This window comes from Haemaphysalis longicornis, unplaced genomic scaffold (assembly GCF_048455015.1).
Source record: "Haemaphysalis longicornis isolate Haplotype H1 unplaced genomic scaffold, Haemaphysalis longicornis Haplotype H1 scaffold_2, whole genome shotgun sequence".
Lineage (NCBI taxonomy): Eukaryota > Metazoa > Arthropoda > Arachnida > Ixodida > Ixodidae > Haemaphysalis > Haemaphysalis longicornis.
Genome location: NW_027526295.1, coordinates 69,591,190 through 69,662,720, shown reverse-complemented (window position 1 = coordinate 69,662,720; position 71,531 = coordinate 69,591,190). Strand labels below are relative to the sequence as shown.

The 71,531-nt window shown below is 49.0% G+C and overlaps 1 protein-coding gene and 2 long non-coding RNA genes across 4 annotated transcripts; 1 reads left to right on the top strand and 2 right to left on the bottom strand.

Annotated features, from left to right (window-relative positions):
* Positions 1-18,196: 18,196 nt before the first annotated feature.
* On the bottom strand, positions 18,197-27,218 carry LOC144168974 (tRNA (uracil-5-)-methyltransferase homolog B-like). Its single transcript, XM_077697977.1, has 4 exons — positions 27,089-27,218; positions 24,635-24,751; positions 22,121-22,208; positions 18,197-18,415 (listed from the first exon to the last, which is right to left on the bottom strand). Exons 2-4 carry the CDS (start codon positions 24,711-24,713, stop codon positions 18,220-18,222), a joined length of 363 nt encoding a protein of 120 aa, XP_077554103.1. The 5' UTR covers positions 24,714-24,751; positions 27,089-27,218; the 3' UTR covers positions 18,197-18,219.
* On the bottom strand, positions 27,188-39,707 carry LOC144168975 (uncharacterized). 2 transcript variants are annotated; one of them, XR_013322318.1, is made up of 5 exons: positions 39,455-39,707; positions 39,278-39,393; positions 33,877-33,931; positions 30,414-30,528; positions 27,188-27,326 (listed from the first exon to the last, which is right to left on the bottom strand). It is a non-coding gene; the product is annotated as an uncharacterized LOC144168975 (long non-coding RNA). The 2 variants fall into 2 exon arrangements; XR_013322317.1 differs by having other exon boundaries at positions 39,278-39,707.
* Positions 39,708-53,433: 13,726 nt separating this feature from the next.
* Positions 53,434-59,054, top strand: LOC144168973 (uncharacterized). The gene is made up of 2 exons (XR_013322316.1): positions 53,434-53,772; positions 54,021-59,054. It is a non-coding gene; the product is annotated as an uncharacterized LOC144168973 (long non-coding RNA).
* Positions 59,055-71,531: the final 12,477 nt, after the last annotated feature.

The window sequence follows — 71,531 nt, the reverse complement described above, 5'->3', positions numbered from 1 at the left end:
TCAGGAAAAAACAATTCAGAAGTTTCATGGCAGACCATTTAGAGGATGTATTCTTTGTGGACTGCATTGATGTGTATGCGGTCTATTGTGGGGTGACGAATGAGGGCATCATTTACGAAGGCTTGTTGACGTTGGGCTAGTTGGATACGAATTATTGGCACTAAAAAACAGCGCAAAGATGACAACGAAAGAGAAGAAGTGGCGAGCTACAGCGCTGACTAACAACTGGAGAACTATTTAATACCAGGAAAAATACATGAACCGAAACACACAGAAATGCACAGGACGCAAGCATGCGCCCGTTCAAGCTTAAAATGGCGTAACAGCAGTGTGGCCCACCTGCTGCAGAGGTCATGCAGGATTGAAGAATGTGAAGGGGACACCTTCTGCTTCTTAGAGCAAGAACTGCTGGCTGTGAAGAAATGCAGCCCCATAGAGTGTTCAATTCTCATAGGCATGCACATACTTTGTTATTATGTCTGTTACAGATGTTGTTCCCAAAGTTGTGAACAACAACCCGGGGGATGTGCCACCATTGAAGCGGGTGGCCCTGGGGCGAAAGGCCGTCCGGGACTTGTTTGCAGACACTGCCCGGACCAGCCGTGCAAAGGCTCCTGCAGCGATCGTGCATCCAGCAATGTAAATGACTGCTCTGCCAGAGGACTGGGCAGAGCAGAGTGCAATAAATATTTTGTGCTGAACTTCGTGCTGACCTTCTTTCTAAACGTGCACGTGAAATTTTTCCCTAGTGGCTGGCCCTGCTGCCACTGCTTAGCAATGCCCCAGTGCGCTGGCCTCGCTAGGCCGATCGGCCTGGCGAGGCCAGTGCCTTGGGGCTAGTCTCCCTAGTGAGGTCACTTTGTCTAGTCTCTCTCGTGAAGCCAGTTTCTCTAGTCTCTCTAGTGAGGCCAGTTCCTCTGGTATCCCTAGTGAGGCCAGTTTCTCTAGTCTCTCTAGTGAGTCTAGTGTCAATAGTGATTCTAGTGTTGCACACTGGTCCGTAAATACGATATGATGTTTAAACTAGGCTCCAGTGCCACTGGTTTTTGCACAAGGGCAGCCATATGAAAAAAAAAGCCTGGCGACAGAAATGTCGCTGAGATCAAGTTTTTCTGCATACCCAAGGCCATAAGCAGCCAGTGCAAGAATGAGGAAATCATGTGGCGAAGGAGAGCCCTGTCTGCAGCGGGCATTTCATTTCAGGTAAGCGTTCACAATCTGTATGATGTACCTTTAAATATTAACATCCCGATACCAAAGCGGTTTTTAACCATGCGTGGAAACAGTATGAGGCGACAGGCCCCGTAACTAGCGAACGTGTTCTGACAACTTGAGTGAAGTTTGCAAGGCTGGTAATGCGTTTTTATCAAATTTAACAAGCACTCTACATGTTGTGCAGGTCGCCCAGCATACGCAATGACCGAGGAAGACCCGGACTGGGTGCTGTCGCTGCATATGGGGCACGGGCCAGCAGCAAAACGCCAAGCGCTCTCTGTCCAGGTATGTCAGTGTTATGGCATATACTAAGACAGTGTCACCGATGAACTAAGTTTTATTTCCCTGGTTTCAAGCTCTTTGTTCGATGCTCTTTACCCGTGAAATTTGCGATAACGAAGCTCGCGTGACGAAAAACAAATACAGGAGGACACAGTGGGGTTTCTCATCACCCTTTCGCGCAAGTAATCCAATGCGAGTACCTTCACCAGTTTCCTCCCTGCGTTATTTTTTTGCTACGTGTTATGGCTGGTTCGTATTTCCCCTCGAATATTTTTTTTCCTTGTCTCCCTAGAGCCCCCTCCCCAACCTGACACCTTGATTTAGGGGTCATCGCAGAAGTTCTCATTTTTGCAGGCTTCCTGGTGGAAATTCGCTAGTAATTAGCTATGGTAGGTACGCTTGAAAAACAAATGTGTTAAGTATGCAGCCAAAACGTGTGTTTACAGGTACAACAGGCCGCTGCAAAGGTTGAAAAAAAAAGCAAAGCCCCCTGCAGCCTGTAAGTGCACAAGCACACATGCCTGCAGATGCTGTTACGGGCCACCACAACCATGCCAGGAAGAGCACTACCCCTGGTGATGAACACATGTCAGTGCTGCACCAAGAGAGATCTTCATTTGCTGAGGGCCAGGGAGCACAAAGGCAGCAAGAGTGCAGTGCTGTCGGTATGCTGCCCGTGGCACTGCATATTAGGTCTATTATGAGTTAGCTTAATGTAAATTATTGCTATCAGTTCTGTATACCAGTGAACATTACGCCAGGAATTCGAAATTTAGTGCTTTTTTAGAGAAAGCCAACTTCGGACAAACAACTGACCTCACAATGCTGGATATTAAAAATACTTGAAGAAGAAAATTCCCGCCTCCTTGTGGACACAAAAAACAAGCTGAGCACGCGCATGCTGATCAAGGACTGTTTGAAAGAGAGAATAGACATGGTCCAATTGTATACAGGACTGTCCAGCTTTACTATCTTGACTGCACTCTACACTCTTTTGGAAGTAAGCGTGCCCCACACTAACCACAATGCCCTCACAAAGTTTCAGGAGATGATCCTCTTCATGATTTGCTTCCAGCTCAACATGCCCCTCTAAGACTTAGCGTACAGGAGCTTGATCTCTAAACTTGTTTGCTATGGTGTGCTAAAGCTGTTACTTGCAGGTTTCATGTCTCCGAGGCCACGGTATCAAGTGGCTGGTTGTTGCCTTTGTGCGGCTGCGATGTACCAAGTGGCCAGAGCGACACACCCTCCAGTCGACCATGCCAATGGCCTTCTGCAGAGCCTTTGGGACCCAGGTGGCTGTTATACTGGACTATTTTGAAGTCTTTACAGAGCGCCCTTCTTCTATGCTACCACGTCCACAGACTTAGTCCAAATATAAAAATCATAATACCGTTAATTTCCTCATTGCCGTTGCACCCAGGGGGTTACCACGTTTATTTCTTGAGACAGCAGAAGATGAATACCCACAGTATCGAAGAAGGTCTCCATCTGACACTGCAATCACCATCCAAACTAAAGGAATGAAGCTCGCCAACTGGTGGCTGGTGCCCTATAAAACCCTGTCCTGTGACCCACTTTCAATGCCTACACCAATCTGGAGTACTATGTCTCTCAAGTCCATCGAGTACATTTGCCAGTACGTGAGCAAGAGCATTTCACACATTTGCCACATTACTTTTGTCACCAGGGGGACTGTCCAGCTTGCACCGGAATCACCATCGCTATGAGGAACACCGTTTTGTGTACAATGTCACAATGTGCTGTGAAACAGAAATTTGGTATAAATAGACCAAAATTTAAGGTGGGCCCGTATTTGGCTCCTACTATCGTCACTGTCTTTCCCCTGAGAGTCTATGGTGGCACACGTGCTCATCAGATGGCCGAACGATGCCAAATGGGACGTGTATCCCTTACGGAGTTGACATCGGGGGACCTGCAGTGCCGACTGAATGACAACCCAGAGTGCGCGAAAGAGTCAACAGCGCCCATCAACATTGAGTAGGAAGACGGCAAATTTCCTGCAAAATGGCAGAGAGAGAGAGGAAGGTACGAATTCCAGGGAGCACATGTCACGCATACTTCACATATATTCCGAAGAAAGGTTGCACATGGGAAGAAAAAGTGGCGAACATGCGAGAGAGCAGATTTAGTGGAAATGATGCCACAAGGTATGGAAAGAGCTGTGAAGGACTCGCCATTCAGGAATACACGGGGCTCACAAATAATACTATGACCAAGCTCGGCCTTGTGGCAAATCCGCTTTAACCAGGGCTTGGATACAGCCCTGATGGCGTCATGTTCAGAGGTAGCCAGCCCGACATTCTCCTTGAGGTCAAGAGCCCGGAGCAAGGGAAAACACGAAAAGCTGTCGAACTCGTTCAAGAAAAAAAGCTTGCCTATGTGAAGTAGGATGGAGAGACCTTTGTTCTTAACTGCAACCATGCGTACTTTTCACAAGTGCATTTGGGCATCATGCTTCTTGACCTGGACACCACAACTTCATTGTGCACTCAGCTGTGAAGCCACTCATTCTAACAGTGAAGAGGTGTGACACGTACATAGATGAGCTTGTCCGAAGGCTTCACTCTGTCTACTTAAAGCACGTTTTGCCAAGCCTCATAAGTATCCAACTCGCCTCCAGACAGCGGTGCATCATCTGGCCCGGTCAGTGAATATTGCGGGGCTTTGTCTTACGTATACATCCAGCTGTTAAAGTTTTTAGTCAACTGCTCTACTTTGTAACACAATTTGTTCATTCTCCTCATTTGTATCGCTTCAGTAACGTTTGAATCACATTTGTACTATTTTCATGTTACCGCTTGTCAATGTTCCTATTCTTGTTCCTGTACCATACTTCGCCTGTTCAAATAAAGCCTCTCTTTGTTCAGAGATTCAGCGTTCTGTCTCATTCTTTCCACTTTTGTCGGCGAAAGCCGCACAATAGACGGCCACGTCCTCATCACCGGTACTCTGTAGAGTCGATGGGTTTGTTTTCTCGCCAGAGTTGACTCTCCCACCTCGACAGCGCACCAACAGAAAGTGGTGACAACTAATGTCTATTTCAAGCATTGCTCTCAAAAGTGATGTCAAAGAGCAAAGTATACTTTGGGAACTGGATGCTATCAGAGCAACCAACGAAGAGAGCATGAAGCATGAAAACAGCTCATTTGATCTAGGAAGTACAGAAAGAAAGACCGACCACCATGAAGCCCCACTTCTGTGGAGAAAAAAAAGACAATCTACTGAACTGGCAGACAACAGAAAAATAAATGGCCATAAAATGGCTAAAAAAACCGACAGAGGCTCACAGCGAAAATCTCACAGAGGAGCACGACACTGCCATCAGAGGCTAAAATGAACTAAATGCAGAAAGGGTGCACAATAAAATAGCGTGCGAGCATGTGTCTTACATGCCTCACCAGCCAGTGGTAGGAACTCGATCGAAAACAACGAAACTTCGGGTGATGTTCAATGCCTCTTGTCATGCACAGGAACAGTCGTCACTAAATGAACATCTAGAGAAAGGACCGAAGCTCATCTGTGATTGGTTATGCATTCTGACCGGTGTTCGCCTGCACAAGCCTTCCAAACACAAGCACTCAGAGATCTCCAGATAATGTTTTGGATGTTTCAAACTGGCCTCTTAGAAGATAGCTTCGGAGGTACAGGCAGCTGGCTAGCTCTCGACATCTTACCGTATTTTCCGGTCTATAAGTCGCACCTTTGTATAAGTCGCACCCCCTTCAAAATGAGTTTTTGCAAAAAAAAACCGTATATAAGTCGCACCGTTGTATAAGACGCACCGGTATATAAGACGCACTTGTTAATTAGGTAAACTCATAGAAAATCAGATCGTTAGAAAGTGCGGTGAAAGTACATGGTTGTGGTGGCCGCCGCCTAGTAATGCATCCCCCTGTAAGCAGGGCTAGACACGGGCATATAACATCCAAAGTCTGGACATAACTACTCCTCAAAAGTGGTTTATGGGTACACACAGATGACATGTACTTACGGACTGCGTTTAGGCAAAAACATCGAAATCTTTTTCCTCAGACTCGCTAACAAATAATTCAGTATCTTCAGTGGGAGTTCCACCGGTGCATCACTGCCATCCTCCGACTCTCTGTCATCTTCGCCAACATCGTTACCACTCGCGGACCAGATTACTCCGTTCTTTATCAACCCGGCTACAACTGTTTTTGCAGAAATGGAGTCCCAAGAGACCCATTTGGCCACCTCTCCAAACGTCGCGCGTCTCTTGTGTGTTGTCGTAAATCAGCACAATAAAGGTGTCATGGCGGATGGAAGTGACGCGACGGGAAGTCGCACGAAAATCAAAACTTATCTCCAAGCTGTCATTTTAAAAATTAGCAGCACGTTTACCTCCTTCAGAGTAAGTGTCTGTAATAATTCATGAGCTGCATTTTGTTTTTGCAACCCAGTTTGATGTTACTTTGAATTTATTCTGAACTGTAGTTACTGCGCATGGCCTAAAGTGGCGCGTGGTTGTCGCAGGCCATTATCATTCTTTTTGACTAGAAAAAGTTGAAAATTCTTTGGTGCAATGTCCCGAAGCGACATAGGGGCTATGAGAAATGCCGTACCGGTCGTCTTGGGATTGATTTACACCGTAGAGCTGTGTCTCAACGTGCGCTGGCCACGCGCGGCCGTCGCGAATCAGATTTATTCCATAAGGGATGTTGGGTCGATGCAAGTTAAGTTGTCGTGGTGAGGGGGAGTGAATGGACGAAAGCGAAACAACTTGGGGCAGTGCCAGATGAGGTGGTGGACATCGGCGGCGATGGAGTGGTGGCAGTAGGGACTTCGGGGGGCGTGATGTGGATAATACCATTTTCGAATGGTCTCTTGTGCCGTACAGGTGTTGATCAGGAATTTGTTTAAAACATTTTCTAGTGCTCGGGTCAGGGTGGGGAAGTGGAAGAGGTGGCCTGAAGGGGGCAGTGCCTTGAGGCATTGTTGTTTCAGTTGCCTGAACCTACGGAGCGGGATGGTTTTAGCGAGAGTGGGGCCATTGTCAGAGCAGCTAGGCCAGGGGTGGTCCGAGAAGGGCGGCGCCGAGGGTCCATCGGAGGCTATTGTGAGAAGGGCCTCCTGTGCAGCCACGTTAGCTGCTTGGTTCCCAGGAGCGGCTGGTTCATGACCGGGGGTCAAGTCCATTCGGACTTGGCAGCCTGATGCTTGGAGCGCATTGATTTGAGGAATAATGTGATGGACAGAACGGTGGGTGGACCTGGGATGACAAAGTTCTTGGATAGCTTCATATGAGTCCGTTAGGATGCGAAGGTTGGGGGGAATGGGAGATGGTAATCGTACATGAAGTAATCCAGAGAAGCACGAGTGGCGATGAGCTCCACGTCCGTTGAAGTAATATGCCGTACCGGTCGACTTGGGATTGATTTACACCATAGAACTGTGTCTCAACGTGCGCTGGCCACGCGCGGCCGCCGCGAATCAAATTTATTCCATACATAAGTCGCACCGTTGGATAAGACGCACCAACGAAAATTTCAGAAAAAAACCGCGACTTATACACCAGAAAATACGGTATGTCCACAAGGCATCTGTGTCAAGGGGAGAGCAAGCTGTGGCTTCAGAATGCACTTGCATTCTCTCTTGCATCTCTCAGAGCAGAATTATCTGCGATGCGGGAAGATTTTCTTAGCACACGCAGCATAGCAAAAGCCAGCACCCAGTCTTCCCCACCCGAGAAACACAAACGGGCTAAAAATCCCCAATTCCGCCAAAAGAGCAGCATCCCAACTAACCCCAGGACGCGCAACCCACCCCTTCCATACCATCCCTCCAGCAGATAGAAGAATTAACACGATCTAACGAATATATTCAGGCTACTCTAGAAAAGCACTTCACCGACCGCATGTTGCAATTCAATGCACGAGTGACGGCATGCATAGTCAGGCTAGAGGAACATATGCTTCCGCTCGTGGCTCCTCAGAACTGGTACAGCAACCAAACTTCCCACCCGGCTGACCCTCACCAAGTCACCCCTCATTTTCCCCAGGATAGCAGCACAATGATGCAGTAGGCAACCGAACAACCAACAGAAACTCACTGTGTGGCAGTGGAACTGTCGCAGATTCAAGAATAAGAACGGTTCACTCACCCAGTACCTTTCGGCATCATCTACCCCACCCGAAATTATTGCGCTTCAAGAGACTAACACCCAGGTCCGCCTTCCCAGCTTCATCACATACAGCACAGAAAAGGGCAATAATCTTCATACCCTTATCAGCAAGCGTTGTCGCCATTCAACACCCCCTTCAACAGTCATGAATTTGCACAATACCTAAACGAGCGCAGCATCTGGTTGACACATTCTTCAATGTATTCCCCTGAAGCCAACAGACTTGTTGAAAGGTTTAATCGTGTTTTCAAGGACTTTGTACAGGTTGGTTCGTTAGAACATCGTCCCCTTCAACAAGCAGCACTGGAGTACTTGGGTGTCTATCGGCGCACACCTCACGCAACCACGGGAGTAGCACCAGCCTCGTTCCTACATGGACGACTACCCCGAAAACACGAACGGACATCATTGGACACCCATCCCCATCATTCTCCACGGACCCTGCTAAAGAACTTAGGCAGGTTCGGAAGAGAGTCCGACAGAAGCAAAAGTACAGCAAGATGTAGACCGACTTCCACTGTGCAGCCAAGAAACCAAGCATAGCAGCTGGAGACATGGTTCGCGTTAAGAAACCGACAGCTTTTCTTTTAAAGGAGACCACTCTGTCAGTCGTCCTTGGAAGGTGGTGGAACAACGTGGGCCAGCCTCTTTCTGTCTTGATGATGGACGAACATGGAACTCGTCCAAGCTAAGCAAGGTTCCTGCACTGGCCACCCAGCCATCCAGACGCCAGGTGTTCACGCCGAGTCAGCACAGCCTTCAAGCCAATCACCTGTGCGTTGTGAGAGTGGGCAATCGGCAGTGCCCCCCGGTACTCCCCTATGTGCAGTGCCCAGTGTTCTGTGCAGCCCTTGCGTAGCATCACAAGAGGCACCACAACAGCCTCTTTTCTCCACCCTCTTAAGAACCTCCTCCACGTCGGAAGCTACCCGCAAGAAAAAGACGACCGCCTCGAATATTTAGGAATTATGTTTAGTGGACTCAGTGACACGTACGCACGTACTTGTTGCCATTGAGCGTATACTTTGCATTTTGAGTGTGTGAATTGATGTGTAAATATTTCAGTCTTACTGTGTGTAGACGAAATACCTCTCCACTAACACATACTAACACTTCCAAATCAACTAAAAAAAGAAGAGAGGGAATATGTTGTATATTCATATCGGTTCCATGACACCACCAGAGATGGCGCTGTGATCTGTTACCCTGTCATGTCGTGTATATAAGTGCACTGTACAATAAACATTGTTAGTCGGCGGTAGCCCACGGCGGCGTTCATGTGTGCCAGTTTGTTACTCCCGAGATAGCAGCCCACTGCGCCACAACAGCACAAGAGCCCAATGCAGAAACCAGAGGAAAAGGAAAGTGCACTGACCTTACACGTGACATCAACAGAATCCCAATGTCACACAGATCACGTCACACTTCATGCTGATACCACGTCAGCAGCTTGGTTGGGTTCTGCGATGCCGCTGTGCCAACTTGCGTGACGTCGCTGCGTCCTTCTCAGAAGGTGGAGCTGCTGCAGATGAAATGCTGATTGATGCACAGGCAGATAGATGTAGCAGGCTGCTCTTGAAGAGGATCTTGTGCAGACGAATCAACCGTCCACAATGTAGGACGCGACACATCTGATTTGGAACACCCAAGCTGAAGGGGATTGGAATGCTGGTCCAGAAGAAATTGTCGCTTCTGAGTGCTTGAACATAGCACGAGCTGAGCCGGCGTCTTATCGATCTAAGTGCTCAGTCGACTGCTGTTTGCAGAGAGATGGGGCCAACTGTACCTTAACGTCTTCCTCACTGCCACAATATAAACGTCAACCGGACTGACCATTAGTAGCAAGACGGTACAGTACTGCACTGACACAAGTCGGAGTTTTGAGGGCACAAAGACCCTTCTGTTGTCACACAAATTGGAGCTCCTTCGTGACTAAAGCTGATGTCACTGTCCCCAAGAAGTGCACATCCAGCCAATTGGAGATGCAGTATTAATTATCAAGAACATGCGTTCTTCAAGTGTCCTGGAAAATTCATGAAGCAGTGTTTACACGGGCACGGTGGGGTGTCTGGAGCTCGGCCTTGGAGCTCGGTCCTGGCATGAACAAGGTGTAGCAGTTTGTAAACCACGACCTGTGAGAGCAGTCGGGTGAGCTGTGAAATTGTTCCGACCGCGTCCTTGGATGCTTTTGTTGACGCTTCTTGGCATTCAAGGCCGTCAGCTCTTGCGGCACAGGAGCTTATTAATAAGCCGCCACCTTCTTCAAAGCCGCTACGATATCACCGACGGGCTCACCTGGGAGTTGAAAACGACCTTGAAAACGGCAGGGCTGCGAAGCGATATGTTCGCGGAGCAGGGAGATGCAGTCTCTCGAAAAAGCATCGCTGGGAGTTTTCGGTGCAGCAGGGCCATTGACGGTCTCGTATGCACACGTGGGCGTCAGTCTCCCTGTCGTTGTTCCCTTCCAAGGAGTGCTGCCGCTCTGATGCCTAATGCCCAGCCGGTGATAGAAAGCCAGCAATCTCGTCAAGCGCGCCGCGATTGAGACGCCGTGGAGCTTGCAGTCGAGAGCGGTTACACAACGTGGGAAAACTCGCTGTCAGCGTTGAAACGCGTTGAGAAACGAAGACTTTCGAAGCAACTTAACAGCAATGCACAAGTTTTCGCACACCGCCGACACCGCTTTGTTTTGCGCACCACATGACAACTACCACGAGGATATTAGCCAATCCAGTCACATAACTAGCCCCATCTGTAGCCGTAGCCATGTCACGAAACCGAACCGAGACGTAGCCTGCGCTCAAATCCATACTAGCGGCAAAGTCAAAGTGGTCAAAGTGCAATTTCACGTAGCCTACATTGGATGCTGGGCGCATGCTCCCTTGTTTTACACCATAATCACTGTGCCCATGATCGAAATGGCACAAATCTTGCAGCGAACTGGCTAATGGCATCTCGGCTGGAATATTTCGTGTACGCGCAGTCGGTCATGTGAGCGGTGATCACGTCGCTACGCGGGTCAAAATACGGCCGCTTGCCGGGGCGTATTCCTCGGGAGACCCGTTCCGCTGCTACGCCCCGCGCCTTTGAAAACCGCTAGGCGTCGTCTTGGTGCGGGCATCTCGGAGGATGTGCAGATTGCGGTTTGCACGGTGCCGGAGGTGCAGAAACAAGGGGTCCACGTAGAAAGGGCGGTGGTTGCGGCAAACAGGGAGCTTTGGACCCTGGGTAAAACGATGAAGTTTGAGGTGGTCAACCTGAACCGGGACCTGGTCCGTGCAGGCCGCAACGGGGCGTTTGTGTTCGACGGCATACACTTCAGTGGCCGTCTAGCTGAGCCTGTAGGGCACCGACTGGCAGCCCGCGCAGTGGCTTTTTTAGGGGTGCCCCGAACGTTCAAGAAGAAGGCGGACTGAGTGGAGGCGGTAGCGAAAGGCAGGAAGGAGGGGGCACTGATGCACGGCGACGGAAACGTAAAGGAAAGAAAAGGAAAATAAACCGTGGAACTAAAATTAGTTATATAAATATGCAAGGCGGCCGCAAGCAGGAAAAATGGATTGAGATACAAACAAAACTCGAGAAAGAAGAAATTGACGTGTACGCCCTGACTGAAACCCACCTGAGAGATATGGAGGAGCCACCAGTGATGGATGACTACGTATGGGTGGGGTGCAACAGGGCAGCGGGAGAGAGGAAAGGTGGGGGCGTGGGCATGTTGATTAGGCGAGGAGGGAATTGGCAAAGGGAGAATCAGTGCTGTAAGGAGCACTTATGGGTTTGTGGAATTGTGGGTGGAAAAAAGACACGGTTGGGAGTGGCCTATCTGTGGACAGGGAATGACGCTAGAGAACAAAATAAAGAGTTGGTGGACTGCCTCAGGAAGGACATAACGAAATTTAAAGAACCCGGCGAGGTGATATTAGTAGGCGACTTAAATGCCCACATTGAGGATCTAGATGGATATACGGACTATAGCAGCTCAATGGTTCTAGATATGTGTGAAGAACAGCAACTGGTAATAGTTAACCGGGAGCATGAATGCGACGGGCAGATAACGTGGCAAAGCGGCAATAGACAGTCTTGCATAGACTACGGCCTGGTCTCAGAGCACACGTACGAGCGGTTGAACCAAATGACGATAGATGAAGAAGAAGAACACAGCCTGGGCAGCGACCACAGGCGTATAATCCTGAAATTTGACAGTGGAGGGGCTAGGCAGGAAACACCGGAGGTTGGGCTCCCGAAATTGAGCGAAAAGCAGATAGCAGACATCGTCAATAGCATCGAAAGAGAATTAGAGGCCCAGCCCACGAAGGTGTGGGAATATGACGAGGTTGTGAGTTGTATACAGAAGGAAATATACAAAGTAAGGAAACAAAACCGCTGGAGGGGTAAAAAGAAACCACGAAGCTGGTGGGACAAGGAAATTAAACTGGCTATTGAAGAGCGACAACGGGCTTCTAGATTGCACAGAAAGGCAAAACAAATGGGATATCAGGAGGAAGAGGTGCAGTTACGGTGGAGCCGGTACCGAGAAAAGAAATTTGAGGTGCAAAAACTAGTACAAGCAAAGATTAAAACTGCGAGTGAGAAATGGGTAGCAGGTATACGTAAGAAGGATAACAGCGCCCCCCAAAAATTCTGGAATCATTTAAAAGCATTGGGAACGACGACTAAAGAGGTGCAGACTCAGATACAGGACGGGGACGGTAACGTTCTCCTGGGGGACAGCGCATTAAAATACCTACATGGAGTCATAGCAAATACTTTCGGCCAAACACGCGAGATATCGGCTACCCGGACACATGTGGCCAATAAAAGAGCGACAGAAAAAAAATTCAATATCGAATTTTTTTATTGGAAAAAGGCAGAACACAGTATTCCCAAAAGTACGGCAACAGGACCGGATGGTATCCCAATAGAGATTATCAACCATTTGGGACCAGCGGGAAAGACGCACTTGTATAGAGCCATCGAGCGCGCTATAAAATCCGAGAGGATTCCCACGCAATGGCGCGAAAGCAGAATGAGTTTGATTTATAAAGGCAAGGGAGAGAAGGACAAGGCGAGCTCTTACAGGCCGATTACAGAAACGTCAGTGCTCTATAGATTAGCTATACAAGCCATAAAAGTCGAGTTGTTGAAGTGGGTGGAAAGTAACGGTATTTTAGGGGAACTGCAAAATAGATTTAGGCCGGGTCAACGCTTAGAAGACAATATTTTCGTAATAACCCAGACCATCGAAATTTCGGCAGCACAGGGCAGACCAACATGGCTACTGTTTCTAGACATAAAGGGAGCCTATGACAACGTAGATAGGGGATTGCTGTGGCATATACTGGAAGAAGAGGGGATTGGGTCAGAATTTGTGGGGCTGCTAAGGGCAATATATGAGGATAACAAGGCGCATATTACATGGGAAGGACGTACAGGCACAGAGCCCGTATACATTCGAAGAGGTTTAAAGCAGGGGTGCCCCCTTTCGCCATTGCTGTTCACACTGTACATTAGAGGAATGGAAAGACGATTGGAGGAGAGTGGATTAGGCTTTGACTTGTCGTACCGAAGCAATGGAGAGTTGGTGGCGCAACAGATTCCGGGATTGATGTACGCGGACGATATAGTGTTGCTGGCAGATAATGCGGAAGACCTTCAAAAACTGGCCGATATTTGTGGGGATGAGGCAACGTACCTAGGCCTACATTTTAACCCACAGAAATCCGGAGTCATGGTGTTCAGCGAGGAAGATCATACAGCACCAATAAGAATTCAACAGGAAGCCATACCATTAGTAAATAAGTACAAATACTTGGGGATCTGGCTTAATGAAGGAAAAGGCTACCTGAATGCCCATGAAGAACACCTCAAACTGAAAGGGAGACGAAATGCAGCAGTAATGAAACATAGAGCACTGTGGGGATACAATAAGTACGAGGTAGTGCGAGGCATCTGGAAAGGGGTAATGGTGCCGGCGCTCACGTTCTCTAATGCCGTATTATGCTTAAAGTCCGATATCCTGTCGGGACTGGAGGTTAACCAAAAGGCAGTCGGCAGATTAGCACTGGGAGCTCACAGTAAGACTACAAATGAGGCGGTACAAGGCGATATGGGTTGGGCTTCATTTGAGGCGAGGGAAGCGCAAAGTAAGATACGTTTTGAGGAGCGGCTTAGACATTTAGATGAGAAGAACTGGGCAGCCAGAGTGCACAGATACATATACAGGTACAGGTACAGGTACCTTAAAAGTGTGGACACCCAATGACGGAAGAGGACGCGAAAGCTGGCGACTAAATATACCTTGACCGCGGTAAATAAACAAGGGGGGGCAGTTAAAAAGCAAGTGAAGGAAACAGAGACGCTCATGTGGAAAGAGAGGATGGAAAAGAAGGGATCGCTGGGAATCTGCAAAGCAAGTAAAAAAGAGATCCGGAAAGAGAACTTTTATGACAACAATAAAGGTAGTGCGTTGCTCTTTGAGGCGTGGGCTGGCTGCTTGAGAACTCGAACCTACATGAGCAAATATTCGTCCCAGGATGAGACGTGTTGTATGTGGCAGGGATAAAGAAACAATCGACCACATAGTAATAGGATGCCAAAATATTCAGCCGGATAGAATTGGGGGGAAAGTCCTACTTCCTGAGGCACTGGGCTTCGCAATTGATGGAAGCATTAACTGGTCAGCAGTAGGTATTACTAAGCAGCGGCTAGAGTATTGGTGGAAAAAAAGCAGGGAAGTCGATAAAATAACATCCCAGCCAGGGGTAGCGGCAGGGCAGAATTAAAAAGAAATACGAGTGGAGGGACTAAATTTAAATTCAAACTACTAAGATAGGCTAGCTGGCGCACGCCGTCACCCCGATTCAAAGGAGAGGCCTTTAATCATCATCATCATCATCGTGAGGGCTAATGCGAGCTTTTCGCCGCCTGGGGTGGGAAGTCCGTCGGTATCACGCGAACTGCGCTCCTCTCACAGCAACCCCACGCATGGGGCACTGCCCCTAATTTTCTCGCTCCCCCCTCCCCCCGATGTTTACATGGACAAGTGCAACAACACCATATTCAACATAACCACGGAAAACGACGAACCGTGGTCTACATCCCAAACTGCGTCCTTATTTGACCTTTCTACGAAGGACCTAGCAGGTGTTCCCACATTCAAGACGGACACACACGGACCGAACTTTCCTTCCCTACTGTCAAGTCTCGATGCCGTTTATTGCAGGAACCAGAAAAGAATCCAGCCGCTGGCTGCGGCTAAAACATGGCATCAGTCAGCTGCACGCTCTGGCGCGCCGGGACTTCGTCTTCATCTTTCGTGGGCACGTGCACCCTAGCCCGATACATAGCGTACCGATATATAGCACCTACCCCAGCTGGCCACTGACATTCCTTCTCTTTAAACCTTGCCACCACCACCACCCTTTCCAATGGTGCTATATTGCAGATGTGTAAAGTGACCATATTCCTTGGACCCCAAAGGAAGTTATAAGGAAGAACGTGGATCATAGCTTAAATGATAAATTGCACATCTGCACTATGAGGCCTTCCTGGTCCTCGCGGTAATTTCCTGGCCAGAAACTGATACTTCTTGCCTGAATGAATTGCTGTCATCAATTCTTCATGTCTGCTGATATACACGCCATGTGCAGATTCACTGTAAGTAACTTCTTGCCTGAATGAATTGCCGTCATCAATTCTTCATGTCTGCTGATAAACGCGTCATGTGCAGATTCACTGTAAGTAACGCCATTGCTTTTAATGTGGTCAAATGTGGCTGCGTCTTCTGTGCAGTTCACATATCTTACTCATCGAGGAATACACCCTCTCTGCATTTGTGCACTTGTGCCTGGCAAGCACATGGCATACTCAATGATTCTCTTGGTATAGTTGCAAGGCACGTCATTTGTTTCGAAGTGCTGAAGCACGTCCACCCATCTTTCCTCAAATGCAGAAGGGTGTGCTGAATGGTTTGTTGGTACACTGCAACTTCAAGAAAACAACTCAGACGTTGGGACTACGGACTTCATGAAAACAGTGCAGGCAGCGGGACTAAGCGCAAGAAACACAGAACACAGATGCTGTGTTTCTTGCTTATTCCTGTCGTCCGTAATGTTTTTTCTTGAAGTTCCTCAAGTGGTTTCTTTCGGTTCTTTCATTCCTCCAGCTTTCCATTCGTCACCGAGGGCGTATTGATACCCATCTTTCACACTTTCAGCCGAAGGCGGGACAAAATGCCGTCCCACAAGCAGGCTGCCAGGACAGTGGGACTACAGCCGCAAAGCCGGGACATGTCCCGCCTAAATTGGGGCATCTGGTCACTTTAATTGCCAAAGTGGGAGAGATCTAGGACAACTGCTTCTTAAAGGAGCCACGAAGAGAAAATACAACTTTGTTTAATTTGAAAGAACTCGGATTCAGTATCTCACTCAGTTCCATTAGAGCCACAAAAGATGTTTTTTTAGCGAAAAAAAAGCAAGAATTATTTAAAAACTTTCAAATTTTGCGCCACAGTGGCGTGTTATGAGCAAGAATGACATCATACGGGCCAACAATAAAACATAATTTTCAGTGCATTAACTGCACGTTAGCATTCAAGTGATGCGGTCAAATGAAACTAGAGGCCCCATTACAGACGTCCAGTAATGTGTCGACGCGACAGGTCAGTTAGGCGACCGCCAATTGCACAAACAAGGTTCTGTGACATCATTGAAAAGTTGCGGGAAATTGGCTACGGGGTCGCGACTGCTTCACACGTTTTCTTTAATATCTCCGTTATTTGATAGAAGATTGTGATGATATTGGTATCACTGTTATTGGGACTAAGCAGTCTTTCTAATAAACCCAACTTGTATTTTGTCTTCATGGCTCCTTTAATCATCCGCACCGATGCGGCCACTGCTGGCTTTTCCCTTGCGAGGTGACATTTTCACCACTGACGACCTCATAACGCGGCAGCTACAAGATAGAAATTAAAGTGCGCACCACAGCTAACGCAAATACAGAACAGCTGAGTGAAACAGCCCTGCCAATGCATCTACAAGTGTGAACTGTGACCCACTCAAAGAGGAGAGAAGGAGTGCTGTTTGTGAGATGACCCATCCCTGCCTTCAAGCAAGGGGCCGGTTGCACGGAATTGTCCCTCGAGGGGTTGCAATCCTCTCCTGAAGAGTAAAGACAGAACGGTACTCACGAGATGACCTCTCGCTGGCTCTTATTATTTGCAAGCGCACTCCTTCCCAGAGATGGATCGATGTTGGCAAGGAGCATAAAATTCTGGCCGCTGAATGAACAATTCGCCTCTTGCATGAATATCTGCGATCCTGCCATCAAATGATCGGCAACTTCACTGGGCCACACTGTGATCAGCAATCAATCTGCAATTCATGGGTTTGGCAACAGATCTCCGTGCACTTTTCATCAAGAAGTGTCGAGCAGGTGCTTATGTTGCTGCTGGTGTGGGTGCAATGGCAATTTTAATTCAACATGGCAGATGCAGCGACAGCCTTGCCATGATCGTACTCTACCCTACAGTTCAACTCAATTTCCATTTCTGCATCTGGCGGCAGCACCTCAGGTTTACGTACATAACAAGGAGTTTCACAAGAACCACTCGTGAGAACACAAATTTTCGCCTGCCAAGAGCACAGCGTGCTTGTCTCGCAGAACTTGGAAGATAACAGCAAGTGACCACGAAGAAGAAGAAAGGAAGGAAGGAAGAGAGAAAAAGACCTGCAACACAGCTTCAATGTCCCTGATAATAAGCTTAGTGGCAAGCGTTTAGCATTTCTTTTGTACCTCGTAGAGAGCATGAATGCCTGGACAAGCCCTTCGAAGCATCTGGTGTTATCAGCACGTCACTCTGGGGGCAGTGTTGTTGGTAGGGCAGGAGAAATCCGTTTCGATTCGTTCACGTGCCACAAGAACTGCTCCAGTCACCCCCACCTCTCCTTATCGCACTTTTTCCCCACTCTTGGACTGCCTCCAGGGAAAGTTCTGACAGCCGATTCGAATCATTAGGAGTTCCAGCAGTCTTCAAAGCACAAGCCAAACCATTGAATTAAAATCACATTTTGGTCTGTCAAAGTAAAAAAAGCGTTACTTGTTGTAATACAGTTCAGCCCTCTTATAACGGACGCATCAGGAAACCGAAATCAGTTCGTTAGATCCGTTTTTCACTACATCTGGACATAAAATATATGTGTACATATGGCATGAGGAAGCGAAGATTTGTTCCCCATAGCTGGGATTTCGCTAAAAAACCACGTTCACTGTAAGTGGGCTACACTGTACATCAAAAATATTTTGGTAGCACTCTTGAGTTAATATCGTACCTTAATTATATATTGCAGGGGAACCTTTAACCAAAACTGTACACACTGAAATAACAGTGAAACCCGTCACATAGCTGCGTTGCACCACAATTATGGCCTTGGGACCTTCAAACTCTTTCATAATGCCAACCATTCGTACAGAAATTTAAAAAAAGAAAGAATGAAAAGTGAGAAAGAGGGAGATGTGGATGCAGTAGCAGCACAGAGAAAATTTATTGCACATCTCTAAGAATTACAGTAGGTACACCCCAGAAGTTGAGCCGATTCCACAGTGCGCAGGGCAGCAGTCGTCCTCTGCCACCCAAACAGCAGTAGGAGCTTGCAGTGCCCAGTCTGTGGGAACATGTCCACCGGACAGGCCAGGAGGAGGAGGCAGAAAGGCGCTCCCACTTTTCGTGCCCGGGGAAGGTTGCTGCACAAGCTGCACAACACACATGAACGCACTGTATAGCAAACTGTCAAGAAATTCCTAGGGTCACCTAATGAAGTCTGATGATACTTATTAACAAGTACCTTACTGATGCACTGTATTTGTGTCTTTTTCTTCGCTTCCACCTCTTCATCCTTTGGCCCGAAATACTTTGACCCCCCTGTGTACTGCCACTCCCGCTGTGTAATGTTCCCATGTCGTGGCAAGTGCTATTCCACAAGTTTTGCATTTCCAATTCAGAGTTCCGTGCAACTGGCACGTTATCCCCACAAAGCTGGCGATTCCTGGCCAATCTCCCAAGTTTGACGAAGAAAGGAACAACATCACAAATAAAAAAAAAAACTACGATTGTTCCATCGCTGGCAACATGTAGTGATAGCATAGTGGGAACACCTTTTATTTATTTGTTTATTCATTGTTTTATTTACTTATCTGAGAAATTCTGCTGGCCATTAGCCCGAGACGGAGGGGTGCATATATCATGCACAAAAAAAACAACGACAAAACTCACCCCGTGTACATCTGCAAAGTATATAACATGAGCTAAGACATCAACACTATAAGTAACTTAAAGGCAAAACAACGTGTCAGAACAGTGAAGAAATGCAACAGGCTGCTACTGCAGGGACCAGGGTTCAAATCCCATCAGACCACGTGTTTTTTTATTTATTCATTATTATGCTAATTACGTATGTAATTAGCATAATAATGAATAAATAAGACTCAGAGGACAGTGATGCCCCGGGGAAACCAAGACATTAGAGAGAGAAAAACAAGTTGGTAAAATGCCGTAGCTCCTAAATACAGACGAAAATGAAAAGAATGCAACTTTTACCCTCTTCCGTCCAGTCCATTTAGTGCCACAGTTGTGAGCTGCACATTTTCAGTGGAACAGGACTGGATGAACAATTCGATGCCAGTAGCATCACTACCCTTCATGTAAAGGTCCAAGGGAGCCCAGTACTCTGCAACAATCTGATGGAGAGGACCGCTACTCAAGTGCTACAACATGTTAGTAGCGGTCCAGGGCTGAGACAGTCCTGGAAAGGATGAATTGTAGGGCACGCTGCGAGTGCAGGTCTGTCACCGAGGAACCCCGCTGTTACGTTCCCCCTGACTTACGACGACCCGCTTCGTACGACGGATTACCGCAGTCCCGGCAAACTCTCCATAGAAACAATGCATGAAAAACCCCGATGATATGACGCTCGGGTGCATGCGGTCCGCTTCATACGACGGACCCTGGCACGGATAAACCGGTACTTTTTCTAATATTTTTGCACCTCTGCGGCGCCTCGTCCTGATCTCCTTTATTCTCAACCCCCGTTTGACGCTGCTTGATGGGCAAAGGTCCGTAGGCGGGCCAGGCCACTTGCTGAACAGCCGCAAGCAAGCAGGCAGGTACTCGCCTGCAGGAGTATTCCTGCGACAGCCCTATGCGGCAGAAGTGCGCCAACTGCGAGAAGTCAAAGTTCACGTGGCAGCGGACTGCAATTCGGAACTCCTGTCGAGCCGCCGCCGAACGCGAAAACACATACGACGCAACTGTAGTGTGTCGGGTCTCGACTAGATGGCGCCACGGCGACCATCATCATCAGTGGACTCTAGGCGCTCTAATAAAGCAAGCTCCCCGCCGGGGCGGGTTACGTTCCTGCTGGTAGCATCGAGTGTGTGCGTGTCTCTCAGGGCTGCATGCTCTGCCGGGGCGGTCCCTCGGCGTACCCGCTGTCGGGTCTCGACTAGATGGCACCACGGCGACCATCATCATCAGTGGACTCTAGGCGCTCTAATAAAGCAAGCTCCCCGCCGGGGCGGGTTATGTTCCTGCTGGTAGCATCGTGTCTGTACGTGTCTCTCAGGGCTGCGTGCTCTGCCGGGGCGGTCCCTCGGCGTACTCGCTCGGCCACCCTCAACAGCAACCCCACGGCGATGACTGAACACCCGCTTTCCCCGCCCGATCGATCCAAGTTTCTTCCTTTGACGACGCTCTCTCTACATCTCTGCTCTTTGCTTACCAGCGTCTTTCAAAGCCGCGTTGTCACTCGCTCCTTTTTTTGGTAGACTGCCTACACTCAGGTGCGTTCCCCGCAACGGTGGAGACATGTATACGTTGGCGCCGCCATTTCGGGTCAATCGCTGCCCGCTGCAGCAAGTCACTGTAGCAAGACTGCGCTATAATTTTCCCCACAACACGCTTTACTCGCAAAGGTTGAATCAACATATCTATTTCGCATTGCAGGATCTTGTGGGAACCGAAAACAGCTATGTGTTGAACATTTTGACCCCATAGCAGCGGCACATGACCGTTCAAAGGCTGTCTCCACCACGCACGGGAATGTCATTTTTTTTCAACTCTGCATTGTACTATCGTTACTTTCACTTGACCTTGGCAGTTTCACAATCGCCTTTTCCCCTCTCAATGTGCTCAACCACGTCGGCTTTATCTTGCGCGCCAAGGCACAAAGCCGACAGGCTATAAATAGCGCGGGACGGCACGAGTGTCGCGTAACGTGCACCGCTTGGCTAGCCGGCTAGCTGGGACGCATGGGGGGGGGGGGGGAATTTTGACTGGAATTGCAGCAAAAGGTACGCAAATCACGCGAGAACGTGATAAATACAGTAGTTTAAATAAGTTCACAGCCCCCCTGTCGCATGAGAGCGTCTTCAAGGCCGGAATTTATCCACACCCTGGTCGTACGACACCCCGCTCATACAACGCTTTCTCGTGGTCCCTTGAAAGCCGTACCATCGGGGTTTCACTGTATTGCAAGCTGGTTCTTCACCTGATTTATAGCTGGTTGCCTCTGATGACTAACAGCCTGAAATTAGTGAACCTATTCACTCATCCCTAGAACTTCACCACCGACACTCAACGACGTTTTCGCATTTCCTGTTTTAAAAACCACTTAGTATTTCATCACGTTTCTACTACTAAGCCTCCCCGTGCTACTTCAGGAAAAAACACAGCTGGGGTATTCGGAGGAAATTTTCGATGTGTACATGAGTTCCTGCGTGCCTACAACTCAATTTTGAAAGGAGCTGGACAAAAGAGCACGGTGCATAAGATAAGTGAGATCGTGATCTGGTGTCCCATTTTGCTATTGATGCTAGTGGAGAGTTGGAACATGATTCTCCTTTGCAAGCGGGATGAAATACAGTGATGTGCATTACAAGGAGCTCCTTGTTCCATTTCTCACATGCACTGACCTTGCCTCTCCTTCCTCTCTCCTCGTCAAGAAGCAGCCAAATGAACCGCTCTCCTTTCTTTCTTTTCTTTTTGCATGCTATCTGCAGATTCACTCAGCAAGAAATTGTCACCAGCTAACCTGGATTTACTCTTTCTCGGAACGACGCAAAAAAAAGGCACGAACAAGACTTAATTAACGGGACACAGTGCAGCGCCCTGTTTGCGTTTCGTCCATGCCTTTTTTTTGTGCTGCCCCAAGAATGATTTACTGACACGCCCTAGCTTACACCTTACTACATGTACTCATGTATTTGCCCTTTTCTCTTTTTGCACACCATTTGGGGATTCACTTGGCGAGAGAATGTCGCCAGTGAACCTAAACTAGCTCACACGCCCGTCCCACCAACTCGCATCCCAAGCGTCCCCAGTTGTACAGATGTCAGCAGCATTGGTGTCCTCGTATGGTTAGTACTCTCACCCTCCCCTCACCCTAGCACCATGCAACTCACTCGACGAAGTTGTCCATGGCCGCGCCCTCGGGCTGGCAGGAGATGTAGACGAGGCGCTTGATGTGACCGCACTTGCACAGCGCCCTACCTGCAGGGCACATACCACCCCGCACGGGACTGAACCAGTGCACGCAACAAAGCCTTGAGCAGAGTATGCCACAAGTCGTCCCCATTTTCATTGAGGGAACAGGGACGAAAGCGAAAGAGGAATAGGGAATCACACTCGGCGGGAAAGAAGAGGAGACACAGGCAGCCAAGTTCTGCGATGAGGCAGCAAGCAGCTCAACGGAAGTGCCTCGGCTCTACTTGATTGGGGTGAACACACTATGGGGGGACAGATGGACGTAGCAGGCAATGTTCGTTGCTAACAGCAAAAGCGCAAGGCTCCAGGTACGGTGAATAAAAGTTCTCTCTCTCTCTCTCTCTCTCTCTCAGTAAGGCGTCCATTCCCATTAGATGTGATTGACAAGGCAATTGTGGCTGCCACAGTGACAGTCTTTCATGCTGAGAGGAAGAGATAAACTGTTTGCATGGGAGATCTTACTGAGCTGACCTCGTCCATAGTTGGACTTCCCAGTGAAAAACTTCTACGATAAAGGCACCTGCATGCTAGCTGCCACCAAACTAATTTAGACATGAGTTCTCACTCAACACGACGAAATGCATTGGACCATAAACCTAAGGAAGCTCTCATGCAGGCAGTAGAAGTTTTTGTGCAGGACTAATTCTTCTGTGTGACCAATTTAAAGCACGTAGCAGCTAGCCGTGATCTCACCAGTGTTTGCAGGTCAGGATAGGTCTGACCCTTATGGCAGCAGTGGAATAACTGAACAAGGCAACGAGTGCAGCCAATCATTGTCCCTGGGTGGTCAAAATTAATTCGGAGCCCTCCACTACGGTGCGCCTCGTCGCCTGTGAAGCGCCGGCGTGTTAAACCCCCGTAATCAATATCACACCTTGCTTCTTTTTTTGAAGCACACACACTCCTGGGCCCATAAAAAAAAAAACAGGCCAAGGGCCGACAACATCAGAACCCACCACAGCATTGCTTGAAATTTTGGAAATGAGAAGGCTTCGTGGTGAAGCGTGCCTGAACGTGGAAATGAAAGATGCGTACTATGGTACAGCTGGAGCCACTAAACAAGGTTCATTTCGTCGCTACAGGCACAACTCTTTGCCAGCTGAGAGGCTGCACACCATGCGGTGCAACCTGGAGGCAGACATCGACAGTGGGTGTTTAACAGACACCGGTAAGCCACGCCTGACTGCAAGGCCTCACACATTTAGCTCAACAAGTCAGCGATGCCTGCCCATAAACTTCACGAGGTTGGAGCCACCCCAAGGTGCCACAAAACACGCAGTAATAAAGTGATGGCGGTGGAGAGAACATTCGATATTCCCGAACTCTGCTTCACCAAGCACATTCGTGTCCACCCACTGTGTGCAAGCCAGGGACATGGTTCTCGTTCACAGGGAAAAGTCAGCACCGCAACTGAAAGCTTGGGGCCATCACAGTTTCTTCGGTCCTTCCTTGATTTCAGCCGCAATGACCCCCATCCCTATCCACTCTCTAATCCACGATCATAATTCCCGGAGAAGCCGCTCAGCATTTTCAAGCAACTCAATAACGTTGACGTATTTCAAGTGGTAACACGTTGGCATCACTTCGCGGCTGTACTGCGATGAAGTCGAGTAGCCTGCATCCCACACCCAATGTTTGTCGGCCTCCGTTGGGGCATAGTGGCGCATGGTTCTTTTTTGTAATTTGTAATGCTTTCTGATGACGCACATGTGCCCCCACCAATGGCATTTCCCCCTCCCAAGTGTGTTCTTGCTCTGTGACCATGACAGGCACTTTCTTTCCCTCAGTGTGGCACTCAAGATCTCTCGTTCCGTGGCTTTCTGAGCTGATTCAAGTTTGCTTCCTATGTGCCTTCCGGGGCACCTAGACGCTTTTTTGCTCCATCAGTGAACACTAGCAGCACGCACTCATTGCAAGCCTTGCTTGTCAGCGACATGGACAGGCTACTCCCCACTCCCAATCCCCAGCACAAAACAAAGAAGGGAACGCACTATCAGTAGACCTTGCCTGGCCTTAAAAACACAAATGTCGCGCAGTTTTCAACTCTCACTCACAAAGTTAGCCAGGAAGAGCATATAACTGGCTAATCAGTGCTGCGCCGAGAAACTTTTCGAAAGCATCCAACTCTGACGAATGGTGTGCAAGGGAACATCAGAGCTTGTGGATTCCTGTCAGCACAAGTAAGAAAAGGAAGGTATGCATCTGCATATGACTGCAGTCCACACCTCTAGTGCCAAGCAGCAATCATGCAGCGCTGTTGCCACTAACACTCGCAAGACCAGCCATGAAACAGCAAACGTCGAGTTCTGAGGAAATTCTTGCACCTGCTTATAATGAACTATCCAACAGCTGTTTGCCAGAGGCTTTGCACAAGGCTATGTAGAAGGCTGTGTTTGATACTGAAATACGAGCCATTCAGGGGAGGCACTCACTCAGACCTGCCTGACCAGAGTTTACGACAGCACAGAGGTCGTCGGCAAAGAACTGGCCGCGTAGCTCGGGAAGCAGCATCTCTGCCCGGCCAACCTGGTAGCACGCGTTGTTGACGCCTGCGCAATGAGGATGACACACATCAGCACAAAACTGCGGGGACCACTGTTCTCCTTCAAGCGCAGACACACACACAAAAAAATGAGTGCTTCTTGCAGTGCTTTTACCTGGCCGGATTCTGAAGCTACCTCGTGGCAATGTCGGCTCAACAAGGGCACAAACTGTTATCAAGGTAGCAAGGTATGGAGGTTTGTTGGTACTTTGTTTCGCTTAGGCGTGACGTGCACACCAGGCCAAAACACGTCGTCCTTCTACTCGATTGCAGGCTAGGCTGATTTGCGGAGATCAACAGTGCGCAAACACAGCCGTGACTTACAGCCAAACAAATCGCTTGAATATAACAGAAAAAGACGCAATCCTCCAAGCACTGTCCACTCCTTCCTTTAGCTTCCCAAAATAGCCCGCTTTTTCTTTTCCTTGGTGACACTATGCTTTGTAGCGATCTTGGCAGCCTCCCTCAATAATGCTGCTGGTGTCATGCAGACTGACGTGATACCTGACAAAATGCAGACATGATTTTCAGAAACTTTCAGGCACATATTTAAGATGTGAGAGCTTAGAAAATTTTGCTTGCCAGTCCAGGAAACAACAACGCAAGTAAGGATAAGGCCGGATTGGCCTGTGGTTCCTTTTGCACCTCAAGCATCGATCCCTGCCAAAGAGAGGGGAGACATGTTCCTGTGATCATAATCCCAGAGGACTAACATTTCTGACTTGTATATGAATATGGCATTCTGTTGCGCATTAGTAGGGCCACACTGATGCGCCACAGTTCAATCCTCACAGCTCCTTGTGACAATCATAATGATGGCCACATAAACTGCGATAAGGACATCGCTGTATATGTGACTGGCCCCTTGGGCTTTTGTGCACTTATTTAATGACAAAGTTAGGCCTAACGGTACAGACATTGACTCCCTGAAGGTTGGCCTGCTCGTGCGCTGGCAATATGTACTGGCCAACCTTCTGCCTACCCAAGAACAAACACAACACACACACACATGCAGGCCTCATGTATTTCCACACACCCAGTAGAGCAAAGGCAGTCACTTATGGGCCCAATAACCAAAAAAAAGTGCTGTACCAAGTCTCACTTACTCGCGACCGAGGCTTGGCACCAACTTCACTGGCGAAAAACCCTCCGTTCTCATGCAAAAATGACGGGGTTCCACCCACAAAACGGCCTGGTTTTAGCTGCTTGCAAACAAATTTCCGAGGCTGTTCTTCACAAACTTCTCACGTGGATCGACAGAGCTTCACGCAAAAAGAAAATTTGATAACATCAAGCCGAAGATGAGAAATATTCCGAAAAATTTAATAAGCAGAAAGTTTCAAAAATAAAGTATGCCAGTCGAGCAGATAGATATAATACCGGTGCAGTTTTTTTGCGCACATTTGTGTTTGCATGGCTAAGCGCCGGAACTGAACTGACCAGTATGTTCTAGGTACCGTACCGATCACTACTGGATGGTACGATTGCTAGGTTTTGCCAGTAGTCACAGCTCACACTTTGAGCAAAGCAGAGCCTGGCAAACTTGAGGTTTAAATTTACCGCCCTTTGATGGCAAGCGTCCTCCTTAACCAGCTACTCCTCGGCATGCTGGCTCTTGTCGGTGCTGGCTAGCTGGCTGCGTAGGACAGTCGTTATCAGGCTGGTCAACTGAAGAAACAAAGCTTGATAACACGCATTGTTGCCAACTACGGAAACATAATGCACAGGTATAGTCAAGCAACGGGTGGAAAAACTGTGCTGCTCGGTGTTAGGCCAGGGAAAAACATTGGGCATGTATTATGGTTTGCGTAAAATCGGTTATTTCAAATAATTATTTCAGCACATCTTTAGTTTTTTCAAGTGTAAGGCTTTGCAACAGTGTTGGGCATGTTGGGCAGTGTTGGGCATGGACGACTGTGTAATCAGCTATTTAAGGTATTTGATTGAGTACTTCCCTATTTGGCATTTGCTTCAAGTATTGAGAAATATAAAATATTTCACACCAAATAGTCCACCTCTAACTTCTCAAGCTTTTTGAACGGTAAAATTAAAGCTTCTACAGTTCAAAGTCTTTCATTTGTACAAATAAGATCACAAAATCGCAAATAACACTATACAGCTTGACCTTGCTGGAAAGCATGCACATCCTCTACTTTCCCCTCAAGGCTGAGACAATACGGCGGCTTTCTTGCATGACATCGCAGCTATGCGGAGAAGACAAATATGCCAAAAAATAAAAATAATAAATCTTTTTGCAACGGTCTCTGGAGAACAACTTGAAAGCGCGATAAGCCTAGGGCTCAAGTGTTGATTCTGCCCAACAGATCCATTCTATTAGATTTACCTTTTAGATGCAAAGCATCTCTTAGTCGACCCTCCGTCGTCCGGCGTCCGCACCTCTCCTGCTCGTCCCCCTCTCCACGCCAGTTGTGATAACGCCGCTCTCCTCCTCGCCGCTCGGCTCGTCTCGTGCCGGCTCAGGAAGACACCGGCAACACTGTCGCTCCAGGAGCCCTAACCAGCTGCGATAACGCCGCTCTACTCCTCGCCGCTCGGCTCGTCTCGTGCCTCCGAAGACAAGGCTGCACAGAGGAGAGTTGGCGACGCCGAACGTAAACGCCAGCGTCGAACAGCGGATTCCTCGCTTTGAGAACGAGAAGCCGCTTTGAAACACCAGCGGCGAGTAGCTGATCCAGATGGCGTTCGGCAACATGACAACGCTTCGAAACGCCAGCGTCGAACAGCGGATTCCTCGCTTCGAGAACGAGAAGCCGCAAAACGTTCCCCACTGCTCCATAAATAAAGAAGACACTTAATACGCTACTACACAAGTCTTTACTCTAACAACCAATTAACACGCTACTACTCCACGGCTTTGCATCCCCTCAGGGTTCCCACGTGGGAAGATGGTGTAATTTTTTTTCCCCTTTATTTTCCAGCTGAGGCAACTTAGTGGAACTGGTTCAGTGTTTGCTTACATGATGGAGCATTTTTTATTGAAGGAAAGGTTAGCCCAGTCCATGCTCAAGAGTATGGTGCCCACTTTGCATGGTGGCACTGGTGGCCAGCAAAGTGGAAGACTCGTCGCCTTGTGCCAGCAATTCCCTACAAGGACACAGCGTGTGTCCCTAGCATTCTTCGTTCTCACTGTGTGGCCCAGACAGCAAGCTTGGCCTGCATCAGCCACCATGCTTTAAAAACCACGTCGTCTCCCGGGGATGCATTTCCGCTCACAGTGGCTGGGGCCACAGTGAGGACTGATTGACACTCCAAAGGGAAACCTCAATGATTGCCAGTCAGCATCAACACAGATCATGGACGTGAGCCTCTTGGAGCATCCATGCTCACAGCTAGCGATTCAAAAAGGCAATGCCAGACTCCTGGGCCCCATTTCTTGAACAGACTGCGTACTGGTAGTCTTATTGGCAGCCTAGTCTAGTTTATGGACTGCAATAAGCCTGCGAGTTAGACTCCGACTACTGCACTTTCCGGAAAGTGCTCAGGCTAGGCTTGAGAGCAGTCCTAATGACGACTATAGGGACAAAGTGTACCTAGCTGTGCATGGCAGCTGCCTCTAGGGAAGAGCAGGGAATGCGCCGCAAAACTGCCTGTTGGTGTCGCCGGCGTCCGCCAAGCGTTTGTTTCAAAGAATGATCAAAACAGTTCAAGAAACGTGGTCCAGCTGGCTGAGTATTTGGGCCCTGTCCCGAATATGTTACGATGACCCACCGCCCTTGGTAGGCCACCTCCTCCAGCCGAGCCGCAAGGTTTCGTTTGCCGCAGACGCCGTTGTGGGTCACAAGCACAGGTTGTCCACTACACACTGCGTGCCTGCGAAGCCCGCTGGACTGCCAGGAAAAGGACCTGCGGTGTGTGTACAATTACTCCCAAGGAGGCCGGAATAACGCTACGCCGTGGGAGTGAGATGTCGCGATGTTGCAACCTCATTGTGCTTTTGGTCTCGCCGTGAATTAGACAGTTGTGAATTGGCTTCGGGTTCATTGTCAGAGACTCGGATGCAATGAGCACTCCAGCCGTTGGCTGCCAGCTACGTTACAACCAAGAAGGGAGAAAAATGTTAGGAGGGAGCACAACGTCAGGCGGCCCAGCTTCGGCAAGCCAACCTCCTCTGAAGCCGCTTTCTCCTCTCCTCGGGCTCCTCCCGTGCAATGCATCATGGAAGATCCACCACTCTCAGGCCCGCGGTAGCATTTAGTGGCTCCGGCTGGCTGCCGGGGGAGGTGGAACGAGCGCCGTCGCAGAAGGCGCCGCACAGGATTGTTCGCCAGCGTTGCGCTCCAATCCTCGTATCGTGGAAGTACTGCCGTTGTCGCTGTTCAAAGCAAGGCGAGACTTCGATCGCAATCTCACGAAGCACCCTCACGAGCTTCAAGCCGAATTTCACTTCTGACGTTGGATCACACGAACGCGCCGCCGTAATCCCTCACAAGCACGGAGCGGCCTACGGCTGCACGGTGTTTGCCAGTTTGCCAGGTGTGCTGTGACGACTGCGTTTGGCAATCTGCTGAGAGTTATCGCGCCACCTTTCCTTTACATTATAGCGCTGTAACGAGTGTCGTATCGCCTGAGAGGTGGTGAGACTAGCTTTGGTTTCGCGCGCGCGCGCGCATTTCCATACGTTTGCCTTTTCGGTGCCCCGGCATGGTGGCACGTTTTTGACTCCTTCAGTGCATTGGAAAACAAAAGGTACAGAACCCTTATGTTGGGTGTGACCATTTTCCACCTCACATCGCAAACAGTATGCCGGCTATTTGTCCGAGGACCACTCGATCGGTGCGATACGTACATGGGAAAAAAGCGAATGCTAGATTACGCCTGGGAGGGACCTTGCTGAATTGTGGACTGACTGTGCCTTGGCAATAAACGGTTGATTACCTAGAATGGGGCCTGAGCGGTAAAGTTGAAAAGATCATCTCCACTTCTGCACGGCGGCGGCACACACCTCTTCGACTGCGGCGTGGACTTCAACGGGTCCAAAAGCTCAATAAACAAAGATGTTTTCTGTCTCTCCCGTCCGACCACGATCAGCCCGCTGCGCGTTTCGGGTTGCAGGCAGCGCTGCGCGCAATGACTCGTCGCCGAAACCCGATACGCGGATAGAATGTTTGTTACCCCCTACGATTCGTTATGCCATCTTGTCTGCAGCATGCTTTGTCTCTGCCTGGAACAATCCAATAGAGGGTGTACTGACACAATTATCAGCTTCATGGCAAATGTGGTAAGCTTTGGTAATCTCTCCATGTTCTCTGAACTCAACACGTATACACTGTCGAACCAAAGGACACATTTGCACTGTTTGCAGTGCTCCACGAGCACTCCGTGGGCTTGTGATTGCTTCCATGCATTTCAGTGATCCTTATTCTTCCATTTTACCATACGTGCTAGCCCCCACCTAAGCACTGCTGAACAGGTTTCCATGCCAGAGCAGAGTGGTGAAGCTACCGGCCCAAGTGCACGAATCCCCAGCCCTAACTAAGTACTCTACCGGACTTCAAGGAGCACACAGGCCTGAAGCGTACATGTGTTCAGAGTAAAGGAATTCTGGAAACCTGACACCGCGTCTTCTAAACATCTGTGGCCACACGGTTGGCTGTTCCCCCGAGCCCTTTGCAGCTGGAGCTGCCTCGCAGGTCAAGGGTCACACTCACCAAAGGGTCGCAGGGAGCAGAGCAGCCCGCAAGGGTCGGGAGGGAAGGTCGCGTTGGGCTGGCACAGCCGCTTGCCCAGCCTCTGCATGCACCGCTGCAGGTCCTCACATTTGACCTGCACACACCGAGGTCAAAGGTCAAGAGGCAAGACCCGCAGCATTCCTTCCTGTGCACCGACTGGTAGAATCGGTTCAGCGGAACAGGAAATTCAAATTTTGGGGGTTGAACGCCCCGAAGTTACACCTGCACTACGAGGTGCCCCAGGGCTGGGCTTCGGATTAATTTTGACCACCTGGGGGGAATCTGTAACCCGCACCGAAATCGTGACGAGCAGGCGTCTTCACTTTTCACCTCCATCAGAAAAGCAGCCACTGCGGCCAGGATCAAACCCACATTCTTGGACTCAGCAGCTTAACACTAAGAAACCATGCTGGGTCCACTGAAACAAAAGGCACAGCTGTAGGCACAACGCAATGGAGATGACCTTCCCTTGACCTCTGGAACAAGGGAGACTTTCTGTTCACCTACTTCCCTCGCTTGACCCTTTAAGGTCACCGCATTGCACTTAGAGGGGTTTGTTTTAGCTGCTCTGCTGCCAGGTGTATGCCAGACGCTCCCACGAACCAAAGAAGAAAATAGAGCCGTGTAAATACTGGGAATTTCAAAGAGATCATGAATAGTGCATGCTATTTGGCTCAATTTGAAGCAAAGTTTCACCGGTTTGCTGTTTTTTTATAACTCAAAATTTACGAGTATTAAACAATCAAAAGTTGATTTTGCTGCTTGACAAGTGTATTTTTTAAAGGGACCCTAAAGTGAGGGAGCAAGTTGCCTCATATCGGTAGATTAAAGGAGCCATGAAGAGAAAATGCAAGTTGGTTTTATTTGAAAGATTTCGTGTTTTATAGTGCCCCCACCGTTTGTCCGGATACAAACGGTGCTTTATTCACTGAGAAATTAAACAATTTAGGTTAAAATTTTGATTTTCCCGCTCAATCGTGCGTTTTTGTGGTCCCAAATGACATCACAGGAACCGACCGCTCTGCAGCCTAGAGCACCTTCATTCACGCATCCGCCGTACAGGGTAGAGACACATATACGCTGGCGCCGCCATTTTCGGTTGCTCGCTCGCCGCCGAAGCAAGTCATTGTGTCAAAACCGCGCTAAAATTATCGCCGCAACGCGGTTTACTGAAGAAGTTTGAATCATATTGTCCGTTTCGCGTTGCTAGGTCTCGTGGGAAACGAAAAGAATAACACGTTGAGCCCGTTGGCCCAATTGCGGCGGCACGGGACCGTTCAAAGGTTGTCTCCACCCTGTACAGCGGTGTTGGTTTGTTCCAGCGTGTTTGTTTTTGCCCGCATTTAAACCTGGCTTGTTTTTGTTCTGGGAGAAAATATTCGTTCCCTGAAACAGTGCTCGCTCGACAAATGGGGTCACGTAAGACACCGTTGCTTGCGTCAATCGGCCAGTGTCGTCTGAGACAACCCCAAGCCCCGTAGTGCTGTGCAGCGAAACCAAGCATGCTGTGCGCAGTACGAACAGCAGAACGCATCAGTACTTCTATGTTTACATGTGCTTCCGTAACTTCCACTGTTTGTCCCATCATTCTTATTGCTTTGTAAAGAATGTGCCCTAAATTTAAGCGCAAATCGCTCGTTCGTCTAGTTTGTAAGTTCTACCTAATTTGCGTCTGCTTCTGCCAGCCTCCGCCAATCGCAGAGCTTAGCTCATGTGACGACATAGGTTCTGTTGCGGGAAATGAGCTGGTGGGTCGCATGACCATTCCCGTTTTTCCTAATTATGTAGCTTATTTGAGCGAAGTTTACGTTAAAAGTGGTGTCAGTATGATTCTAACGAGACAATCTTTTGAATGAACCAAACTTGTGTTTTCTCTTCATGGCTCCTTTAAATTGTTTTGAGTACAAATATGCCCCTCGCCGCAGCAGCAGTTGCTTATTAACAAAGAAAATACCAAAAGCGTAAAAACAGGTGTAGACTTTCCCGCACTAAACCTGAAATTACACAGTGCGGAGGCATGGTGGAACGGGATCAGCAGAGCTTGCTTAAGCGTTTCCTGAAACAAGCATGGAGGCAGCACACACATGCAAATGTAAAATAAATGCACGCGGGAACGTCTGATGGTCACATGCTTTTCAAAACACACAAAGCACAGCAAGCACGCACAGTAAAATATGATGCCACAGCCCAGGCGGTAGTCTGTGTTTCAGTTTCAATTTCATCGAACTGTTTCGCTCCGTGTGCAAACACAGTCACAATATGCATGCATGCGGGTGCATGCCAGAGTCCACTGCACCTACTGATCACTAGCGCACGTACACATGAAACAGCCAGCGTCAAAAGTAGATCATAATGAACTGACTGACCAGACAGAGAAGAGGCGACCGTGAAATCGTTCTATCAACAGCAAGCGTAGTTTCACCAACTGCTCCCAGGTGGCACCGCGTCCTCGACATTCATGTGAAATCTTCGCCGACATCCCCATTTCCTACCAATAAGGAGCGTGTGGCCAATTTTGCTGTGTGCCACCACGCCAAGATGGCAATAAATACACCCTTCCTGATTGGCCGCGACAAAAGTGAAAACCAATGAGGACAGGCTTTCAGGAAAGTGGCACAGGTCGAGTAATACCAGACTCAGCTGACTCTGGCCACTTTGTGATGGGCTTGGAAACGTCACGACAAAAATGGAAGGGTAATGGCAGAGAGAAACGCCAGCTCTAATCATTTCTTTCTCAGCAAACAAGGCATTGTTGGTTGACAAGCAAAAGCTGAGAGGGCTATGGAATACGCGATCTTCCAGTTGAAACAAACAGTTGCTCAGCCTTTAGTGTCTCTTTAGGCTTTGCCGTACACACCATACCCTTCCGCTGACTTTTCCCACACGACACCACAGCTGTGCAGGAAAGCCTGCCTAATGTGAGCCTCACACAGACCAAGCACGTGCTAAACCCTTGTGTGCATTACCTAAGGCATGTAACACGCTGTTTGCGCATAGAATTTGTAAGAAAAAAAGAAACTTTATTTCACTTCGTAGCATGAGTGAGGGCCCATGAGTCGTGCCTGTTTACTACTATCTTGCATCAGGATACCACCTGCCTTAAAAATGCTTTGCAAGTACCCTTCTTTTTCCCGACATTGCCTGCCAAAGAGTTTTTTTTATTGCACTGCTTTGCCATCTTGTCACAAGGTTTTTTTTCTGAACCACATTTTACCAGCAACTGGTTACAATTTCAACTTTGGTGAAACCAATATCGCCAAATTTGACACCCACTACTGGCATCCCCAGAAAGTCTTTCATTTTTCGATTCTGTCTTAGAACGTATCCACACGTGCCGGCAATCAGGGCACTGCCAAAGGCATCTACATCTGGAAAAAAAACGAAAAGAATGTCCCCGACACCTTACAACCGCAACATATGACACCAAAGCGGGGCCACTCACCAAAAGCTGCTTATTGCAGGGGTACTTCCAGAGCGGCGTCACCACCATGGCCAACCTGCAGCAAAATGGACGCAACAATGTCGGGGCACACAACACATTGATCGGCACAACTGCCCAGGCTGTCCGCACAACAGCAGATGGAACGTTGGTGTCGCCCCAACCAAGTTGTTACTCATTGTTTAAGACGGCCATATTGATACGATAGGCCAGCCAGTGTCTTTCTGAACGACTGTCAAGGCCTACTCGGGGTTGCACATAAATCCTCACATGCCTCCCATCACTACACCACACAGTATGCACTAAAAGTCACACATTCAATTGTTGGAATGCCGGTGTTGTGTTATGATAGTACATACATTCCTGATCATCTGGACACATAAGCAGGAGTGCCCCAAGGTTCAATTTTCTGGTTTATATTAGAAATACTACGTGCTCAGCCCAGTCACCATTTCGGATGTGCCCTTAACAGAATGACTGTGCAGTGTTTATAATCTCAAATGAGACCTGCAATGCTAAAAGTTATCATAGTGGAATATCACGCGTAGGGCGCAAGACTCCAAGCATCTAAAACCAAGTGCATCGTATTTGCCCAAAAGAAACACGTATTAAGTTTTATGCAAACTTTGGTAACACGAACTTGCAGAATACTACCATCCAGCTGAAGTACCATGCTGCCAAACTTTCAGCTAACCCAAATTTCACTCAGTTAGTTCAAAAGCCCTATGCAAATTATAGCAATGCGTTTTTGAGACAGCACTGATATCAGTCTTCTGTTCCCAGCCATTTATTATAGAAATAAATTGCCATGGAGTGCTGTGAATTCGCAAAACCTGACAATTGTCTGTAAACTGTTCACAAAAACTGAGCTTTCTCAGAAAATGCATTCATGTTGAGAAGAAAGAAGTTTTTTTGGAGAGGGTACGTGTATGTATTCTTGTTTGCTTGCTTATTAGTCAGACGGCTCATTTTCACGCATCATGCCCTTGACTGCTCTCTCAAGAACATGGCAACCGAAATTTTTTTTAAACTGCATTTAAGTATGCTACCCCCGTTTATTCATGTAAGCACACCTGCAAGCACCCACAAAGGGCCCCAATACGCACAAATCAAATCAAATAAAATCTATCACTGAATGGAAACCTCCCAGAAGCCAACTTTTCTCTTCAAATTCCAAGAGAAAAAAATAAAGCTGGCCTTTTTCTGGGGCATGAAACCAAGGCCAGAGCATATCCAAGGCAGTCGCTCCTCCAACTGAGATGCCAGAAGGGCTGGTCAGTGGCAGCAGCAGAGCTCATCACATCATGTGGCAACTGTGTTTTTCCTGTTGTGTACTTCATAAACTTCAAGCTGCAGCTTGCGCAACTACGCAAGGTTACCAAGCCAGCAACCAAGTTCTACTCATAAGCAGTGAGAGTTGTGATTGCACCCTAGACCGATACCACTGGTACGGAGATTTTCGATAGCGCCGGCTTCAACTGCTGCGCAGGATGACCGACGAACACCTCTTACAGTCCCACAAAACATTTCACTAGTGCCAAAATTCTCAATCACGTTAGCACCAAAGAATCTTTGAAGCCACAGATAAGCGGTCAAGGAATCTGCAAGGTGCTGCAAAGTCGCTCAATAACACGTCACTTATAAAACTGACTGCCCTGCAAGTACGTTGAAAGGCTTGCGTAAAGGAAGGAAGAACACCCTTTGCTCGCAGCAGCGCGTTACGGAGAGCTTTGCTCGGTTGTGGGTAGTAAAAAGTAACAGTGTTACAGTTACCGAAGCCAAATAAGTAAGTCTGTTACAGTTACAGAACTTTTGAAAATAACATGTTACAGTTACTGTGAAAATGTAACGTCATTACATTTCTATTACTGTATAAAACTAAGTAATCGTTCACAAGCCAAATGATAGAGTTCATTTGGCATAAACGTACGCAAGCACGAGGGTAGTCAAAATTGCGCGTGGTAAAACCCTAGACAAAGGAAACCTAAGAAGGGCACACTCAAGATGAGCACATACAATCGCTGTGTCCGCCTCATTTTGTTGCCTGTGCCTTTTGCACCTTTGGCGTCGGGGAATGTATTTGCAAAACTCATTGTAACTTAGGGCCCGTTCGTTTCACCTGCACCACGACAACCAGATCAGAAGGTGCAGCACTTCGCCATTCCTTTCAGTGGCGAAGCTTGCGGCCCCTGAACTGCACCGTTCCAGTCACCAGTGGTTCCGATGGGTGCACAACAAGTCCACGGCTTTGCCTGCACTTCCTGCAGAGCAGGTGCAGAAGCAGACGCGAAAAAGCCGCAGCTCTGGTTCCCCCGATTATGCAGCATGGCGGAACCGGCTTTGCACTGCTGTGAACTGGTTCAGAAGGTGCAGGGTGAACCGAACAGACCGTTGGGGTGACTTGTTTCTCAAAGCTGGCATCAGAGAGCTTCCCTCTTATCGGAGGTCTCATTTCCCATTTCTTTTCCTTCTTCTGTTCGCTCAAGATGACGGAATACTTTAAGACACCACCTCTAGGAACGACCACCGACCTCAGTCTTCTACATGAAGATAATCCATCCTCTTAGCAACCTTCTCTCCTAAACTGCGAGGGGAGCCGTGTTGTGGGTGAATGGTGTCGCGAAAGAAGTCTGGAACAGTAGAAAGCGCGAACTGTATGCACGCCTTTACGAGTGTTGTTATCAGATAGTTTCTCTAAAAAAAGGAAGTAATGTAATGGTATTTCCTGTTACAGTTACTCTGTGAAAAAGTGACAGTGTTAACAAAAGTGACAACTAAAAAGTACCAAGTTACAGTTACATGCAACTAAAAAAAGTAACTAGTTACCGGTAACGTGTTACTAGTAACTAGACACTGCCCAATACTGGCCTTGCTTTGCTTCAGGCCGCTGTCACATCTGTTACTGCATCCAACTTAATGAGTTTTCCCTGTTAGAGGCGCAGCGCTCTCCTCCAACTTGATGAGAAACCTGCTTAAAGGAGCCATGAAGACAAAATACAAGTTGGGTTTATTAGAAAGACTGCTTAGTCCCGATAACAATGATACCAATATCATCGCAATCTTCGAAGAAATAACGGAGATATTAAAGAAAACGTGTGAAGCAGTCGCGACCCCCTAGCCAATTTCCCGCAACTTTTCTATGACGTCACGGAACCTTGTTTGTGCGATTGGCGGCCGCCTAACTGACTTGTCGCGACGACACATGACTGGACGTCTGTAATCGGGCCTCTAGTTCCATTTGACCGCATCACTTGAATGCTGACGTGCAGTTAACGCACTGAAAATTATGTTTTATTGTTGGCCCGTATGATGTCATTCATGCTCGTTACACGTAACTGTGGCGCTATATTTGAAAGTTTTGAAATACTTCTTGCTTTTTCTTCGTTAAAAAAACATCTCTTGCGGCTGTAATGGAGCTGAGTGAGATACCGAATCCTAATTCTTTCAAATTAAACGAAGTTGTATTTTCTCTTCGTGGTTCCTTTAAGAACAGTGCAACTGGAGAGTGGGGTGCATTGACAAAGGCGTCCAGGGATACAAGAGGGGCCTGAGGAGCATGTGTTTCCAGCAACCCTTGAAAAGAACCCTTGCGCTAGGCCAAGAGGGAACAGAGAAGCGATCCGGCTCATTTTTTTTATGCATTCATAATTTTTAAGTTTATTAGAGATGATCTGGAAACGCCACCACAACATGTCAAAACCTTGCGGTACGTGGCCGACACACAGCGCAGTACAGTTGAACCTCGATTCAACGAAGTCACTGGGACCCGCAGATTATTTCGTTAAATCGGGAACTTCGTAAAATTGAGAGAACGACAAAATTATTGCCTCGAGAAAAAGTTTGAGATTTTCGTTTGCACACCCTTTGTAAGCATCTCGAGAGCAGACACCTCTCGTAGCTGGCCAGTGAAGTCAAAGCGTCCTCGACAAACCGCCTCAGAATGTCGACGTCGTCCATCGCCTGGCTTGGTGTGGGCACGGGAGCTTTAACCGTATCCGGATCATTCGCATCTCTAGACTCCCCTTGTGCGCCGGAAACAAGCTGCACTGTCTCCTCGTCATTGAGAACTTCTGTTGTGTCAGTGTGCGCGCGTCTGCGTGGGCGTTCAGAAAGTCGTCAAAGTTCTGATCTGCAGCCACCTTGTAATGCTGACGAAGCTCTTCCCAACAACTGGGTGATGCCTCTCCCTGCTCGAGCAACAGCACACTGCCAGCTCGTGTGCTTGCACCCTGGCAGCACACCAGACATTCTAGACGCCATAAATTTGGAAAAAACTATTTTTATACGCATCTTTTTTCCTGGAATGTTTCGTTAAATCAAGTTTGGCAGCGAAGTTTATTTCTTTATTTCGAGTTCGTAAAAGCATTAAGCCTATGGGCAAGTGCGGGGGGAACCCGAATTTGTTCGTTAAATCGGGAAATTCATAACATTGGGTTTCGTAAAATCGAGTTTTCAACTGTACTCCACCTGACCGCAGCTTTTCCTGTAAACGTTTTATTGGTTTTGCCTCTGTTGTTGATGGTGCTTGAAGTCTGTCCCTTTGCTCTAATGACGCTGGCAAAGGTAGCTGCTACTTACTCCCCACAAATGAGGTATAAGATTTTTTTTTTTCGACCCTTTCGACAATTCTCCACCGTCTGATACTGCATTCGTAAGGCTTCTTTCATTCGTCATTTCGGATTGCTTCAAGCTGCCCGAAAGCAATTCTGCATTTTATACCCCTGTCACACGGGCACTTTCAATCGGGATTGAAGTTAATCGCGATCGAGTTTTCGAGCGCGCTCGGCGTACTGCCGCTGCTACACGGCAGGTTTCAATCGCGATTGAGAAGTTGAACGGGTTGCGCTCGTGTTCGCCAGATGGCGCTAACCATGTACTTGCGGCCGGCGTCTGGTAACTTCGCGCGGTCTTAGGTATACGTAACTATGTAAATATTACCTCACTCTTATTTGGGTCAAGTTATTTGACACAATTTGTGGCGTTAGTTGAAGTTGTAACATTCGGTGCCAGTACTGAGCGGGGACGAGAGTATCGCCGCTTTCGTTCGATCGCGCTTGGAAGCCTCGATCGCGCTTGAGAAACCAGGATTGAGTTCGAGCGGGATCGAGCTCGATCGCGATTGAAACTGCCGTGTAGCAGGTGCCCGATCCGGATTGAGCTCGATCCGGATCGACTCAATCGCGATTGAAAGTGCCCGTGTGACAGGGGTATTACTTCCCCGTGGAATTTCTATCGCTAGAGAAGTTTTGGACAGGCCAGGAACTGCTTAAAACTGCCATGGACTAAGGAAAATACGACCACTAGAAAGCGCTGATATTTGAATACATCCATAAGGAAACCAGTTCTTCGAGAGTTAAAGAGCGCATCTGGGCCTCGGCGATCCCCAGCGCATTCGGCAGCTCACTTGTCGCATTTGTTGTCATCGACGCGGCACTTCTCGCGCGGCTTCACACGGCGGGCGGTTCGAGGGGAGGCACCGCGGTGGCAGGGGCGGCGGCCTCCTCGATCACGGGAACCACCCTGCAGCAACAAGGAAAAAGCACCTCAGCGTATGCGAGCGCATCGTCGCACTCGCCCTCACCACTGGGCTGCCGCGGGAAGCCAGCGCACGGTGTCCGCGCGTGCGTCCTTACGAACGAACACAGCGCAGATTTGAACTTGGCCAGCTCGTGCAAGACGCTCATATTACCCGACCAAACCCGAGTGGTGTGCTACGGGCTATGCTACGGGCGACAATAGCAATGCTGTGCTGGTTGTACCAAGCACAGAACAGGGAGATTTTGTACCAAGTAGAACATCCGAAAACCCGCCGATGCATTGTGCAAAGGAGAGCCATGAACAGCAAAAGCACATGACAGCGGGTTGATGATGATAATGAAATAATTCTTGTGGTCGGCTATGCGTGCGCTGTCGCACTCTTAAATCAAAAAGAGAGAGAAATGCTAAACTTGATTTCACACAAATGATAGAGTAGTAATCTTTACAGTTAACCACCTAGACAGAGAGGCGGACGCCCGGAGAAGAGTCCGAACCAGCGCTACAATACTTGTAGTAAATGTTTGTAGAAATAGCATTACATTAGCTCGTAGGCCATAGAGCTACAGGTAATATAAACGTTTTTTTGTGTAATAACGTTATGTCATAGAAATATTTTTTTTAACCACCTCGACCATCTGCTGTGAAATCGCTGAGGGCGCTGCAAGTTGGCGCGCGTGTCGTCTGCTCGACAGCTGCGGCGAAGCAGACGACGAACATTCGAGAGAGAGAGAGAGAGAGAGAGAAGAACTTTATTTATAGATCCGGCAAGATGTAGTCAGCGGCCACGCAGGGCTCGCACTACGACTCTAGTGTGATTCGAATAAAGTCTCTTGTCACACCGGGCCTTGGACTCGAGGGAGGGGAGTGCCTTGACAGGGGTATTTGGGTCCCGCTGCCGGTGAGTCCGGCGTGTGGTCTCCCGTTCTCCTCTGTCTTGCCAGAGCCTCCTCGAGTTGCTGGATCGCCCACTTTTGCTGGTGGTAATTGTCCGAGCGAATGCACCGCTCTAGTCCCTCCGGGAGCCGGTCTCCTGGCACCCCGGCTCCCGCCACGCAGTCTTCGGCTTCCTCGCCCCGTGCGGGATCGCCCGTGTTAGCAGTTCTTCCACACCTAGTGATGTGGCACAGAGTCGCGAGTTCACTGTCACATACACTGCACACAGCACTCACGAAAAGTTCGGGACACGCGTGCCTGGCCCACGCGGGAGTCAAAGCACACTTCACTTGCAGGTGTCTTAGGAGCACCGTCTCCGCTCGAGAGAGGTCTCGATGCGGGTTCGGGTACTCCCTCCTCGCCTCCCGATGTCTTCTGAGGATATCCCCGTAGTCCGTCAGGACGGCGCTCGTTGCTTCTTCGTCAGGATCCGCGGTGACTTGCGTTTCGCCGGCCCGGCACATGGAGAGCTCGCGGGCTGCAGCGTCTGCGTCGTCGTTGCGGTTTTCGACGTTTTCCAGCCGGCCCATGTGAGCCGGAAACCACTTGATGGTCGTTACGGGGCTGTGGGCTCGCGGATCCCGCGAGGCCCGTCCGAGTCTCACGATTCGTTCCGCTCCTTCCCATACCGTACTCCTTGCAAAATTCCTGATCGCCGTCTTTGAATCGCTCAGGATCGTCTTGACGCCGGGTGTCGCCAGCGCCAGGCCAATCGCCGCTTCCTCGGCTTGGCCCGGGGTCTTCGCCCTCACCGACGCGGCGTTGATCAGCTCGCCCGTGGACGATCTGACCACCGCTACGGTGAAAGCGTTCGCTGTAGTCGGGTACTTCGCCACGTCCACGTGGGCCGCGGCGTCGTCGTGTCTGTAGATCCTGGCCAGGGCTGTCGCCCTTGCTAGGCGCCTTTCCCTGTCCCTCTCCGGGTCTACGTTCTTCGGCATAGGGAACACGATGATTCCCCTCGCCTCCTCGTCTCCGAGCGGTATTCTGTCGCTCGTGTCGCTGTTCTCCCCTCCTTTGGGCGGGTTGATGCCAGCCATGTCGAGGATGCTCCTGCCCGTTCTCGTGCAGCTCAGCCGCACCAGTTGGGACATGCGTTGGGCCTCGCTGATCTCCGAGAGTGTATTGTGCACTCCCAGATCCAGCAAGGCCGACGTCTTCGTCCCCGGGAGAAGTCCCAGGGCGCTCCTGTACGCTTTGCGTATGGCTGCGTCGATCTTGCCCTCCTCCGATCTCGTCCATCGGTGGAAGGCTCCTGCGTATGCGACCTGGCTAACGACGAAGGTCTGCAGAAGGCGCAAGAGCCCTCGCTCGTTCATGCCGTTGTATCTCGACGACACTCGCTTAACCAAGCGGGTCGTTATTCCGATTTTCGTGATCATGTTTCTCAGCGCCGTGGTGTTGGTTTGGACACCGTCCACGTGCATGCCGAGAATCTTGATGCCGGGGACGTGCGGGATGAGTTCGCCGTCTTCCGTTCGTAAGGCGATGTTCTTGGCCGCCTCTTGCGCCGCCGTCTTCCTGTATCGCCCCGGTGGCGGCAGCACCAGGAGCTGCGATTTTTGCGGTGAGCAGCGCAAGCCTGTGCTCGAAAGAGCGGACTCCACCGCTCTAACCGCCTCCTGAAGGTCCGATTCGATTTTCCCGTCGCTCCCTCCCGTCACCCAAATTGTGACATCGTCTGCGTATATGCAGTGACGGACGTCGGGGCCCAGCGCCTTCAGCCGTTTGGCGACCTCGATCATCACCGTGTTAAATAGGAACGGCGAGATCACTGAGCCCTGCGGTGTTCCTATGCTTCCGAGTCTTCTTTCCTCGAGCTTTCTGTCTCCCAGCGACAGTCTTGCCGTGCGATTCGACAAGAAAGCGCGGACGTAATTGTAAGATCTTTCGCCCAGGCCTAGACGAGAGAATTGCTTGAGGATTGCCGAGTGTTTGACGTTGTCAAAGGCCGCCTGAAGGTCTAGGCCCAGGATGGCTCGGTTGTCCTTGCCAGGGACGCCTCCCGGGGGGTCTAGTACCTCTCTCTGTAGAAGTAGCATGGCATCTTGCGTCCCCAACTTCGCTCTGAATCCGAGCATCGTGTCGGGGTAGTAGCCGTGCCTTTCCATGTAGTCGTTCCACCGGGCGTTGAGGACGTGCTCCAGGACCTTGCCCACGCAGGACGTGAGCGAGATCGGTCGCAGCCCCTCTATACCCGGTGGCTTGTTCGGCTTTGGCAGGAGAATTGTCTTGGACGTTCTCCACGCCTTGGGGAGAGTTCCGTTCCTCCAGCACTTGTTAAAATATATCGTGAGCTCCGTGATGGATTCGTCGTTGAGGTTTCGAAGGGTCTTGTTCGAAACACCGTCCGGGCCCGCCGCCGACTTGCCGTTGAGGGCTTGCGTCGCCCGACGTACCTCCCATTCTTCAATGTCCCGGTCCAGATGTGCGTTTGGAGGGCCATCGTAGTCCTCTTGTTGTTCCCTTTTCGTTTCCGGAAGGTATCTGTCGTTTAGCTGTTTATGCATTTCTTCTTCTCCTAGCCTCCTGGCCGTGGTGTGGAGAATTTGTGTCATGCGCGTGCTCTGGAACTCTCTGCCCTTGGTCTCGTCCATGAGCGTTTTCAGGAGTTTCCAGGGGCTGCTGCGGTGTAGTTGCCCGTCTATCTTACTGCACAGCGCAGACCATTGTAGGTTGCACAGTCGAGCGCTGTGTTTCTCTATTTCTCTCCCGAGCTCCGCGATGCGCTTGCGGAGTTTTTTGTTGTGTCGTTGTCGCTTCCACCTCATCTGTAGCGACCGTCTGGCTTCCAGGAGGTGCGCTAGACGCGAATCTATCGCTTCCACCTCCTCGTCCGATTCGATGGTCTTCGTCGTGTCCTCCACGGCTTTCTGAAGGCTTTTGATCCATTCGTCGATGTTTCTTACGCGGCCCGGCTTGAACTGCCTGAAGGCGTCCCAGTCCACGATCTTGTGCTCCTTGTTGTTACCTCGTCGGCCCTTTTCGTGGGCCAGCGGGATTTCCACCTCTAGTATACAGTGGTCGCTGCCGAGGTTGTGGCCGGTGTTGTTCCACCTGGCCGCTCCTCCCTCGGGAACCAGTGCGAAAGCCAGGTCTGGGTTAGTGTCGCTTGCTACCGACGTGCCTACCCTCGACGGCTGCGTCGGGTTCGTTAGCAGGGTGAAGCCTGCATCCGCGGCGTCCGCAAGCAAGTCCCTGCCTTTGGCCGTCGTGCGTTTGTACCCTAGCTCCAGGTGGCTAGCGTTGAAGTCGCCGCACACCAGCGCTATGGCATTGCCCGTGCCGGCCATTTGTCTCTTGGCCAGCTCTTGCGTTGCTCTGATCTTCCCAAACAGAGACTTGAATTTCTGTTTGCGATCGTACGGGTTACTATATACGTTCGCCAGCAGAAAGGACGTCTTGGTCTTCCTGCTTTCTCTCCGGCGTGACGACCCTTTGCCCGTGAGGATTATCTCCGTTACGCAGGTCTCCATCGCCATGTTCTTGTCCCCAAGAAACTGTGGGTATTCCGTGTATGCTAGCCCCTTCCTGATGAGGGTGCATACCCCTTGTGCTGCCCCTTTCCCGGCCGTCCGGTTGGAGGGGGGGCAGAAGTGCGATTTGTATCCCAGGAGCTTTGGTTCCTGCTCCATGTGGGTTTCCTGTAGTGCGATTATGTCTGGCCTCCTGTCCGGTTCCAGCATTCTGATGTGTTGCTGTAGGACCGCCCTGCGGCGTCGGAAGCCATTGGCGTTCCAATGCCATACTCTTATTGAGTTACGACGATCCATCGTTAGTGTTTGGGAGGACCTCGCGTATTTGACGCATCATGTTGTCGAATTGACACGTCACCTGCTTTTGAAGCTGCTCAAACTGTTGAGCGATTTGCTGTTGCACCAGTTGGGTACACCTCTGGATGATTCTCTGCTCCATAGCGTCGAGATTTCTGTCCCATTTCTTGTAAATGATCTCCAGTCTTGCGATTCTGTTGTTTAGTCCAGCATAGCCTATCGGGCTCCGGGCTATTCTTATGCTGTGTGTGTTCTCCTCGGACTGTACCGATGACGACTCTCCGTCCTTTTCGCTTTCTTCAGGAATGATCTCCTCCTGAATGGCTGTTTCGTTTCCGTTCGCGGCCGGTTCTAGCTTCCCTCCGGAACTTCCGCCCTTTCTGGCTTTCTTTGGTCTTGGGCGCATAGGAGGTTCCTCCTCTGACCCGTCTGTGGAGTCTTCCTGAGTCTCCATGTCGCCGCTTTCATTGTCCAGCTCCCCCTTGCGGAGTTTGGCTATCAAGATGTCCTGTTTGTTGATGTGTTCTCGTTGTTGATGGATGGTACGCTGTAGGGCCTCTACAACGACCTTCATCTCCTGTAGCTCTCTTTGGATCTTCGAGAGTTCCGTCTTTGTTTCTCGGGCTTCTTCTTTCTTGTCCGCCACCTGGCTCTTTGCCATATTCTTGTTGTTTTTGCCTTCTGCCGGCACAGCTGCTGCCGGAGGAGTGCCTCCTCTCCCGCTGTCGGGTTCGGCTCTCTCCCTCCTGTCGCTCTTGGAAACCGAGCGTGGCCTCTGGGCGGGGCCTGCACTCTTGTCCCTCCTATTGCGCGCGTTCCCTTCGGCTATGACGTCAGCCCACGTCATACCCTCTGGCCTACTTTTGCTCTTGCTCCTTCCCCTTTGTTGCTGTGGGGGGGCTTCTCGAATCTTCTCCGGGTTTCTGGAGCTTCTTTCGATTTGGCGGGAAAAGGTCGTTTCCTTTTTCATGGCCATCTTGCCCGTCGCCATCTTGTCTTCTCGCTTGTTCTTCTCAGCCAAGCGAGCCCTTATCTGTGGCGGGACCTTGAACTTGTTCTTGCAGCTTCCTGCTCCGGTAGGGTGGGCTCCACCGCAAAGCTTGCATCTCGGTTTGCAGAAATTGACGTGATCTTCATCGGGGTTGTTCCGCCCGCATGCAAAACACACCTTAACTTGTGGCGTTGGACAAACGTCTCTCCTGTGCCCGACTTTCCCGCACACTTCGCAAACCTCTCTGTGTTGCCTGTACAACGTGCATTTCGCTACTACTCCTTCGTACTTCACGTAATACGGGACTTTATCTCCGTCGAAAAGTATTACCACCGACTCGGTTCTACCGAGCCTGTGGGCCGCCAAAATTTTGGGGTTCTGCTTGTTTACGAGACTGCGAGTGATGTTCTCTTCCGTCTCGTCTACTCCTACGCCGCTAATCACACCTCTCGCGGTGTTTTCTGGAGTGCACTTGTAAGCGTATGCTTCATACGTGCGGTCTCCCAATACAATGTTTCTGATCGATCCATATCTAAAGGATCTCTCTTCGCTGGGTGTACTCAACACTGCAATGTTCTGTGCGAAGTTCGGGGCGATCGAGTCGTCCTGCACTTCTTCCATCGTTAGTCCCGCTGCTTTCGCTACGGCCGCTCTTAGCTCAGAGAGCTTAACGTTGTTCATTGCGAGTCCTCCTCGTGGTCTTATCACCACGCGGTGTTCGCTTCTCTTGGCGAAAATGGGCATTCTAGCTGCCTTTGCCATACTAGCGTTGACTTTAGCGACGTATTGAGCTTTTAGCTCCTTTCGTCTCTTCTCTTTAGCTTTAGTGATCAAAGCCGAGGCTGCCCTGCCTGGCTTACCTTCAGACGGCGATCCTCGCTGCGGAGAGGTTCCCGTGCTCGTAGTGGCTTTCTGGCGTCTTCGTGAACCGACAACGATCCACCCCGCACACGAGTTCGTTGGATCCCGGTCATAGTCAGAACACAGAAAGTCCTCGTCGGCACCGTTCCCGGTAGAAACACCGTTCTCGAGGCTCGTCGAGGCGGATTCCGCTTCTCCTTGACCGTCGATCTCCGTTGGCTGCCTTCCGCGCTTACCGGTGGTGGTTAGGCCTAGCTGGCCTGTACCCCGGGTCTGCGCGGAAACCTCGTAATTTTCGGCTGACGAAGTATCCATAGCTTGAAAAGGGCCCTGGATCACTTGCACTTCTCCACCTTGGTCGATGAAGACTTCAGGCGAGGCCATCAAGGCCTCGGACTGCGTTTCCCCGACCGAGCACATGGCCGGAGCACGTTGGCGACGTTAGGCTTAGCGGGGTCGCCCCCGCCTCAGCCACTTAAACTGTCCTAATTACTCTAAAAATGGGTCTTCCGACCCAACTTAGGTATCAAATTGCTCCACTCACTTAGTAGAATGAGCACCTGACAAAATTAATTCACCTGGGATTGATGAACCGCCGAAAAAGAGCATTCCCTGCGGAGCCGATGTGAATCCCGTCCGAACGCTCCGGCGATCGCAGCGCCCCCCCCACGAACATTCGAAAGACCTAGTTTGACAAGAAGCCGTTGTGAGAAGGCGATGCCTTGCATTGCGTTCGTTCACGACGCTTACGTTTGTGAGTACCTATGATATTCTGCTGCTGGGAGATTCTTCAGTACGTTTAAATAAAATAACTCAAACCAAAAGGACAGTGACTTGCCATCCTGTGTTCGTTCCATGTAACTTACTCCAAACGTGATGCAGATCTCTTTGATGTAAGTAACTGGGAACGTGATGGCAAAAATAAATCTTCGTTGGTTTACAAAAAGATTAACTGGTGCGAATCGATACACGTAAAGCGCCAACAACAACAAAAAAAAAGGTTCACAGAACTGGACATGACTGCCGCGCTTGGCGAGTGCTCTCATAGTTATCGATATTGCTTTTCCTCTTTTTTTGCGATCTGTATATATTTTCTCAGCAAGGTATTTCCAAAGGCCTCACCCTACGGCGTATACTAGTAATCACCCTGTCCCCGCCCCAAGCAGCACCAAAACATTACAAGAATGTTATTTTTTTTGTTTGGTGTTAATGTTAGGGCAATGTTCTTAATGTGATTTTTTTAAAACGTTTAAGTAATGACATCAAAAAAAGTTAAATTAATGTTTTGGAAAACGTTATTTAAACGTTCAGAAAACATTTTTTCAACATATTACTAATGTTTGTGTTACATTTCCCCGGCGTTAAAAACACTTAAAAACAATGGAAAACGTTACATGACAGTTCGCCAAACGTTATGCGGACAGTAAGAAAGCATTTCGACCACATATTAATTATGTTGGATTTACACTTACCTAACATTGCAGAAAACACGCTTGAAATATATTTTTAACGTTGCAAAAACTTTTCAGAATGTAGACCCGGAACGTTACAGCGACGTTTTGCCAAACGTTGCGTGGAATGTATTTCTGCAACACATACATTATATTTGTGTTATACATCTTAAAACGTTGAGCATTGTTTCTATTATCCCCGTATAGCGGTTACGATATTGTAAAACATTTTTAAAATAACAAGTAAAAGTGAAATTTCAAATACAATTTTATTTCATTTTGCATGGTTACATATATATTTTTGCATGGTTACATATATATACTGAATAATTAGTGTATACACTAATTATTCAGTGTTTCAGTATCAGGTGTTGCTGTCAAGCCATTACAGCTGCAGTGAAGGAGAGGCTATGGATAGCAGACTTGGGGAGGGATTTCATCCAGAGGCTGGCTGCTTCTTTGTGGAAAAAAAGCACACATTTCCTACTTTAGTACGCTTCAGCAGTAGGCTGTTTTTGCGCGAAAAAGTAGTTGCGGCCTAAGGATTTGTTTAGTTAACGAGCGCGCGCACGCACACACACATGAGCGCACGCATGCCCGCACACACACGCACACACTAAATGGAAAGTAAACCAACAAGCAGATACACAGCCACTCGAGCTGATCATGTGACCAGAAGAAAGCACGCGCACAAAATCTTGGGTCACCTGACTCCCAACTTATATCTCTTGAGTCAGTTCCCTATAGACGTTAGTGAGTCACCGTCAGAGTTGTTCGCTAGTGGAGTTTTATGTCTTCTGCATGGTTCATGTATTTTTATTGGGCAGAGATTGGGTTGAAAATCATTCAAATATAAATGCACTATTAAATTTTGAGAAGATTAGTTTATTGCTTACCATGTGGGTTGCGGTAAGCCGAGTATTGGCAAAGCGGAGCCAGTCACCAAAGATGTGGCCCGCTATCGACTGTGGCCTGGGTCACACCCGCAGCAGCTGGAAGCATAGGGCCCAACTAGTTATAGGTTGCATAGCAATTGATAAATTTAACTACTGAAACAAATCAAAATACACTCGCAGAAATTTTGTACACTCACCAAATACTATAGTGAACGGAGTACAAGCCTCTCAGACATTTTTCTTCTTTTCTTCCCGTCCAACTGTAGGGGTACGGCGCCGCATCTGGGATGGGTGACTCACGACCACTGATGTTACAGGCTGCGGTCATCTGGGCTGTTTGCTCTTGGGTCCCCGGATCCTGCGAGCTGACTGGCACCGACCGCCTGCCTCCTCCTTGGCCTACCGAAACCATTCCGAGGCCAAACTTGGATGAAATCGGCGCCTGAATCTGGCAACCCCAGGCGAAAAAAACAATTGGAGGTCCAATTGGGCCTGTCGAAAACACGATTGGTCCAAATGGAACCATTTGCATTTTCAAATGGTTCCATTTGAACCAATTATGTTTTCGGCAGGCCCAAATGGTCCTCCATTTGTTTTTTTCACCTGGCGCGGAACTTCCGTTTCGGCTCGTGTCGTCAACTGCGGAGCATATAAGCGCCATCCTTCAGCCGCCTACTTTGGGTACGGCGCCGCATCTGGGATGGGTGACTCACGACCACTGATGTTACAGGTTAGTTATATGAAGGGTGCTTCCTGTACCAAGTGTTGTCATCCCTGTCTCATTGCGGTGTCGTGCCCACCAGAGTTTTGCGATGTACTGAAGCGAGTGTTGTGTTTGCCGAAGAGGTTGTGTTCTGACGCCTTGAAAACATTACTTATGCTTCCCGGTGACGTCGAGTCGAATCCGGGACCAATGAGTAAAGCTGAAGCTGATTTGTTTGCTTCTGTATTAAACAATAAAAATACTTGAAGCTGATCACGCCGTGATGTCAGCTGACCTGAAACGACTAAGTGGCGAGCACGAAACGACTAAAAATGAGATTAAATTACTCCATGCTAAAATCGCTGCCCTCGAGGCTACACTTGCATTTCAAAGTGGACGATGCTATATGTACTACGTAGTGAAGTCCCACCGGAAATTGCTATGATGATGATGATGATGATCGTTGTGGCCAGAAACCCTTTGTATCGGGCGGACACCGAAATGTCCAAGCCAGGTGAAAAAGTTAACAAAATACATATAAAAAGGAAAAAAAACCCGGCTGAATGCCTAAAGTCATTGCACCGTCCCCACCAGCGAGAAAACTAAAGGTAGCAGTTTTCCTGCAGTCCTGTGCATATGGTACACTGCATGCGTATGTACGTCCACTGCACTGTCACCATTCACTGCAGTTCACTCGTGCATTCACTGCACCGTCGCCACAGCCGCACCCAGCCGAACCGATCGCTGCCAGAGTTGCAGTCGCTCTTTCGTCGTGTGTACGTCCATGGCACTGTCGACGCCGTCCTCGAACCATAGCGCCTGTTGTATAGTGGCGTTAACTCTGGCGGGTGGGCGCAGCTTGTGGCAGTGCAGCACCAGGTGCTCCATGCTTTCCTCGTGGCCGTCGCATGCCCTGCACTTTGCTGCTTGAACCTCTGGTGTGCTGTCGTAGTGCCGGCAGTACAGCAGCGTGCGCAGTGCCCCCGCACGGGCCTCGAAGAGGAGTGTGCTGCCGCTGCTGTTGTCGTAGACACGCAACCGGCCTATATCTTGCCTGTGGTTGCGGTACAGTTCCAGGGTAGACTTTTGGTGCATTGCGGTCTGCCAGTGAGCGCGTTCCTCTTCTTTCACCCTGGAGCGTACCTTCTCCGTGATCTTGTGCTGCGGGCCCACCTCGATCGGGTAGGCAGTGAAGCCGAATTTTCGACGGAGGTTGTAGAGGCGGTTGCACCACTGTGTGCGTACACCCTTGAATGCCATGTAGCGGAACAATCGCCGCGCCCAGCGTTCGTCGTTCATGACTCGGAGTCGCTCTTCGAATGCAATTTTGCTGGTGGCCTCGCGAGCCTCAAACGTTGACCATCCCAAGTCACCATGTATGGCCTCCACAGCCACTCGGCCATGGCAGCCCAAGGCAAGGCGGCCCACCTCTCGCTGACCACGCTCGAGCCACCCCCGTGTTGGCGCCGACACACACACCACAGCGTTCGCAAAGGTGAGACATGGGACGTGCACCGACTTCCACAGGTCACGGACCAACAGGTATCGGTTGCACCCCCATAAGCACCGTCTGCGCAGGATACAGCTGGCGCGTCTCGACTTTTCTTTCAGTAAAGCCTCGTGTGTAGCACACTTGTCGCCAGTGGTGTTGAAAGTGATGCCAAGGTAACAATAGCTGTCCATCGGTGGAACCTCTTCACCGCTAGGCAGCAGCACAATGCGAGCTTTGTCCTCTGGGTCGGAGAAGCACAGGACCGCTGACTTGCGCGTGTTGAAGGCCAGTCCCAGTGTTGACAGATGCTCAGCCGAGGCGGTGACAAGTCCCTGTAGCTCAGCCACACTTCCAGCGAGCACAACCCATATAGCGCCATCTATGGGTGCTGTCAAAACACTTTTTTTTAATGTTTTTTAACATACGTGGTCTCAAGCGTTCGGCCGGTCGACATGGACATGGCTGCTTTTTGTCGCTTTTGACCGATCCATGGATGGATCGATCCCACCAATCTTGTTGCGACAAATCACGGTAATAAAGCGCAAGTCTTGAGTCGTGGGCCGGGCTGATGTACACGATTCGCGCCAGGGCCGTCAAGCTGGCGTGGTAACTTTCCGATCGCGCCGTCAACACACCGGCAGTGGTTCGAAGACGGCTTGCCCAATTTCTGGCCTCGTTGGTTTGTCCCGTAAAGCTTGCTTTACTGATGTTGAAGTAGGAGACCCGCATCGACCACCGAGCTTGTGTTTCCGTCACCAGCTTTTCCAGCCGATGCGCGAGCATGCATGCGTTGTCGCGTGGTTCCTTAACAGCCGGCCCGTGCAACTGAACGGTGCGAACGCGTATTGTATGCCTTCAGCGCGTTTCCCCTCGCCTTGTTAAACATCGTTGCATGCATTGTTACAAGCGGGATGACGCATAAGGACAAGCGCTTTTTTAATCAACCAGTGTGAAGCTATTAGTAATGATAGATGGGGGAGTCAGTGCTGATGCTTGGATCCGCTTCCTAGTGCCGAATAGGCATGGAGGCGTATACCTTTCTCAAGGCCAAAACATCGTTCCAAGTTGTAGTGAAAGTTGTGGAACAGACCATGAAGGCACCCGTGCCCTTTTTCTTATCGTTTCTCTTTGAATCAGCCTCGTATTTATGCATTGAGAACCAATACGGCCAGCGGCACACTTTATTGGTTCCTTATGCATAAGCGTCAGCAGGATTTTATCTTGAGGGGGCCGGCAAATCCAGTTTCACGAAGGAAGAGGCAGAGGGCATGGGGGAAGGTGCAAGTGCTGGGGTAGATGGGGGGGGGGACATGTATACGTTCCCATTCTGCAGTTTGATTCTAATCTTGTACATTGCTATTTTGAATCAGAAGTGGTTTTCTTTGGGTGGCAATTACTTTTTCCTAAAAAAAATGTAGTTCTTACTGTAAACAGCACCAGGCAGCAAAAAAAGCATATCAGTTCTAACTGCGGAGGAAAAAGGTTCACGTCAATTTATAAGGCTGTGTCAGAGACTACGACAGCTTCTGTATGTGGTGTGGTTCCAGTTGGGCTAACAAGTGATTTGCAAAAAAATTGGACACCACTTCACACTGTGCGGTCGCATACAGTTCTGCACCATCTGCCCCAATTTTCTGTGACTGGCAATAAAAACTGGCTGCTTCAAAATAATAATGAAGAAATTTCTTAGCCACATTTACATTCAGGCAAAAAGTATTGTGCAGCCATTTCATGTAATAAGAGTTGGTATGGAAAATCATGCTCAATAGGTTTTTCGCGAAAGTTGGTTTCAAGAATTGAAATTGGGCCAGTAGAACAAAAAATAACACAAAATGAAGAAGGTCCTGGGTTTTGCCATGTATATTTTTTTGCTCTTTTTCTATCATGTATAGAAGGAACACAGCCGTATTGCTAATTATATTGCACCTTTGGTTTTACAGGTCACCCAGAAAGGACAACACCAACTGAAGCTGAGGATATGGTGTAATAAAAATTTACTTTATATTGTAAAACAATGGCAGTGTTGATGTCTTCTTGAAAGTGTAAGAAACAACAGCCTTTCTTGGGCCTTCTGCATGGAGACTTATTTTTGGGTAACCTGAAAATAATGTGAAATAGTTAACTCGTTTCTTCTTGTCTTCTTTTTCTTTTAGGGTGGAGGGTGCTTCTATTTTTTGCAGGTTGTTTTGAGTTGACTGTTTTTAACGATTGGTTCAGTTATTTAAGCATTCTGGAGTAGACATATTCTCATTACAACTGAGCAGACGTCGCCTGACGTTTACCATGCTAAGCGTCACACGCGTGCACCCTGCATGCTCACCATGAGCGCGGACGAGCTGCATTGTATGAATGAAGATAGCACAGCATTCTTTTATCAGCATGTAACCACCTAAGAGTCACATACTGGAGCAAAATCATGGGCATCTTATGTGCATAGAAATAATAGCAGTTGCCCTGCCAGTTGGAAAACATACAATTCAAACAACGCAGATGCTAATCAATATAATTCCGTCTGCTTAGAAATGGCCTCTTTCCTGTATTTTCTAGTTTATAGATGTAACATGACGCTTGGCTGCAGCAGCTTGGATAAACTAGAAAGTGTCAACAATGAAGAGATGGGCATTGCTTCCACATAATTTACAGAGATATTTTTTTTTTTACCATTTGCGATGTGAAATTTCCTAGGCGAGTCTTTGGATCTTGGTAAGAAACTGTTACAATGCACAAAGTAAAACGTGGTGGACAAATGGCACTGCTAGCAGTGACATTATGTACGTGAAAGAATGCAAGATAAAAGTTCTATACATCTTCCTGTTTCCTTTTCCTGTGTCTGCATGTTGAAAGCGCCTTTATTTACCAAAAGTAGGCCGAGTGGGAGGAGGGGTGTGAAACTTTTAAAGGTCACACTTGATGTGGTGTAGTGGCGCCCTCTAGTGGAGCGCCCGCTCACTGTGGGCGCTTGGTTGTGTTAATTGTAACTAGATGTCGTTGCTGTGGTCGCACGTGACGGGTCACGTGCGTATGCGTCTAGGTGTCGTCTTGTCGAACAATAAACGTTCTTTTTGGGCTCTGGTCTTGGTGCGAGCAGGCCGCACTCTTTCTTCTTGGGCTTGTGCGTGGGCCCGGCGCGCTGAGCCTTCGCTCCCGTCGCCGCCGAGGCCGCTCGCCGTCGCCCACGACACAACATCTTTTTGGCGACGAGGATGGGATGCTTTTCTTCTGCTGCGACGACATCGTCGACGGGTCCGGCAGAATGAAAACGTGAGTGCGTTTGACCTCGCTCGAGTGTGACTGTCCGGCGCGTCTGGCGTCGCGAGGCCTAACGTTCTTTGTGCTGACGCTTGTCGAACCGTCGTTTAGGCCTCGCCCTACTTCGTTCTTCTGCTTCTGCTCCTGCGTCTCTCTCCTTCCTGCTTGGCAGCATGGGCCTCTTCGATAACCTGCCCGTTTTCCTCGAATTGCCGGGGCCGCCTCCGATTCCGTGGCATAACTGGAAAAAATTGTTTCAGGCCCATCTCGAGGCGGCTGGCGGCAGCGACTGGAATGACGGACGACGCGCGTCGGCGCTCGTCAGTGTTTTGGGTAGGGAGGGGCAACGAAGGTATTTTGCTGAGGCGGAGCAGGACGAAGCAAGGAGGGACGCCGCCAGTAACGTGACCGACGCTAATGTAACCAGCCCTATCGTGACCGACTCCGCGACCGACCGTAGTGTGACCGCATCCTCGGCTCCGGCCATTTCGAAATTCGACCAACTTTTGGAGCAGCTGGACCGGCTCTTCGCTGCGTCCACAAATACGCTTGTTGAACGACATGAGTTCACAAGCCGTCGTCAATTTCGGGGGGAAAGTTTTTTAGAATACGTGACCGCTCTAAAGGAGAAAGCCGTACGTTGCAAGTTCGGGCTGACGTACGCGGAGCGCGTCCGAGATCAAATCATACATGGAACGTCTAACCCCCAGGTTAGAGAAAAGCTGCTCGCACATGGCGAAAGGTTGTCTTTGGAGAAAGCTGAAGAGATTGGTCGGAGTTTTGAATCGTTGTCGTTGGCGAACCAAGCCTTCGGTTCGCATCATCAAGTACAAGCGGTAGGTCGACGAGGAGAAGGTGGCGTCGCGGAAGATGACAGTCGGGGAAGCCGCCGCGCTCAAGATGGCGGCGTGGAGAATCAAGATGGCATGGGCCGCCGGGGAGGCCGGCGCGCTCAAGATGGCGGCACAGGAATTCAAGATGGCCTGGCCAGCCGGGGAGGCCGTGACGTCATTCCACCGGGTTCGGGAAGGCAAGATGGTGGCCTCCAAGATGGACGTTTCCATCCGCAGTCAGCTGTAGAGTTCCGCGGTACAGTTCAGCAGAAGTTTGCAGGCAAGCTTCAGTTGTGCGAACGATGCGGAAATAAATGGCATAATTCAGCATTTCAAAATTGTCCAGCCCGAAATCGGCGCTGCAACTCTTGTAATAAGTGGGGACATTTCGCATCGATGTGCCGTAAGCCGGCACCAGTGCATCGAGTTTCTTCGAAGGAAGCTACGGGATCCGCTTCGACACCGGAACCTGTAGAGCATCCAGCATCCACGGAGATAAACGCACCCGCAAGATCTTCCGTCTTAACAGTCAGCACTTCTTCTAGAAAGGACTTAGTCGTCCAAGCTGAAGTCAGCGTCAACAATCCTCCAAGAAAGGACTTAGTCGTTCAAGCCGAAGTCAGCGGAGTGACCATGCAACTCTTAGTCGATACCGGAGCATCCGTGTCGTTGATGACTGTCGAAGATTTCAAGCGTCACTTCAGTAAACAGCATGCGCTGTCCAAGGCTTCCGTCAACTTGTGGAATTTTTCCAAACAACGTATCGGCATCCGCGGCTCATTCCAAGCTCCTGTTCAAGTCTTGCAACGGTCTTGCTCCGTCACATTCTACGTCACCGACAAAGGGACATCTCTTTTGGGGCTCGACGCCATCCAGCAACTGGGCATTCAGGTCGACGGTGCGTCTCTTACGTGTCGACTAGCATCGGTGTGTGCAGTGCAGTGTCCCGTGAACGTGCCCCCGGGTTTCGAACATCTCTTCAACGGCGAGTTGGGTCTTGTCAAGGACGTCTCGCATAAGATCCAACGGCGGCCAGGTGTGACTCCAGTTGCATCTAAGCTACGAAGATTGCCTCTTGCTCTCCGTGATCCAGTGTCCAGCGAGCTGCGACGCCTCGAGGACAATGATGTCATTGAGCGTGTCGACGCCTCGGAGTGGGTTTCGCCACTCGTCGTCGTCCGGAAAAAGAACGGGGACATTCGGCTGTGTGTGGACCTCCGGGAACCGAATAAGGCAATTATCATTGATGGGTATCCTTTACCGCATGTTGAAGAGCTGTTGCAGATGTTTCATGGTGCTGTTTGTTTTTCTAAGCTTGACTTGGCGTCGGCTTATCATCAGTTGTTGCTGGAAGAGGGCAGTAGGGACTTAACTACTTTCGTGACGCATGAAGGTTTATTCAGGTTTAAGAGGGTGTGTTTTGGTCTGGCGTCGGCGCCTGCGGTTTTTCAAAAAATGATGTCTCAGATCTTAAAAAATTGCAAAAATGTTGTTTGCTATCTTGATGATATTCTTGTGTGGGGAAAGACTCAAGCTGAGCATGACGCGAGCCTGGTTGAAGTCTTAACATGTATAGCAAACAGTGGCATGAAGTTGAACGACAAATGTCTTTTTTCGGTCAGGGAACTTGATTTTTTGGGTCACAAGATTTCGGCTGAGGGCATCTCACCTTTGGAGAGCAAAGTAAAAGCTATAGTTCATGCTCCCGCTCCTACGGACATAAAGTCACTGCAATCATTTTTAGGTCTTGCAGGATACTATGCTAAGTTCATAAAGAACTATGCAGAGATAGTTGAACCACTTCGCCTCATGCTCAGGAAGGGTCAGACGTTTTGTTGGTCTGATGATGCTCAGCGCAGTTTCGATCAGTTGAAAGCGTGCCTCACATGTTCTCCGGTTGTGAAGGTCTTTAATCCTGACTTGCCTGTAGTAGTAACTACCGACGCATCTGATGTGGGAATTGGCGCGGTACTACAGCAGCGGTATGGTTCTCGGCTTGAAACCATAGCCTTTGCATCTAGAACTTTGTCGGAGACTGAGAGAAAATACTCTGTGGGAGAGCGCGAAGCGCTGGCTTGTTTGTTCGCGTGCGAAAAGTGGCACATTTTTCTTTGGGGCAGACGGTTCACACTTAGAACTGACCATCAGGCTGTAGTTGCTTTGTTAGCCGCAGGAGACTCAGGTCGGAGACCTTTAAGGATTTCACGGTGGTCAGCTCGTCTGCTGTACTACAATTTTGACATCGAGTACTGCAAAGGGTCAGAAAATCTGGTGGCTGACGCTCTATCGAGATTACCCATTCAGACCGGTCAAGAACTTGTTAAGGAGGAAGAGATAGTGTCACTAGTAACATCAGTAGTCGATAAAGAAACCGTGCAGCTGGCAACGAAGGCCGATGTGACGTTGCAGAAGGTAACAGAGTATGTGTCAAAGGGTTGGCCTGGTAAGAAAAAGGTACACAGTGATTTAACTGCTTACTTTCATGTAAGGGATGAACTTTCTGTTGTGGACGGATTACTCATGCGTGATGACCGTGTAGTCATTCCTTGTGTACTGGTACCTACATTTCTCGAGTTAGCACATGAAAATCATCAAGGAATAGTACGTACGAAACAACTTCTCCGGGAACGTTACTGGTGGCCTCAAATGGATCGCAATGTTGAAGAACATGTAAAGCATTGTCACGTTTGTCAGCTGGCAGACAAGTCTGCTAAGCCTCATGTAGCTCCGTTACAGCCAGTGGAATGGCCTGAAGGGCCTTGGCAAAAGTTGGGAATGGACATCGTCGGTCCGTTAGATGTGTCGTACCCCCGATTTCTTGTTACACTAGTCGATTACTACTCTAAGTGGCCTGAGGTTCTGGGCACAAATTCCATTTCAACTGAGGATGTCATTAAGTTGTTGGACTCTTCTTTCAGTCGGGAAGGGCTCCCTGAGGTTTTAGTGACGGATAATGGATCCCAGTTTGTCTCCAAACAAATGCAAGAGTATCTAAAGGAAAAAGGTATCCGCCACGTGTTCTCGTCGAATTATTACCCTCAGGCTAACGGCCAGATTGAACGGTTTAACAGAGTTCTCAAAGAACATTTACAGGTAGCCAGACTTGAAGGCAAGGATGCTTCGAAGAGCATTACACAATTTCTTGGGTCGTATCGGGTCACACCACATTCAGTGACAGGTCTTTCTCCAGCATTTTTGCTGCATGGACGTCAGCCTCGTTCCAAAGTGGATATTAGCAACTTCAGGATACGTAAAAAGGCAGCAGAATCGGATAATTTCCTGCCTCATGTTCGGAATCAGGTCTTCACGAAGCAGCATAAAGCTAAACAGTACTTTGACAGAAGGAAAGGTGCGCAGCAGACCCGCATAAAGGTGGGAGATGTCGTGAAGGTAAAATTCCGTAAGCAAGGATTTCTGAAGTATAGTAAGCCGTTGACAGTGCAAGCTCAGGTTGCACCTTTCACCTTTAAGCTCAGTGATGGAAAGATCTGGAACGCTTCAAAACTCACAGTCGTTCCGAAGGGAATCGAGGTTGGCTCAGCACCGTATTCCTTTGACAATGTTGAACTCTCGTCGAGGCATAAAGAGTTTTTGTACTCTTTGTCTAACTTGGACATTTGTGACAGTCAGTCCCCTAGTCTACAGTTGTCAGAAGGGACAAGCCCCAGTGTTCAGACAGACCCTGATCTATCGGAGGTTTCTACCAGTGCAAGGTCTGAATCCATTGTCCCTCGGGAACCATTAGAATGTCAGGAAGAAAATAGTGAACAAACAGATCCAAATAGCCATGTAGACAACACAAGGGAAAATGAGGGGGCTTCTGGATCGTCAAATAATGCAAGTTCAACGTCTACGCGTCCGCGCCGTAAGACTAAGCAGCCTCAGTGGCTTCGCGAATATGTGCAGTAAGGGGTATACGTACGGTTCATGCTTTGCGTCATGTTGAACGTGTCATGTCTGTGTTGAATCGTATATCATCATTGAAAGTGTTTTGGACGGGTTTTTTTTTTGGGACTTTAGAGAACTGTCGTGAGCGAAAATGTTTTTTGGACGGGTTTTTTTTTGGGGACTTATAGAACTGTCGTGAGCGACTGATAGCCTGTTGTGTGAGTCAAGTGAAAGGAAGATGCAGACATTCTTCAAAGCGCGGGAGAATGATGTGCAGTGTGCATTTAAGATGCTGTATGTATTTCGCAGAGTGTGCGAACTTCTTTTGCACGGGAAGATGATGTGGTGTAGTGGCGTATTTCGCAGAGTGTGCGAACTTATTTTGCACGGGAAGATGATGTGGTGTAGTGGCGCCCTCTAGTGGAGCGCCCGCTCACTGTGGGCGCTTGGTTGTGTTAATTGTAACTAGATGTCGTTGCTGTGGTCGCACGTGACGGGTCACGTGCGTATGCGTCTAGGTGTCGTCTTGTCGAACAATAAACGTTCTTTTTGGGCTCTGGTCTTGGTGCGAGCAGGCCGCACTCTTTCTTCTTGGGCTTGTGCGTGGGCCCGGCGCGCTGAGCCTTCGCTCCCGTCGCCGCCGAGGCCGCTCGCCGTCGCCCACGACACAACATGCCGCACTCTTTCTTCTTGGGCTTGTGCGTGGGCCCGGCGCGCTGAGCCTTCGCTCCCGTCGCCGCCGAGGCCGCTCGCCGTCGCCCACGACACAACAACACTGCAAAAGAATGTGTCCTAAGCATTTCTTAAACACTGTGGATGAGCCGCTTTACAGCAGAAGCGGTTCTTGCTATCACATTTAGCCCCGGTGACTTTCTTGCACAGCATAACGGCTATGCAGAAAAGCCAACTTTAACAGCTCGAGGCAAGGTGTACTACAAACACATATGAGCACAGGTGCACGTTCTCCCGTTTGTACTCAGGAGTTCCTGTAGAACATGCTTTAGTTAACAGCTGCGTAGTCAATTAAAACTGGTGTTTTGTGCGCCGCCGAAAGCAGTTAACGCGCGCTAAGAGGGTACGGGGCAGCGTTGTAGACATCTCACTCAGGGATCGTTAGTGTTGATCGAAACGTCGGGTACACACAGTAATTTTTCGCCTTCATCGTAAATTCAACGCAGCCTTGGCTGCCGGGAATCGAACCCGAGACATTGTACCCCCTGCAGCCATGAGAGACCATGCGAGATCTGAGCAATCTGGCGCCTGATAAATATTATTAAGGCGAATAAAGCCGCCATGGGATATTATTCAGAGAGTTGGCAATACCCAGGAATGAACAGCTTCGGGCTACACATACTTGCTTACACAAACAAAAATAAAATAAACAAAAAATGACGTGGCCGGCCCGACCCAACATACGATATGTTGATCAACACCGTATTAACCGTATGTTGTGCACCGGCTGCCCGCGTAATTTCTGTTCCTGCCTCGATTAAAAGCTCAAACGCGTCGTAAATGGCCCTGTGGGCAGCCATAATCGATTTCACGCCCATGACTACAGCGCAAACTTTGCCGTGACCGAAACCAGGTACGTTGCCGTTCGTACGGGGATCGCGTCAGCCCGCCACCAAGCAAGCTCGGGAGCGTTTCTGACAGCGCCTCATAGATGGCGCTATATGGGTAGTGCGTATAGCAATTTCCGGTGGGACTTCACTACGTAGTACATATAGCATCGTCCTTTGGGAATACTTAATTGTTATTTCGTCTTTATTATTCTTATTTATTGAATGAAGGAGTAGCGAAGGCAAGGAGTGTAAAATTAAAGTCTGTCTTTATTGCTTGGTGCCGTCGTTGTATTGGACGGAGAGGATGACTGCTTTGTGGTCGCTAAAGTGCACTGTCAATGGGTCTTTGAGGAGCGGTCGTACGATTGCGTAACTGGTGAAGAGGTTGCTTCCATCGCATCTACTCGAGTCAAGCAAAGCGTCAAGTCAAGCGAAAGCCGACGCCCTTGACTGAATTCCGAACGCGCGCTCCGCCGCTTATATACACACCGCCCGCGTTCGAGGGAGAGGAGTACGGGGGAGAGACGCGCATGCCCACACTTCCGTACACAAGCGCGCGAACTTTCCACGCACCCCCCACGCCGTTATCACGTGTGCACGCCCTGCCGCCGTTACTGTTGAGCGCGACGCAGCGCACCGATAGCTACGACGCATGCGCGCACAGACGCGCTCCCCCCGCACCGCCGCAGCTGTTGAGAGCGACGGAGCGCACGGGGTACACGCGCTCCTCCCGCACCGCCGCACCTGTTGTTGAGAGCGAGGAGCGTGCACCTGCGCCTCGACGCGCACCTGCGCCTCGACGCGACGCGCATGCGCAGTGAGCGTGTGGACGGCGCCGACGCCGAAGCGCGACATCGTGCGACTAAGAAATGCTTCGCATTTAAAAAGGTTCACTGAACTGGACACGACTGCCGCGCTTGGCGAGTGCTCTTATAGTTATCGATATTGTGTTTCCTCTTTTTTTTTTTGCGATCTGTATACCTTTTCTCAGCAAGGTATTTCTAAAGGCCGCACCTTACGGCGTATACTAGTAATCACCCTGTCCCCGCCCCAAGTAGTACCAAAACATTAAAAGAACGTTATTTTTTTGTTGTTTGGTGTTAATGTTAGAGCAATGTTCTTAATGTCGTTTTTTTAAAACGTTTAAGTAATGACATCAAAAAAAGTTATACTAACGTTGCTAACGTTTTGGAAAACGTTGTTTAAACGTTCAGAAAATATTTTTACAACATATTACTAATGTTTGTGTTACATTTCCCCGGCGTTGCCGCGAACAAGCTAATAACGTTCTAAAAACACTTAAAAACAATGGAAAACGTTACATGACAGTTCGCCAAACGTTACGCGAACAGTAAGACAGCATTTCGACAACATATTAATTATGTTGGATTTACACTTACCTAACGTTGCAGAAAACACGCTTGAAATAATTTTTTAACGTTGCAAAAACTTTTAAGAATGTAGACCAGGAATGTTACAGCGACGTTTTGCCAAACGTTGCGTGGAATGTATTTCTGCAACACACACATTATGTTTGTGTTAACAATACATCTGAAACCGTTGAGCATTGTTTCTGTTATCCCCGTATAGCGGTTACGATATATTGTAAAGCATTTTTAAAATAACGAGAAAAAGTGAAATTTAAATAAACTTTTATTTTATTTTGCATGGTTACACATATATTTTTTTTATTTACACTACTTATTCAGTGTATCAGTATCAGGTGTTGCTGTCAAGCCATTACAGCTGCTGTGAAGGAGAGGCTATGGACAGCAGACTTAGGAAGAGATTTCATCCAGAGGCTGGCTGCTTCTTTGTGGAAAAAATTCCCCGCATTTCCCCGAGGGGAGAATGTGAAAGTGCGAATGCACGAGTTGAATTTGCGCGGTTCGGTAATGTTCGCGAAAGAGAGATCACACACACACACACAACTACAAAGAAAGAAAGATGCATTTATTCACAGACACCTATTTGTGTTGTCGTTGTACTTTATTGCTAGAGCGGATCTCAGCTTTGAAATTTCGTGTCAGTACTCCTTTAAGCGGGTGCATTAGCCCTTCTCACGCCCGATTCCTGGCCAATCCCCCACGTGGGTATGTGCCATGTCAGCGGCCAGGCAGCGCGCGCCCATCTCCCCCCCGTTGCTAGGGAAGACGAGGAGCGCGCGCACCCGCAGCTGTTGCTATGCGGACTACGGCGGCGGACGATTCAGGCTCGCTTAATAAGTGCATTCGCACTTAAAAAATCAAACATTTCCTACTTTAGTACGCTTCAGCAGTAGGCTGTTTTTGCGCGAAAAAGTAGTTGCGGCCTAAGGATTTGTTTAGTTAACGAGCGCTCGCACGCACACACACACACACACACATGAGCGCACGCATGCCCGCACACACACGCACACACTAAATGGAAAGTAAACCAACAAGAAGCTATACAGCCACTCGATCTAATCATGTGACCAGAAGAAAGCACGCGCACAAAATCTTGGGTCACCTCACTACCCAACTTGAATCTCTCGAGTCAGTTCCCTATACGCCTCGAGCGCGGCCTGTAGGGGCGCCACTGAAATCCCCCTAGCGGCCCGTTTCGAAAGCAGGCGCGGGAGTCGGCGTCGGGCTCCCAAGGGCCGCCGCTGCTTTTGCGGCACGTCCACGACTGAGATTTACCGTGTGCGGGTGTTTGAAATCCATGTTAATGTGAAGCAGTCACTCTGTTCTCAAATGAGGCGTGTTTACGAGAGTGTAAATGTTTCTGACGCGATCTTAGTGTGGTATATTCGGTCTGTATAAGCGCCAGGTATGTGTCACAGGCCAGCGGCGCGGAACCGGCGTGTGATAGAGCGGAACCGGCGTGTGATAGAGCCGATGATAGTTACTCTGACCTGAATTTACTAGCAATGTCTCCGTAACCACTGCTTCCTCAGCTGTTCATGCTACGGCTATACACAACGATTTAAATTGGTTTTGTGCGCTTACATAATCAGCGGGGCACTCATACCTGACAGCACGCCAGTTGCGTTTGCCAATATTATACCTCAGATATTGATCACCACCATTAACAAGGCTGTCTGTGTTAATTTCGGGAATATTCAACAAAAGTACAATTGACAATGCATAATTATACTCTGGGATCAGCACACGACAAAGTCGTCTTGTCGTGAGGTGAGCGCCCCGCAAACATTCATCTGCTCCTCTGCGAGCAGCGCGGAGACGGGCTTAGAATATAATCCGCGTCCGCGACTAATGCGTCTTCGAAATATCGCCATATGGCACAGGGAGCCAGCAGAATAAAGCGCAAACTGAAATCAGGGGGCCTTATCACATACCACTCTTTTCCTACGACACCTTTCATCGCTTTGAACAGCCTACCCTGTATACTTCCAAAAATGCGGCCGCCGTATGATCAGCTGTTCGTTGAAGTAGAAAAACAAAAGGAAAGTGAACGCAAGATTTGTGTTTGTGTGATTACTAAAACGTTCATTGCTTGATTCCGCTCCGCATTTATACACAGCGTCCTCCCCCCCCCCCCCCCCCCTACCGATGTCTCGCGAAATAGCAGTGCATTTCGCGTATAGTTGGTCTAGTGAACCCTACCTGGCTTAAGTTTCGACGAACGTCTTTAGCATGTCAGAAGCTGCACTGTTTTTTTTTTATTTCCGTTAGAGAATTATGTTTCTTAATTCCGCACTTGCACAGCATTTATTTTTCTGTGGTTTCATTAACTTGCCTTGGTGTGTGGGCACATATTTAACGACGCACAGCTAGGCTTGGAATATACTTATATATATACTTATATATATACTAGGCTTGGAATATGCTTATAAAAGGCATAAGTTATTGTCCGGGATTGGGTAATCACATCCCCGGAACACATTTTTCTGCAACGTATATATTCGAAACGAAGCCGCATTCGTTGTCCACGCTGCAAAATGAAGCCAACCTCTCATTGTGCCAGTATCAGGTCTAAACGAGGCGACAGTAGTATTCATTTGTGCCTGATGTTTTGGAGGTGACAGGGGTGATATGTTGCTACCGTCGCCGACGCACGGAAGAGCGCCGACGAAGCGCGCAGCACCACGTCCACCGCGTCTCCGGGTAGCTCTTGCAGGCGATCGCGTACTCTACGAAGACACAGCTGCTTTTTAAGTGACCTAAACGTACTCTTTGCCTATAGACGTCACCATAACAAGTTTTTTTCAGGGCGCGGAAAGGCGAAAAGAAGCGAAACAGAACCTAAACACTGCACGCGGCCCTATCAGCCACGCAGCGCAAATCCCGTCAACGCCGCGGAGGAGCGGCGGCAGGCGGCGCAGCGATCGCGAAGCTCGAGGCGTTAGTGAGTCACCGTCAGAGTTGTTCGCTAGCGGAGTTTTAAGTGCGAATGCACTTTATAAGCGACCCTGAATTCCGGTGACCGCCGTCCGTCCACATAGCAACAGCTGCGGGTGCGCGCGCTCCTCGTCTTCCTTGGCAACGGGGGGAGATGGGCGCGCGCTGCCTGGCCGCTGACATGGCACATACCCACGTGGGGGAATGGCCAGGAATCTCCTCGTCTTCCTTGGCAACGGGGGGAGATGGCCGCGCTGCCTGGCCGCTGACATGGCACATACCCACGTGGGGGATTGGCCAGGAATCGGGCGTGAGAAGGGCTAATGCACCCGCTTAAAGGAGTACTGACACGAAATTTCAAAGCTGAGATCCGCTCTAGCAATCAAGTACAACGACAACACAAATAGGTGTCTGTGCATGGCACATACCCACGTGGGGGATTGGCCAGGAATCGGGCGTGAGAAGGGCTAATGCACCCGCTTAAAGGAGTACTGACACGAAATTTCAAAGCTGAGATCCGCTCTAGCAATAAAGTACAACGACAACACAAATAGGTGTCTGTGAATAAATGCATCTTTCTTTCTTTGTAGTTGTGTGTGTGTGTGTGAGATCTCTCTTTCGCGAACATTACCGAACCGCGCAAATTCAACTCCTGCATTCGCACTTTCACATTCTTCCACTCGGGGAAATGCGGGGAATTTTTATGTCTTCTGCATGGTTCATATATTTTTATTAGGCAGAGATTGGGATGAAAATCATTTAAATAGAAATGCACTATTAAATTTTGAGAAGATTAGTTTATTGCTTACCTTGTGGGTTGCGGTAAGACGAATATTGGCAAAGCGGAGCCAGTCACCAAAGATGTGGCCCGCTATCGACTGTGGCCTGGGTCACACCCGCAGCAGCTGGAAGCATAGGGCACAGCTAGTTGTAGGTTGCATAGCAATTGATAAATTCAACTACTGAAACAAATCAAAATACAATCGCAGAAATTTTGTACACTCACCAAATGCTATAGTGAACGGAGTATAAGCCTCTCGGACATTTTTCTTCTTTTCTTCCCGTCCAACTGCAGGGGTACGGCGCCGCATCTGGGATGGGTGACTCACGACCACTGATGTTACAGGCTGCGCTCATCTGGGCTGTTTGCTCTTGGGTCCCCGGATCCTGCGAGCTGACTGGCACCAACCGCCTGCCTCTTCCTTGGCCTACCGAAACCATTCCGAGGCCAAACTTGGACAAAATCGGCGCGTCAATCTGGCAACCGCAGGCGAAAAAAAAAATGGAGGCCCAATTGGACCTGTCGAAAACACGATTGGTCCAAATGGAACCATTTGCATTTTCAAATCGTTCCATTTGAACCAATCGTGTTTTCGGCAGGCCCAAATGGTCCTCCAATTGTTTTTTTCACCTGGCGCGGAACTTCCGTTTCGGCTCGTGACGTCAACTGCGGAGCATATAAGCGTCATCCTTCAGCCGCCTACTTTGGGTACGGCACCGCATCTGGGATGGGTGACTCACGACCACTGATGTTACAGGTTAGTTATATGAAGGGTGCTTCCTGTACCAAGTGTTGTCATCCCTGTCTCATGGCGGTGTCGTGCCCACCAGAGTTTTGCGATGTACTGAAGCGAGTGTTGTGTTTGCCGAAGAGGTTGTGTTCTGACGCCTTGAAAACATTACTTATGCTTCCCGGTGACGTCGAGTCGAATTTGGACCAATGAGTAAAGCTGAAGCTGATTTGTTTGATTCTGTATTAAACAATAAAAAAACTTGAAGCTGATCACGCCGTGATGTCAGCTGACCTGAAACGACTAAGTGGCGAGCACGAAACGACTAAAAAAAATTAAATTACTCCATGCTAAAATCGCTGCCCTCGAGGCAACACTTGCATTGCAAAACAACGCCGAAGGATCCACTGGCAATGCTCTGCTGCAAGTTTCAGATCGGTTGACAGAAATCTCGTCTAGATGCGACGATGCTGAAAATAGGCAGCGGCGGTCTAATCTTCTCTTCTTTGGAATTGAAGATAGCGAAACAGAGGAATGGGCCGAGGCCGAGGAAAAAATAATTAAGTTTTGCTCTGAGCGACTCGAAATAACTAGTGCCACGATTTAGCCCCGCGTTCGTGAACCTGGGAGGGTAGGGGTACCCTCCAGCCGAGAGACGACATGCAGCGTGCTGGTGGTGACGGTGACTGACCGCGAGCAGCCGTGCTCGGCGGTGTTTATTGGTCTGCCAAGGTAAATATAACTGGTAGCGAAGCTTCCATAGAAGCCCATACGTTCAGAAAATGACGGCTCTTAAGCTGCTCATGGGGCTTAGCGCCATCTGTGTGAGGAGGGAACACTTCCGGCGGAACAAAAAATAAACAGGATGTGACGCAAGATCCGGTCAGAAAGTGACGTCATGTTGGTGGCATTAGAGGGAGAATTTGACTTCAAAATAGCCTTAGCAGGCCTCTGATCGCTGAGGGCTCTGATCGCTGAGGGCTCATGTCATTGCCATCTGACGCAATGACATGAGCAAGTTGGCGAGCCCTTGGCGTGTGTGCTTCAAGTCAACGCCAGATTATACTCGTGACTAGAGAAACGTACTTTAGCATACTGTCGTATGATTAGCCTCGGTGTTTATAAAAACATCTTGCATCTTTTCTGAACCTTTATTCTGTATTCATGCCTTCCACTGCTGTATAAAAGCAATCAGGCAATCAGTTGTTTATTTTGATTGCAGTGGGTGGCAAACGTACCCCCGACCGGAATTTCTTTTTTCTGCCTGGGGATACAGAGCACAAAATGACAATTGACCACTTTCCCCGGCCCCCCTTTCATATAAAACACGTGCCCACTCCTTACCCCAATCCCAATTTCTACCAACGCCACTGCTGGGTTTAATTGCGTCGCACATACGCAGGTTGCGTGCGTGCCTTAAATATAGATCAAGGTTATATAAAATGCTTGCTCAGTTTGTGCACTTCTGTTCTAAGAGAAGAAATAACGCATAGTCATGCTATAATCAAGACATTTGAATTTTATTCCAGGATAAACATAAAACAAATTTACCACACTGCACAAAATCAGCACGTATACAATAAGTACAAAATGTTCATGGGCACTAGTACATGCATTATGATTTTCCTTACGCGCCAAAAAATTGACTTTACCCCTAACACATAGCATTAGGAGCAATGAAAGCGTCAACAGCAGAACTACGTCGAGACAAGAGAAAAGAACTAGACAGTGCATCTTGACGCAGAAAACCGGGCAGCAGGAATGCCGATTTACGAAAGTGCAGCGAGCACACCGCCGCTGTCCCGGCGTCTTATCAAGTAGACCACAGAAGTTCACTCAGCATTCACGCCTGCAATTTCCTGGTTGCATTGTTTAGGCAAGTGTCGCAACAGATAAGTAAAAAGGAAAAATGGATCAATGCAAAAGAAAGCCACGGCAGCAGGAAAGATCTGGCAGCAGCGCAGCACGGAGCAGCACAACACAGTACTGCGCTGGAAATAATTCTTGCGCATACAAGTGCAGGAAGCAACGAGCACTACAAGCGTTGTAATGCAATAGAGAAGACACTGAGATGGACAATTAAAGCGACTCGTTTAAATTCGAGTGGTACTACGCTGAGAAGTCCTATTCGCAAGGCGCATAGATGGTGGCGCCGCTCGGCGGCCGATGAGGGAAACGGCGCATGGAGGATTGAGGCGACGGTCGCCCTGTCTGTAGCGTGCGGAGTGTTTCTTCCCGCCTCGTTTTTACGCGATGGCGAGGAAGTTTAACCGCAACCGGATGTGCTGCGTGCCACAGTGCACTAATCGAGCTGTGCCCAGCGAAATAAGTCTGCACTCGTTCCCTGACGATCCGCAAATGAAGAAAGAATGGGTGGTGAAACTGCGAATAGGGTAGGGTGCCTCGATGCGCGCCCGCTCGCTGAGGGTGAGGACAACGGCGTCGTCTGCTAGCGCGAACGCCATTTTCTTGCATGCGCTAGACGTGGGGCGTGCGCTTGCTGCGTGACGCTTCTTGATAGTGCTGGTCTTGCTAACAGCGTGGGCTTGATTTGGCTTTACTTTTAATATTCATTCCTTTTCTGGGGTAGATGAACACAAGTGTAAGGGTTTAGTGAAGGATTCTTTATTTTGAGATGATAAGCGAAGGTATGGTGAATGCCTTTCTTTTTTTACGATAGGTGATACGGCGGGCAACTTCTCGCCGTCGTTGTCAAACCGGCGCCGTGAACTTGATGTCGTTGCGTTTACATGTAAACGTAGCAGAAAGTAGGTACAGTACACAAAGGAAGGGAACTGCTACATATTCAAGTACGAATGTCCGGCACGCTTACGGCCACTGAAACTTGCGGTACTTACATGGGATTGCCTGGCGGCAAACTGTGTCATGCATGCACTGTGCGATCTAAACATGATTGATTGATTGATTGATGAGGTTTAACGCACTTTCGCTACATAGGCGACGAGGCGCGCCGTAGTGGAGGGCTCCGGATTAATTTTGACCACTTAGGGATCTTTAACATGTGCCGAAATCTCGAACACACGGGTGTTTTGTATTTTCGCCTCCATCAGAAAAGCGGCCGCCACGTCGAGAATCGAACCAGCGTCCTTGGGCTGCAATCTAAACATAGAGGCTCACACGGAAGTAGGAATAGTAATTTAATACCTTGAAGCACAAAAAGACTATGTACAAAATGATGAACATACTCCACTGCTGTTACATAGTACATTATGTACAAAATGATACAAACAAACTTCACTGCAGTTATAAAACAGGTAATGATGATTACGCTCTAATGTTTTAGAACTTGCTTTTTGAGGTTTCGAATTGCGTTGTTAGCATATGTGATGTTCTTTAAGTAGGGTTTATGTTCTTTCCAGGTCTGCCAACTGCTTTTTCAACTCAGCACAATTCCTTTGTGTCTTACTATATATTTTTGTGAGAGTTTCATTTGCCGAGTTTGGAATTCCGGCATTCAAAGCTTCGACACCTGCGCTGTTGAGTTGGAGATTTTCCGATCACGTCTCTTGTGATACCGTGTGAGTTGACTCGGAGAGCATTTCCACTGTCTCAGATGATGCGTGAGGTTCTTCAGCGCGGTTGTCCACCTCTTCATTGTTGGATGTGGGCTCGGGCTGCGTTCGTTCTCTGGGTGGCTTTTGTTGCTTTAGATCAACTAAAAGCAGAAATATATGCAAAGCAATGATCAAATTAAGCAGTAAGTTCCGGGAAAGCGCGGTAATCAAGGGAACGGGAAATCAAGACAAAGAACAAAGCGGAAACACTGCGTTCAAGCGTCTCAGAATTTACACTTGTAATAATTAACCAGGTCGAGCGATTGTGCCACTTCCAGTGGAAATGGTTTAAGTGGATGCGTAAGGTTAAGGTTGTTGCGTGGGCTGATAGACATTACAATTGAATTGGTGGAAGTGACTCCCGATAAGAGCAGGAGAAGCAGCATAGATACATATACATACTTATTTGCATGCATGAATAACATGTTAAAGTCAAAAGAAGTGAAGCATGCCAGACCGACGGCTCAAAGCCGCTGGAACGTTTCCCAGCGGCCACCCCTGATTTGTTAAGTAATGTACGCACTTATACGAAAACACGCAGGTAATCAAATGGTAAATGCCTACCTCTGATTGGGAAAGGTGTTGGCACAGCATTTGGTTTCAGCTTCTTCCAAACATATACCCGGTTTTGTTCAAAACAGGATCCTTCAAAGTTAGCCTGCACAATAAATTGCCGATAAAGTTGCCCTTTTCTCCAGAGAAATAAGAATAAATTACGTGAAATCAAGCAAATCGGACAAACTGGCATCCCTACGTGTAGTCTCACATCCGTACATGATTCACAAAATAGAGGTGGAATTCACATTACTTTTCACCTCTGTGCGCCACTTTTATGACATGATAAGCGCGAATAAAGGTCCTTAATATCATAATTTTTCCGCACAACAAGATGTAAAACAGACCTTAAGTTGAGACAACGAGGAGAAACACGAGCATGACGCGTCGCATGCAGTTTTAGGCGTCGGCATATATCATTCACATTGCCAAAAATGGGCTTTTGCTGAAGTAAGCGTGATGCGCCGGGATGACGCTTGGGGACTGCGAAAGGTCGCACACCTTCTTACTACTAGCGCCTTATTTCGTGATAAAAAGTGAAATGACTGCAGAATCAAAGCGCCATACGTTTTATATCGGACCCCCGCTTTAAGAGGCCACGTCCGTTTGCATCAATCAAATATAAAAAGGCCGCAAAAGCATGATGAAACCTCCAACTTAAACACATAAAACCGTACGTCGGGTGTCTACAAACCGCCACACAGACAAGCTGACAATAGCTCCAAATGGATTTGGCATTGCTGAGAAGCCGGGTACTTACACTGCATATGCAGGAGTGGTTCGTCGGCTGCCACTTATCCCGCTTGATTTTCCCCGTTCACAGAAGCAACCTTTTTGGGTCTCTAGGAAACGAAAACATCCTCTAGACATTTGTAGCGCTGTTAGAACACTGGGGAACGCAGCACCCAGGCATTCTGCAAAGAGACTTTGGGAAGAGCGCCGCTTTTCGCGCGCCTAGCGAGGGAGTCGGCGGGGGCGGGATGCAAGAAAATGGCGGCGGCGCCTCCTGAGAACCGGTCTTGGCGGCGGCGACCCCTTCAAAGAGTGGCGCCACCCTCAGCGGAGCGGGCGCGCATCGAGGCACCCTAGAATAGGGAAGCCCGTGACGCCGCCAATGCGGGTGTGCAGTGTGCATTTCGTCGCATCGGATTTCTTCTGGAGCAGTACAGGTAAGCAAACAATCGTTCGATGCTGCTGTTTGTTGTGTTAAAAGACTATAAATTTTCGCGTAAATAGCTGAGGCCGTCTGTGGTCTGGCTCAAGTGCGGTGTATTGTTGAAACATGGCTGAAGTCGGCGTCATCTCGCGTGTAGGAAGGATGGTTGTATTGCGAGATTAAACCACTTGCCGTGCGTCCCCTTAGAACCGAGCCGTTCCGAAGGTAGCTTTATTTGTTGTTGCCCTCGTATCTCTGAGGCTTTATTTACGCGTCACCGAAAGAATTTCGGAAACGTTCATTACCGTTTAGGCGTAAACGGACGCTACGTTCACATCTTGTATTTCGTTTAAAACGCTTTAAGCG

Coding starts and splice junctions, on each gene's coding strand:
- LOC144168974 (XM_077697977.1), bottom strand. CDS start 24,713: ATGCTGCTTCCCGAGCTACGCGGCCAGTTCTTTGCCGACGACCTCTGT. Junction 22,209..24,634: donor CTCTGGTCAGGCAGGTCTGA/GTGAGTGCCTCC, acceptor TGTGCCCTGCAG/GTAGGGCGCTGTGCAAGTGC. Junction 18,416..22,120: donor GCCATGGACAACTTCGTCGA/GTGAGTTGCATG, acceptor TGTGTTGTGCAG/CTTGTGCAGCAACCTTCCCC.